This window comes from Mustela lutreola, chromosome 9 (genome assembly GCF_030435805.1).
Source record: "Mustela lutreola isolate mMusLut2 chromosome 9, mMusLut2.pri, whole genome shotgun sequence".
Classification (NCBI taxonomy): domain Eukaryota; kingdom Metazoa; phylum Chordata; class Mammalia; order Carnivora; family Mustelidae; genus Mustela; species Mustela lutreola.
Window position 1 is genome coordinate 32,315,300 of NC_081298.1, and position 72,089 is coordinate 32,387,388.

The 72,089-nt window shown below is 40.6% G+C and overlaps 1 protein-coding gene across 1 annotated transcript; it reads left to right on the forward strand.

Moving 5' to 3' along the window:
• The first annotated feature begins 32,684 nt into the window (after positions 1–32,684).
• On the forward strand, positions 32,685–44,819 carry BMP2 (bone morphogenetic protein 2). The gene is made up of 3 exons (XM_059133926.1): positions 32,685–33,805; positions 34,993–35,342; positions 43,100–44,819. Exons 2-3 carry the CDS (start codon positions 35,000–35,002, stop codon positions 43,942–43,944), a joined length of 1,188 nt encoding a protein of 395 aa, XP_058989909.1. The 5' UTR covers positions 32,685–33,805; positions 34,993–34,999; the 3' UTR covers positions 43,945–44,819.
• Positions 44,820–72,089: the final 27,270 nt, after the last annotated feature.

A 72,089-nucleotide genomic window follows, 5' to 3' on the forward strand; every position in this document is an offset into this window, starting at 1 on the left:
TATGTGATCATTAGTGATGGGCAAACTTCACTGGGTTTCCAGGTTTGAGTATATGCCAGAAGTTGAGAGTTTCTCCTTTCTGACAACTCCACGTCTCCCCCGTTACACCCCTATTTATTTATATTTATTTTTGTCTTCTTTACTTGGTTTGTTCTTATTGACCTAAGCATGCTCTCCAACCCTTACCTACTTTTCACCACAGAAAGAGGAAATGGAAAGAGATAGGGCAGGGGGCACGAGTTCTTTGATGGTCTCTCACCTGGCAAGCATGCCACCTCTCCCTGTTGAAATGCCATATAGCAAACAGAATTGTAATCAGTCCGCAATTACTGGTGTAGCCAGAAAAGAATGACTGGAAACTCATTGTGTGCCCATGACCCCACTGCTGAGGGTACCTGGTCAGTTTGTGGGCCAAGAATGAGGTCTTTCCTTAGAAGTCCAATAGATGCAGTTGAGAGAGGCAGGCCAATAGCATTCTAAAATAATACTCTTGGTATGAAGTAGTCAAGGCTATTGGAAGGCTGAAAAGGGATCTGTAAGAAGCTGTGAGACATACATGCACATTCTTCATTTGAGGCAACAGTTTCTGTTTCTGGAATATGAGAATAAATGTCTTAAATGTATTATATCTAAACTCTAGCCCTCCTTTCAAAGATTCCTCTCAGGTTGCCTGGATGGCTCAGTGGGTTAAAGCCTCTGCCTTCAGCTCAGGTCATGCTCCCAGGGTCCTGGGATCGAGCCCCCGTGTAGGGCTCTTTGCTCAGCGGGGAGCCTGCTTCCCTTCCTCTCTCTCTGCCTGCTTCTCTGCCTACTTGTGATCTATGTCTGTCAAATAAATAAATAAAATCTTAAAAAAAAAAAGGTTCTTCTCAATATTTTTCTCCTTTAGAAAACAGGATTGTTAATATTTATTTCATGAGCTATTTGTTGGTTAAGGAGCTGAGTGGAGTACTGAATTTATAATTAGGGATTATATTTAATTCAGGTCCATACAGCTTCTATCACAGAGAGGATGGTCAAAGCACCATCTGTGTTCAGAAACTGGACCTAAAAGCCAGGGACTCTTTGGGTCATGGGGGTGGTGGGGACATGAAATTTCAAGCCCTTTCCATCTTCCATTAGAAGAATCCCAAAATACAGCATGTCCCGTGACCTTGTAGAAGGCTGGGAATGTCCAGGTCAGAGGCAGCAGCTGGCCTAGGAGGACTGCCAGAATTTCCAGGACACTGATGCATTCAGAATAGGAGAAAAGGGAACATGGGAGGGGGTGCGTCATCGTGGGGGGAGGGAGGAAAGAAAGCATAGGGAGCCCTGAACTGGTAAATTCTGATCTGCCTCTTTCACTCAATATGAAAACACAGATGAGTCACTTACGCTAATATGTATTTTCTTTGTAACACATTTTCCCTAGTTCATCTGAAACTATAGTGTGTCCACTATGAGTAATTTCACACAGTCACAACTGTGTGAAAAAAAAAAAAAATTTCTGCCCAAAGAACAGACACTTGTTTTTTGGACCAGCGTCCCCCAGTGTGTAGCTAAATCAGGGAGACAATTTCTGCCACAGTTAAAGCCCTCCCACTGCTTTCTGGGAAGCTGCAGTGAATGTACCTGTTTCTTAAGGAATTTTCTAATAGACCAAGGAGATCTGTGCCCTATTAATTTTCTTGGTCCTCTTTAATCAGTAATTTTGATTCCCCCTGAGCCTTTGTTTATCTTGTTACATTGCCATCTCTAGATAGTCTTGGGTCCAAAAAAAATGGAATGTATATTCAGGTTATTATCTGTTTTCTAATTTTTCCTTTTATGTTTGCATTGATAGTAAAACTGGTTTTACAAGCTGGAAATTGACAGGAAGTAGAATATTCATGGAACGAATGATCAGAAGTGCACGGTCAAACAAGATAACTAGTTATCATCTCAGGAGGCAACTTCATCGATTAGCAGTGACTGCTGGCAATGTTGAACAAAGAAGGAATCTGAAGCCACCTCTAGGTTCAACAAGAAAGAGCATCAGGAGTTGATTGCTAATGTCTGCCGGGGTAGTGCATTCTTGGTTAGTGGAAAGTAGAATGGTTAGTGGAGCATCACCATAAACATTACGTATTTGCCGTTTCTGGTCTTGGGAAAATGTCCATTCAGGCAACTCATACATCAAGTGGAGTTCTATGGTAATTGATTAAATTGAATAGAGACCTGATCACTTCATTTTGAGTCTGTAGCTGCATCAAAATACACCGAAGGGCTCTTCTAACCCAAAGATTCCTTGTCTATGTAGTCATGCTTTTTACCCAGACACAGAAGTGAAGGACTTGAAGACTGTTTTCCAGTTTAAGGCATAAACAGTGGAAACAAATTTATCATGTGCTTTAGGAATTGCAAGTCCCTTTAATGTAAATACATTCAACGTAGTCCCTATCCTCCTTCAGCCTTGTTTCTAGCTTCATGTTTCTTGTGTGTCTCAAACAGAAGTTGTGTGATTGATGCTCAAGAGAAAAACACTTAAATGGGAAATAATGGTGTCATTCTTTTTAAACTTTGATTTGTTTCTCTTGTTTTCCTAAAAACCAGATAAAGAATTGAGAAGAGATTTTTGATCTTTGTTAGAACTGAGAAACCAAGTCTAATTAATGAGTCAAAAGAGAAATGGTGGCCCTCTTTGGCAGTACATAATCTGTGAGTGCATGACTTGGAGGATAAGCCTTGGATAAGTCTTAAGTCTTAAAATTTAGGCTCCTGGATGACTCAGTCCATTTAGTATCCAACTTCTGATTTCAGCTCAGGTCGTGATCTCAGGGTCAGGAGATTGAACCCCATATTGGGCTCCACACTGTGCATGGAGGTCATAGAGTTTGCTTGAAATTCTCTCTTCCTCTCTCTCTGCCCTGCCCCACTTGCACTCTATCTCTCTAAAAAAAATCTTTAAACTTTAATAAATGTGGTTATTGGTCTGAAGAATGTGAATTATTATTTTTTAGTGTTAAGAAGTAACTTTTTTTCCTCACATATGATACGATTTCCTCAGTTTTGCTAGCTAGAGAGGATGTAGGTTACCCTTTAGGCTAAATCAGGGATTATTTACTCATGGGCTCAAAAATAATAATATGCTATATTAAATGTTCATAATAGGTGTTCAGAAAGTGCAGATATATACAATTGTGCAAAATAGCAAAATATCTGCTTTTCAGCACTATATTATTAGCCAGCTCTTGCCACAATGAAGCTATGTATATATAAAAAAAGAAACCACTAAATCTCAGGGGCTTACAACACCATCTATGTTTCTTACTCATGGTCCTATAGGTCAGCTGGGACTGTTTGGCTTCAGGCTGGGGATTGACTAAGCTTGGCTTGGGCCTTGGGCTGGGTTCAACTCTACTCCATGTGTCACACTTTGGGACTCGGGCTGATGAAGCAGTTGCTACCTGGGTAGTACTTTTCTCACTATGATCATAGGAGTGGAAGGAGGTAAGGGAAACAGCCTTTTTTGGGAACTGGCACACAGTCATTTCCACCCACATTTCATTGATTAAACTTAGTCAGACAGCCAACTTTACCATCGATGAATATAGAAATCGACTCCCTCTCCAGGGAGAGGAAATGCAAAGTTACATGGCAAAGGGTGTGAATATATAATTGTAAGACAGGAAGGGTATGGGAATTGAGAACAGTGAACCAATTTACCAAAAATACTATTAAGTTCTGTCTAAAACATTGAGTAGGGAAGTAGTAATAATAAAGTAAAAAAAAAAATGTATATATCTATCTATATAAATATATATATAGATGTGTGTATGTATATATATGTATATGTGTGTGTATAGATATAGATATAGATATAGATATAGATATATCAGGCTTTAGAGTCAGGGACATCTGAGTTTGAATCTTGGCTCCATTCTTTTCTGACTATGTGACTTTCCCAACAGGTAGGTCCTACAACTGCTAGAACTTGGAAAGTGCTCTTCAGCAGGACCTTGTGGATATCTTTCCCTTGTCCTGCCATGAATGGGATTCTCATTTCTTTTTTTTTCTTTTTTTTTTTTTGGTCTGTTTCCCCACTTGCCTGTCTGCTTTCCATATTTGGCAGTTCAAATTCCTGAAATATGACATCTGTTTGACTCAACTAAAAGTCATTGTGCCAGTTGGAATATATAGTTTTGCAGTGGACCGTGTCTGGTCCAGTGGCCAGTCTGTGATCAGGACAAGTGCATAGCCTTGTGTTAGTCAACCCATGGAAAGTTCTATGGAAAGTCATATATAAATAACTTTCTTTGGGGGCATGGCTGGTCCTCCAACGAGTCATGCATTTAGAGCAAAGCTTCTGTTAGGCTGGAAATTCTGTTCCTAAATGTTGCCACATTTTTAAGCCCTTCTTGAGTATAGGCTGAGCCATGCCACTAAATTTTTCCAGTGGAATACAAGCAGATTATGAATATCACTTCCAAACAAAGATGTTAAGATGTTGGTGTCTTTCCTACTATCTGTTTTCCCATTTAGTACTTAAGGGTAAAGACTGCAAGACCCCAAAAGAGGACAGAGCTACAAAATGGAAAGAGCCTTGGTCACTGATGATGTGGAAGGCTTCCCTTGAGTGAGAGATAAACTTTTAGGGGTTAACATTTAAGGGTTGTTTTAACATCAGTTAACAAAGACTGTCCATTCTGCCTGATTGGAAGAGAACAAGTGTTCCTTAAAGGGGCTATGGCGTGGTGGCATGGTCCTTGCTGGGATTAGGGTGTGGAATGAAGCAAAGCATCAAAAGCTAATCAACTGAGCAAAGGCTTCAGCTGGAGAGGCCCAGTGTGTCCCTGTGACATGGCTTTGCGGATACTACACTCCACTGAGAAGGTTGAGTTCAGTAAGGAGTCAACCGTAACTATCAGGGAACATGGCCTTTGTGAGGGATGAACTCCAGATCCAAACAGTTGTCCACATTTCAAGTCACACTCATGAAAGAGAGCCTTCATTCAACACAGGAAAGTAAGGATTTCCTTTCCAGGCCCTTGCTCCCCTGGACTTGGTTTCTGAAATATCTTTCTTAAGAACGAAACTTCTCTCTTTCTTTTAGGGGCTCTGCTCACCTGAATCAACCAGTTTTAACAGAATTTGAAAATCTGTTGTCTCTCTGGGGAAGGCACACTTCCCTCTTGGCCTCCAGTAGTAACCAGCCTTGGCACCAATTACGCTTATTTAAGTTCACTGATGGAGAGGAGGAACAGGGAGCTGTTCCCTCATTACCAACCATACCTTGACCTTGATTGTCGTCTCAAGCTTGGCAGCTTGGTGGGAGAGGGGGGAAATGACGGTAGCCTGGGCCAGAAGATTCTGTTAGAGGAAGTCTACCTTTGACTGCGGGGTGTTCTAAGGCCAGACAGGCCTGGGAAAGAAGGAAGTCCAATCTCTTGCAGTTCTCTGACTCTGTCTCCTTCTCTCTGTCTCTCTTTGTCTTTCTCTCCCTCTTCTCTCTCTTTTTCCTGACACAAATCCAGTGCCCGCATCCAGCTGGCACACCATGCCCCGCAGTTGAATTCAGTCCATGCTCCAACACTTTCTCTGTGAGCCGCACTGCAATTGCTCCTGCTTCTCTGGTTAGAGAAGGTTCCTGTGTTGCCTCCATTCCGCTCAGCCAGTTCCCTTCTTTCCTTTGTCAGGTTCACTGTAGTGCTGTGGGACCGACTTCCCTTTGGGCTTAAGAGTCTGCTAGCTTGGTAGGTCCCAGATACTCCCTTTTGGATCTCTGTGGCACCATCATAAGCAAGAACCCCGCAACGTCAGTAAAGGAATGGTATCCTTTCGGCTGCTCCAAACAAAGGTTTTAGTTCTGAATCTCCCTTCCCCAACTGATAGCCAGTCTGTCACTGCCAGTGGGAAGGGTGGAGGCGGGCGGGTGGCAAGCCATGGAAGGAAGGGGGGGGTGCACAGAGCAGCAAGCTTATTAACCTTTCCAAGAGGCTTGTGATTCAAGCTTGTGGAGCTTAACATTTTTTTTCTCTCCCAATTATTTTAATGATGCTGCAGAAAGTTCTAACTTCTGTGCTGAGACTGTGTTGCTGCCACGGTCTGGGCTGATCACATGGTAACATTCCGACCCAGTCTGGGTCACCCCGTAAGGAAAATCAGCTTGGGAAAACCACTCCTCCCGCTGTGTACAGCGCTCTCTCTCTCTCTCTCTCTCTCTCTCAGCGTAGGGGGGAGCCTCCTTTTAAAGACCTTTGAAGCTTAAATCTCAGATGTGAGCTTTGCCTCAGAGTTTATTAGTTATTTTTTATCCCCATTCACCACCCCCCTCAAAAAAAGTTTATGTTCTCGCAGAATGGCAATTATTTGACTCTAATTCAAACCATTTTTGTGTCATTTAGATCCAGGCACATTGCTTGATCTCAATAATAAGGGAACGTACCAAATACTTTAGTCTCTAAAGGAACTGTAGTCTTATAAGCCAGTTCATCAATCATGTTTTTTTATTTTTTCCTTCCCTTCCACAGTCTTAATGTATTCCTCATTTCATTTGGAGCAAGAAAATTAAGCCTATAACATAAACTTAAAAGCCAACTACTGTAGTCTGTACTTTGAACCCAGATACAAAAGCAAACATTCCTTCTTATTAGGTTCAGATCAAGATGTATTGATTTAGGAGGTTAACTAATATGTAGCAGGAGGCTGATTAAGGGCTGACATTGTGGGAGAAAGAAGGCAGGAAGAGTAGAAGAGGAAGTGACTTTTCTTCTTGTATATGCACATGCACGCTTTATCTGGAGTCATTGCTAATTTTCAGTAACCCACCGCGAACATTATCGTGGCTGTGAGGATTGCAAAGACAGAGAACATCTTTGTGCAAGGCCACCCTCCCTTCCCATTTAACAAGAGCAGCTAGATACTGCTGGGGATTAAAGAGCTATCCATCCTAGCCTGGCCTGTCACCCATGCATATATAATTTTTAAAACTTCTACTGACATATGTACATAGGAAGACTTGCTCTTACGGTAAGTGTACAGTTTGCTGAATTTTCACAAACTTAACACACCTATGCAACAAGAATCCAAATTATGAAATGAAACACTAGCACCTTAGCAGCTCCCCCACCCCCAACACCCACCCAGTCGCTACCTCCCAAAGCGTGACCTAAATTCTAAAATCAGGGGCAGTTTTAATCTTTTTGTGAAATTTCTATAAATGGAATCATATGGAATGTGTCCTTTTATGTCTAGCTTATTTCGTTCAGTATTATATTTGAGAGAGTCCCCCTTGTTTTTGTGTATAGTTGTAGACTGGCTACATTTTTTGTTGTGATTTTTTCTATTGTGGGAGTATACCAAAAATTCTTTTTTTTAATATAATTTTTCTTTTTTTTATTAACATATAATGTATTATTAGCCCCAGGGGTACATGTCTGTGACTCTCCAGGTTTACACACTTCGCAGCACTCACCATATCACATACCTTCCCCAATGTCCATAATCCCACCACCCTCTCCCTACCCCCCTACCCCCAGAAACCTTCAGTTTGTGAGATTAAGAGTCTCTCATGATTTGTCCCCCTCTTGATACCATCTTGTTACATTTATTCTTTTCCTATTTCCCCCAACTCCCCATGTTGCCTTTCAACTTCCTCATATCAGGGAGATCATATGATAATTGTCTTTCTCTGATTGACTTATTTCGCTAAGCATAATACCCTCCAGTTCCATCCACATTGTCACAAATGGCAAGATTTCATTTCTTTTGATGGCTGCATAGTATTCCATTGTGTGTGTGTGTGTGTGTGTGTGTGTGTATACATATATATGTATATATATATATATATATATATATATATATATATTTATCCATTCATCTGTTGATGGATATCTGGGTTCTTTCCATAGTTTGGCTAGTGTGGACGTTGCTGCTATAAACATTTGGGTGCACGTGCCCCTTTGGATCACTAGGTTTGTATCTTTAGGGTAAATACCCAGTAGTGCTATTGCTGGGTCATAGGGTAGATACACCAAAAATTCTAAGTCCATTCTGTTGTTGAATTCCTTTTGGACTATTAGGAATAGTACTATTATGAGCATTCTGGTACATATCTTTTGGTGAACGAATGTCCACATCTTTTCTGGGTTTATTCCTAGGAGAGGAATTGCTGTGTATAGGTTGTGCATATGATTAGTTTTAGTAGAAAGTGCCAGACAGTTTTCCAAAGTGTCTGTAGTCAACTGATACTTCCCCTGGCCATGTACAAGGGTTCTAGTTGCTCCTCGCTTCGGTCAGCATTTGCTTTTTCCAGTGTTTATTTTAATTCTTCTGGAAGGTACGTGGTGATAATCACATTGTCACCTTACTGTGTGTGTCCTACATCCATTAACATTCATTTCTGTGTTTTAGTTAACTTCCTGTCATCTCTTAAGCTCACAGGAACCAAGCGGACCATTGTCTTCCCTCTACAAAGACTGTCTTTCTATACTGATGCCTGTACATTGCTTCCTCCACTCACCCACATGGACCTTTCCCTTTCTTGAGCTTGCGTTGAACTTCTGCATGGGGCCGCCCCATTTGTACTTGATTAGCCCCTGAGTACAATTATGCTCCAGGTGTCTCTGCTGTGTTAGTCTGTCTTCCCAACTGAAGGATGAGCCCGTTGAGGATACAGTCCAGCTCAGGAGGCCATGTGTGCCCACACAAACCCACCAGGATGAGTTGGGATGGATGTGGGCTCTGCCCTGATTGGACTGGACTTTGCACTCTTTGCTCAATCATTACCATGCCCATGAGCTTTAGCCTAGATGCCTGATATTGATGAAAACCCTTCAAGACTCAAGAAGTTAAATAGGGCGGGGTGCCTGGGTGGCTCAGTGGGTTAAAGCCTTTGCCTTCGGCTCAGGTCATGATTTCAATGTCCTGAGATTGAGGCCCACATTGGGCTATCTGCTCAGCAGGGAGCCTGCTTCTCCCTCCCTCTCTGCCTGTTTGTGATCTCTCTCTCTCTGTCAAATAAATAAATAAAACCTTTTTAAAAAATATAGGGCAAGAAGATGAATAATGTGGTAAAATAACCGAGGATTTGGAGCCTCAGTTCCCACATGGACAGAGACAGAAGAATAGAGTTGTAGTGAGAATTCAACAAGAAAACATAGCAAAGGGGCACCTGGGTGGCTCAGTCATTAAGCGTCTGCCTTCTGCTCAGGTCATGATCCCAGGGTCCTGGAATGAAGCCCCACTTCTGGCTCCCTTCTCAGCGGGAGGGCTGCTTCTCCCTCTCTCACCTGCCCCTGCTTGTGTTCCCTCTCCTGCTGTCTCTCTCTGTTTCTCAAATAAATAAATAAAATCTTAAAAGACAAAAAGAAAATGTAGCAAAGTATCTGGTATATTGTGGGTGCTGGATAAGTCCACTTCTTTGGAGAGGCCTTAATCTTTTAGTCTTTTAAAACATTTTTTTTTTTTAAGATTTATTTATGTATTTAGAGAGTGAGAAAGCACGAGCAGGAAGGACAGTGAGAGGGAGAGAGAAATCAAGCATATTCTGCCTTGAGAGTGGAGCCCGGTGTGGGGCTTGACTCACGACCCTGAGATCTTGACATGAGCCAAAACTAAGAGTCAGATACTGACCCTACTGCCACCACCTCAATCTCTCAGTCCCATAAGACCGGGAAACTCAAACGGCTTTTTAGACCTTTAGTTTGGTCTGGGATTGGCTTATCCTTGCTCGTCATTTTTTTTTTTTTTTTTTTTGCCTTTCCTGCTTTTTTTTTTTTTTTCCAGCCTCTCTGAAATCAAGCATTAGCCTAAATTAGATGGTGACTTTTGAAATAAATTTAACAACTTTTTCAAAGAAATAACTTTTTTGAAAACAAATTAAGGGGAATGTCTCTTCTGAAGTCTAACTCGGTCCCTTGACAGCAAAGTCTTCTTGGAGCCAAGGCAAGGTTAACAGCTCCCTATGTAATGTCCACCCTTGTATGGGCTCAGCCCACTATGTGTAGAGGGAGAAGCCTTAAGTGCAGAGGAGGAAGGCAGCACCCATCTCTGCTCCTAAGTATGTGGTTTAAAGTTCAAACATCTCTGCTTCCAGAAGGAGTTCTTAGAAAAGTGAATAAGGGAAAAGAGCTGTCTTAGGGTTTTTTGTGTTTTTTTTTTTCCTTCCCTGGAGGTTTTCAGCAGCCCTTTTCCATGGGCAGGCAAGCTCTGGAATCACATACTGACTTTGCCCTGTATAGTGTGACGCAGGGCTTGGAATGGTGGCCTCTGTTTTTCTTCTTGAACACTACTGCTCTGTGCCAGGGTGAGTTGGTGTGGCCAAAACTAATTTGGCAGGTCATTCATTTGCTTCCTCTGATAGTGCTACACTGGAGGCAGGGTTATAAAACACTTTCCAGCTGGCTAGACTTCTGATAGGAGTATCTTAGAAAGGTTCCATGGCTTTTAGTTAGATTTAGTGGTCAAAGTTCTCATAGACTTACCTTTCTCTTTCCTTTTTGATTTCCAGCCCATTTCAGTAGAACTACCATTATAATATAGCTCAGTATATTTTATAGAATTTTTAATACCACAGGTCAAACCATGAAGTAAGGACCTTGGATGTTAATGCTGCTAACCAAATTCGTATATAAAGTAATTCCCATATAGATGCCTGCTCTTTTTCTCCTCTAGGAGAGAAATGAATGGAAATGTTAAGAGGAAAGACAGGGAAAATTCATTTCATGACTTGTCCCAAGGCCCTGTCATTTAATCATGTACCAAAAGGAAGTGGTAGGATTTTCTCCATCCTACAGAGATGAGAAAACACATACTCCAGAGTGGCTTAATCTTGTTCAAGGTCACATAGCCCTTTGAAGTTGGAATCAGAGCCTGGGGTTTGGCCAGGCGAAGCCTGAATTCTTATCTTCTCTTTCTTCTCTCCTCTCCCACCTGAAATATATGTAACTTTGACACAAATCTTTCAATATTAGAGTTAGGCATGACCTAAGAGGTCAACCCAGGTCCTGTCAAGTATAGGAATTCCCCCTTCAAGGTCCACAACAGCTCACTGAGCTTCTGGGAACCTATGATTACCTCATTCCTTCATGGAGCAACTGGTGGCCATGTCAGATGGGTCTTCCTCCTCTTCAGAGGAAATTCCCTTCCTCGAGACTTCCACCCACGTGTACACTGGGGCAGGTCCACACTTACGCCAGCTTAAGAGCTGACTGTGCACATCAGTTCCCAGCTCCACACTTAGTGACCTCAAGTTGGCATCTTGAAATCAGCTATGGTAGGTGTGTTTACACCACAGAGATCGCCAAAAGCTATAAATCACACATTATCCTACCATCTCCCATTCTTAAACATTTATCAACACACCAGTATTTCAGCCCTCTGGAGTTGATTCTTCCCTTTGTCCTTACATAGGAAAAGTCCAAATCTTTTTCTGCAACAGCCCCTCAGAGACTTTGGGACAGCTCTTCTATCCAATCTGTCTTTCTCTGATGGCTGCCAAGAGACCTGAATTTGAGTCTCAGGTCAATCCCTTCATTGCTATGGAACCATGAAAAAATTAGGTAATCATTCTAAGTTTTAACTTTCTTATAGGCAAAATAGGGGTGATACAAACAATATCTTACCTCTAGGGTGAATGTGATGATTAATTAAGACAACGAATATAGAATACACTGCCTGGCCTACAGAAAGGTCTCAACTAACTTTGTTATCAGAATGATCGTTATTATTAATCATAATGCCACGAGAATGTTGAGAGCTACCCAGGACTTCTAGCAAATGAAATTTTACCTGTCAGGATCCCAGCAGGAGGAGATAGCCCATACAAAGTGTTTGATTACAAAGAGTTTAATGTCTGGACCATGTGCAGAAGAGCGAAGACAGATAGTTAAGGGAACTAATAAGGGACAATGAGATGCCCAGGATTCACCAGTAGGAAGAGATTGTTCTCACCCCATTTCTGAAGGCACAAGGCAAGAGAGCAGTTACAGAGGAGCTGTGCAAAGGTACAGAAACCTATTCCCAAACAGGAGGCCCAGCAGGAAGACAGCAGGGGAATAAACACCATGACTTCATCTCTCTCCTGCCCTCCAACCTCCTGCCAGTTCCCCCAAAAAGACAGAAGCCAGAGGACACAAGGGATGGGACGATCCCATCCATAGATATCACCCCATGGGGCACAAAGCAAAGAGGAATGATGGAAGGATAGGGTCAGGTGGACATGGAAACAGAGTGACCAACCAGCATTTGAATGTTCAATCTTATATTCAATCTGTTAGATCCATCTCTAACTTCTTTCTGCTATAGAAGATCCAGACTAAGAAACTGTACAGAAATATAGTTGTCAAGAGTGGGGAAAGAGCTAAGTGTGAGGACGTGTGTTTGATTTGGGGACTTAATTATGCTTTAAATGTGATGTGATGCATGGACAAATGCCTATTATCTCGTGATTTTAGAGTTCCCTAAACCCTCCAGGGAGAAAGGTCCCATGCTGCCTCATTGACTTATAGTATTCCCATTCATTGTTCTTATGCAGTGCTTGCCTTTATTTTTCTTTCCCTTTGAAAATGTGTCTCTTGGTAGAGGTCACTGCTGTTGTCTATGCATATGTATGTTTCATATTTTAGGGTCTTTAATTGTTCCATTCTGATAGCATTTCCCTCCCCTTTGAACTACCTCTGTAGCCCATTAAAAAAAAAAAATCTGCATGACCTGAAATGTATTAAAGTCCTCATAGTTCCCCAGTACAATGTTTCCATCTGTTTTTGAAAAGAGACATTTTATAGCTCTAGGAGAGCCACTTAAAAACCCCATCTACTGAGGCAACACATTCCCTCATGTGCTGAGAAGTCTCCACTGACAAGAACAGTTTCCCCTGTCACCTGGATCTCTCTAAACCTGTCAGATTCTAGGAGGTCTTTGACTCTTCCCTCCACTCGACGTTAACACAAAATCCTGTGGTCACTCACACAGTTCATTAAGGCTAGTATCAGTTAGCCTTTAAAAGCCATTTCCAGGAACCATTTCCTATGAAAATACAAGAGGAGGTTTGACGGTTCAAATGAATCCCAATGATCTGAGCAGACAGGTTCTATAACTGTCTTCTAGGCTACATTTTTAATGTTTATTTCCACATGGCTCTCTGCGGAACAATTACTGAAATAATGACACTCTCCTAACTGATCATGTTTGTACCACAGACTGACCACTGTCACACTGTCATTTTTGCACCCTTCTATTATAAATAAGTCTAATTCAGGCTAACTCAGGTGTCTATGGCAGCCACACAGGTAACATACATGAGAAAAGTAAAACAGATAAAAACAAAAACAAAAACAAAAACAAAAACAAACAAACAAACAAAAAAAAACCACTCCTTGACAAGCACAGATGCTTATGCCTATCGCTAATTCTTTGGTAAAGGTTTTCATACAAGACATATTTTACTTTTATCTTATTCTGTATGAAGGAAAACAGTATTGGAAGGGTGATGATAAATGGCAAGAGAGATCAAGGAGATGAAAGGGAGTGATGGAGTGTGTGGAAACCTGGGGAACACATATCCTATCTGGAGGGATACCTCATGGCTTTGCCCAGCACATTAATGTTACGTGAGAATGAAGACTTGGTGATGTCAAATTTTTGTCTTTCAAAAAGCAAGAATTTCAGGTTTTTATGGGAAATTTTTCCAATTTTAGCTATTGGTAAAAAATATGAAGAAGTTAAAAAGTATTTCATAATCGAAATCTAAGACTTTTTATGCTAGAAGTCACCTGCCAGACACCAGAGAGCAGCTACTGGTCTTAATGAGTCCACGAATGGAAGGCCAGAGGGATCGTTGCTCCAAATTCCTTCTTTCCTTCTGTACTTGATAGAAGTGCAGAAACTAGCATGTTCTAGAAGCCAATCAGATGGCTTTCTCCCTTCCCCCAGATTCACCTCTTGCCCGTCATTCCCATGCACAACATTCTACTCTTATACATACACATTTATACATTCAGCATAGTTATCTAAGAATGCCCTTTTTTGACATCCAGTCTGTGTTTGGATGACTTCCCTTCCTGGGCATTTTACTATTACAGTGTGAAAATATCTCCATAACTATATTGCCAAACTCTAATTTATCCTTGATTCAAAGTCTTCTAGTCACTGACATGGAAAACTTCTGGCTCATATGACCTAGAAACATGGAAACTTCTGGCTCATATGACCTAGAAACAGGGGTCTCTTTACTAGCAGTATAAGTTGATTTTTTAGTCTGCTTCTCCCTCTCCCTCTGCCCTTACCCCCCACTCCTGCTCTCTCTCACAGTCTATCTTTCAAATAAATAAAATCTTAAAAAAAAAAAAAATGATCGTTTATCATTGTGTGGATAAAGGCTCCTCAAACAAGGGATCAACATAGGGACAGGGGATGCCAGAAGACATCTTTCAGGACATTAAGACAGCCTGTGGCTCCGGCTTTTAAGACGGGCATTTCACAACCTTATGGTATTCGGGTGCCTTACAGAAATGGAATAACTCTCAAATTAGGCCAGGGTCAATGGAAGAAGGAAACCCCTCCAGAGGCAGTCCTCCTGTGAGCTTAGCTCTCTCCTGGCCCAGTCCACTTCCAGCCCATGAGCCAGTCTGCTGTCTCTGTCTCCTCCTCTACCTCAGCTCTGTCTGCTTGGAGTTGTAATGGTTCTGACATTGGCTTGCTGGCTGGGCTCACATCCTCTGGCTTTCTGAGATGGTCTGTGTCCTGTTTGCTGCATCTGCTTTCCTCAGGTTCTGCTGTCAGTGTTTCCAACCAAAGTGCAGGAACTTTGAACCTTTGACTCCTTTGCTAAGAGGATGCTGTCCTTGGCAGCACGGGGCCCATTTCCCACCCCCTCTAAGAACATCTACCTCATGGAAGGATACACAAGCTCCTACCTTTGACAACAACCCCTCTTGCCAGATGCCATGCCTTGGAAACCCTGCCGTATTTAAACCTGAACATTGCCCATTGTTTGCACTGAGTTCTGTTGGCTGACTGCTTGTGCACAGGACATACCAGAGTCACAGCATTGGAATTATTATTTTACGTCTTTCCCTCTAGTTTAAAAAAGAGATTTAAAAAACTGGTTCCATAATGAACAGAAAGCATGACGTTATTGACCCGAAAATAAAAAGGCAAATGCTTATTAAGGCATGTTGGTCACTATGTGTTAGAGGACAGGAATTCCTGGTGATGCAATCTGCCTCATCCAGAAACTGAGCACAGAAAACCTTTTCATATGTGCTAAGTCTGCAGTTGCAATAAAGCCTCCGTGCAAACAGTCAATTCTGACTGCAAATTCTCACTTCTCCACTGAGGCTCTCATCCCTGGGGGCACAGTGGCATTTCCTAATGGAGCCCAGCACCCAAATTCTAGATCCACATCCCCTAACTCAATGCCATGCAAACAAATTTAAAAAATGGTTTGTGGGGAAGGATTCCTACTAGTTGTGGTGGTCCTGAGAGCAATAAAAATGTTACTTGAGGAAGAGAATCATCAGCGTTAGAGATGATCTGTTAATAGTCGTGAGAGTAGCCTTCCTACTGGGGGAATGAGTCTTCATGCACCACATATGCCCACTTGGTATGACAAAACAGAATGTGTAGCAAGGAGCCTGTAGGGAGGTGAATTGAGAATTTGATCACATCTGAGTAGACAGTTCACTGTCCTGAGCAACTCAAGTCTCACGTCCTCTAAATGAGCAATTAGAATGAGTCCTATGTGTTTTACAAATACAGCTCAGTTAGCTTAGGAAAAGGGAAATGAGTATGAGTGCCATAACATCCTTAACAGAGATGACCAGTGCAGTTTGTCTACAAAACAGTAGTTCAATCAAACAAGCACCCTTACTCCTGTATAGTTTAGATGAGAAACAAACAAAAGCACTGCCTCTGCCTATACCTATGCCTATGTATCTGTGAGGGTCCAGTCAGGAAAACCGGAATCACACTAGGTGTTTCAAACAGAAGGGATTGAATAGAGAGACTTGATGATGGACATGAAAGGGGGTAAGGAGGCCTACAGGGGATGGAAATCCAGAGATCAGTAAAAGCAAGAAAGAGATACCAGCCCGGGGTTAGGAGAAGGCATGTGGTTACCAAGACCAGAATATGGTGCCTCGGTTGGAAACTACAGCCACGCTGAGGTCTTCCCAGTGAATGTTGAAATCAGAGAGAAGACAATACAGTCTGAAGAAGAGAGTAGGGGAGATATCCTGGTCTCTCCCATCTTCCATTCCCCAGCCTTTTTCAGAGTCTCCCTTTGGTTGAATAGATCAGGAAGCCAGGGTGCAGGAGAGCCTGGGAAATGTAGTTTCCATAGCGCAATGCGGGAAGTATTGCAGACCGGCAAAGGACCGGCATATTTGGCATCTCCGAAGACATGGATATTTGTATATTTGCATGGGCTAATTGACCTCTATCTTAAGTGGTCTTTAACAAGCAATGTTTAGCTTCTTTTTTCATTTATTTTCATCTAAAAAAAATGAGCGAAGGGAAACCACAGACAATCAGGCTGGGATGGGTTTGCCAGTAATTTACCCTGCGAGATATGGAGTTAGGTCTCCCTGTACCGATAGATCTTCATTTTTCCTTAAATGTTCTTTGCCGTCTCCCCTGCTTCTTTTTTTATTTTAGCTCTGGGATTATCCAGTAAACAGGAATGATGATTTCATTCATTTTTATAACCTAATCCCTCACAGGGTGAGGCAAAAGCTGTGGAGTGGGGGAGTACATGCTGGTAACTATTTTAGACTTGTAAATTTTATAAGTTCAAATATCTTACTCAGTGCTAGCACATGAGTAGGAAAATGCCTGGTTCAATGATGTAAACACAGCAAACATCAGCCTAGAATGAAAGAAGGGAAACAGAAGCAAGAGAGGTTTTTCAGGAGCATCCCTGGTTTTTACACATGAGCAATTTTTTGGGGTCTGAATTGCTCAAATGCGTCAGAGCTTTGGGAAAAAACAAAAACAAAAACAAAAAACAAACAAAAAAAACCAACCCTTTAGCTGCCGTGAGGGGGATCTGTTCTATGACCTATAAAATGCCGGGTGACTTTTAACTGTACGAAGGGCAATCTGCTTAGGAACCCGTGAAGCATATGTAAAAATCCTTTAACAAGCAATGTTTAGCTTCTTTTTTCATTTATTTTCATCTAAAAAAAATGAGCGAAGGGAAACCACAGACAATCAGGCTGGGATGGGTTTGCCAGTAATTTACCCTGCGAGATATGGAGTTAGGTCTCCCTGTACTGATAGATCTTCATTTTTCCTTAAATGTTCTTTGCCTTCTCCCCTGCTTCTTTTTTTATTTTAGCTCTGGGATGCATGCATATTTAACAAATCCTTCCCCACCGTGTGGTATTTGCCAGCCCGGTTCTAAGTGGCTAACAGGTGTTACCATTTAAACAACTGTGTAAGGTACAGGGAAGCCCTCGGGCGGTGTGCAGCCGCTACTATTTCTCCTTATTTTGTAAAGGAGGAAACCAGGCGCAGAAGGATTAAGTAACTGTCCCAAGGTACTATACAGCTGGTAGCTGGTAGAATCAGGATTTGAACCCATGCAGTTAAGCTCTAGAGTGCTTGTTTTTAAACCAGTAAGCTATGCCTTCTTCTTCTTCAGTGGGACAGCCTCAGGGCAGGGTTATTGTTAGGCAACTCAGGGCTCCCTGAGGGCGCCTTTCAGTGAATAAAGTGGGAGGCATCTGGCCTTTCAGGATTGGCCTCAGAAGTCACCTAGTGTAACTTCCGCTGTAATCTCTCCGTGGAAGCAGTGACAATCCCATTCAGATCCAGGAGTGTGAGAGCAATGTCAAAGTGTCAAACAATTTGCAGCCGTGCTTTGAAGCCACCAAGTGAACAAAATACCAGCAGCAATAACCACAATATATGATACCCAGAATGGTGGGTTGGTTTTTATTTGCTGAAATGACCTTATGGTTTCCTATATTTGGTCCTCATTTATCTACAGCAGGAAATGGAAGGAAATGGAGTCTTTCCTTAAGGCAGTTCTCTGTTCCAACTGGTATTCTTCTAACGCCTCCCTTAGCTCTGACAGCCTTCTAAATGGCATCGGACAAGACTTCCACCGACTCAAGTTTCATTGATGTAGTTGTACCCAAATAGAAAATGTTCTGTTGCCTATATTCAAAACACATTGCTAAGCCAATTTTCTTTAAATTCTCCTGAATTTCCTCCCCTGGGAGGATTATACAACTGCCAAGTTTGAATTTTAAACTTTCAGATACTTTTGAGTAATACTCAGTGGACAGGGGGGGAAAAAAAAAAGTATTTTGGTAAGGTGGTGTGTGTGTGTGTGTGTGTGTGTTGTCCTCAGAGAAAATTGCAGGTTTTCTACTTTAACTTAACTGTAAAATGCTGAACTAATTTAGCTCAAATCTTTTGAATACAGGTTCAATTTATGGGGCCAGTGACTATCAAAAAATTTAAGCTGAAAAATATTGGAAAACCACTCAACTCACCAGAATCCTGGTTTTGATTAAAATCTGAGTTTGTGACCAATGTTGCTTTTTAAAAAATAGCTCTGGTGGATGCCACAATTAGAGTATTCAATGACATTTCTTTATGATGTGTCCCGAGGGAACAATTTGATTGGTATACAGAGAAAAATTTCAAAAGAGGGAACATTTCCTTCTGTGCCATGGTCTAAGACAGGCATTCCACAAGCAGACAGGCAAATATTGGAGTGATCGGGCTGGCTCATCTGTCATGCCTCTGTGGCCAAGGTTAACTCCAGTTACGTGGCTGGCTGCCAAATTTACCCTCTTCTCTCTCACCAAAGCAGAAGTAGACAAAAGATGGCTTACTGCAGCGTAACAGTCCACTATTCTATTTTCTGTGACAACCTCTAAATGTGCAAACAAAAACATTAAAATACTGTTGATGAAATTGTTTTTATTGATTCAGGATGGGCCAGTATGAAATCAAATCATTCAATCAGTTTAGGAAGAACTTGAGTAAACCCAACTATGCGGATCGTAAGTGGAGTATCTGAATGAACCCATGGAGTTGTCAACAACTTCAAGCTACCTCAGCTTTCGTAGGGCAACCAAACTTCTTTTAAAGTCCACATGTACAATATGGAAAGCTTAATGTGTGTTGGACTGTGGTTTAAGCAGCATAAGGTCAGAGTTAAGATTACCACTTCTGGGATTGGACTTCCAAGATTTGAATCCTGTTTCTGCTGCTTGAAGCTGAGTAGTTTGGGGCAAATTACTACCCTGCGCTTTATGTTTACTCTCTATAAAATAGGGATAATGGAAGTGCATGGTTTATAGTGCTGTGAGGATCAAATGAGTTAATTTATGCTCAGTGTTTATTTTTTTTTAAAGATTTTATTTATTTATTTGAGAGAGAGAGAGCAGGAGCCGGGGAGGAGCAGTGGAACAAGCAGATTCCCAGCTGAGTGGAGAGACCAACTTGGGGCTCAATCAAGACCCTGAGATCATGACTTGAGCCGAAGTCAGACACTTAACTGATCGATTTCCCCGGGTACCCCATGCTCAGTGTTTAGAAGGGTAATTGGTGCATTGTGAGTGTTCAGTAAATGTGATTATCATTTATGCTCTTTTTTGATTCTGATATCCTTACCAATTTATCAGTATACTTCTCTAGCCACGGCAACTGAAAGTAGGGGAAGTCCCACCTTCAGCGCAATCAGCTGGTGACTTGGGGTTGTCATTTATTGTCAACGAACGTTGTGGGATTTTAAGGCTATCCTTATATGGTGGTGTCTGCTATAAAACCAAACTAGCTGAAACATGTGAAATAGAGCCCAGTAAATAAATAGCTGATATCCATAGCCCAAAGTAAAATGGTAGAGTGAAACAGAGTAAGTTTTTTTGTTTAAGGAAAAGAATGGAAGAAAAAGGGAAAGAAAGAAATATGCTTCCAGGAATCAACTTTGGTGTCCCTCATTTCCCAAATGCACCCCTGATTTCTCCTCTACCTCGAACAGATGGAGGAAAGTTTGTGCAGGGTCATCTATGTCCAACTTGGAGAGATGTGCATTCAGAGGTTATGAGAGCAACCTAAGATAAATGTGAAGGAAAGTTTTAATAAAGAACTTGACAAGTAATCCCAACAAGTGGAGGAGAGAAGGGAATTACAATATGTAGTACAAGAAAGTAGTACATGAGTGAAAATTATTTAAATTAAGAGTCTATTAAATGTGTTATGTAACGTATTCTCAGATGAACTAATAATTACAAATACAGATACATCCTGCTAAAATTTCAACTTCAAGGATCAAGATGATTTTCTTCAAAAATATGAGTAGAAAAAGCAAGTTGAATATTAGGATAAAAATCAAGCTGACCTCAGACTTCTCTATAGCAATATCTATTGCCAGAAACAGTGGAGCAATGTCTTCAAGTTATTTGGGATAGATGTAGGATAAAGGGGGTTGACAGCAAAATTCTAAATGGAGCCAAGAGGGCATATAGATTTAACACCAACTAAACTGTATGCAAAAATTTAAGAACTATAATGTTTATGGTTTAATTACTTAATATTTGTAAAGCACGTGAGCTGTGCCTGGTATATAAAATGCACCATGTGTTAGTTAATGCATTAAATGGGAAAGAACTGAATCTCGTGAAATCCCTGAGTTCTTCTCAATCAAACCAGCTGAGTCAAAGATTTAAAGAAAAATGATGACTTCATTAAGATATTATAAGAAAACATTGGTGTGTTTATGACCACAGCATATGAAAAGACCTTTTTGAACTAAGACATACAGCACGGAAGTCACAAAATTAAGGATTAATACATCTAATTACAAAAACATTTAAAATTTCTATATAGAAAAAATGTGTTATAAAGTCATAAGTCAATCAACTGATTGAGGAATATTCATAACACATTTATGACAAAGGACTCATTTCTTTAATATATAAAGAGCCTGTAAAAATAAGAACAAAATTTAGGTGTAATACTAGTATTATGATATTTTTGTTTTTCTCACTTTTCAAGTCAAAGAAAAAGCAAGCACCCTGGAAAAATGGGTGAGGAATCTGATCAAAAACTGAAATATAATGGCCAATAAGTAAATGGTAAGATTTCAACCTCATTCATAATAAAAAGAAACACAAATTAGAATGAGATACCATTTTATCAATGTTTGATGACACACAAGGTTGATGATGATTTTGTTGATGTAAAAATTAATCAGTACACACTTTTTTGAAGGACAGTTCAGCTACAGTCTTAAAAAAAGGGGGGGTTAAATGCACATATTCTGACCCAGAAAATCCATTTTTAGAAATGTACCCTCTGGATATACTTGGACATTTTTATATAAATTTATTATTGAGAAGGTGTGGCTATCAGTCCTTTGTGCAAAATATCTGCACATGAATATGTACACATGCCTATATGCATATGCTAGCATCTGTGTAATGTCTTGATTTCCATAAAGGTATACATCTGAATCCTGGTTACCTTTAGAAAAATTCATTTAGGGTAAAAAAGAAAGAGGTAGACCTTTATTTTCATTTTATGTGTTTTTGAACAGTTTAAACTTTTTAATGTATGTGTGGATTATTATTTTTGAAATTAACAGAGATTATATGGGTAACAGTTATAATATCCTTTCTTCATTAAAAATACTTTAAAATATTATTTAAAATAAAATGTGATACCATTCTTCAAATTTTAATAGTTTATAAACTTACATTGAAATGAAAGTGAATTCCTGAAAGTATTCAGATATTTAATAAATGGGGAGCAGTGCCTTCAGTTTACTGTGAGTGAGGAGTTCTGGGGGCTAAGCATTTGCCATTTGCATTCTGCTCTCCTGAGTGGCAGCTTGATCCCTATAGCAAGACAATGGCCTCTTTCCCTAGTTCTCCTTCCCTGAACCTGCCTTCTCCAGAGTGAGACCTTTAAACTCTCTTTAAAAACGCATATCCCTGGAGGCGTTCCTGTTGCATAGACTTGGAGGAGAGACCATAGAGTTCAGAAAACAGTCTGAAGTACAAGAGGTTTTCTTTGTACCTTAGTATACAGTAGAAAATGTTCCTTAAGGTGGGATTTCACAGAAGAACTAATATAGTCATTTGTTATTAGGGAGAGTCCACCTAATGCATGTTATTTCAAAAAGAAGTAGAGAGATAACTGGAGAAGAATTCTTACCTTTCAGTTCCTATTGTGTATAGCCAAATTAACAAAATGGGAGAAACACCCAGTTTCATTTTTAAATTACTGATGTAGTACAGGAAACAAGAGTGAACTGATCTAAACGTTACTTCCTATCTAAAAGTGCTTCATTTGTTTATTGCTGAAAATGAAGGAAGACATGTGGGAAAGCAATTCAGACATCTTCCAGTAACCCCATAATGAAAATCACTTAAATATGCAAAGGAGGTAAGTTATAGGAGACTTAACTTATACCAAACATAGCGAAATAGTTATCATTCTGTCTGATTCTTATTTGGCACTTTGGGATACCGTTATTAACTTGCCAGTTCAAGTGAAGCTAGACTTCACTGAATTCAAACTTATGCTGAATTCAAATAATAAATAGTTCTCACATAACCAGAGAACCTTACTCCTTATACTAGTTTTATGACAAATGAACAAATAACAAGTAGAAGTAATTTCTTTTCACCTCCCTTTCTCCCTTTGAAACTAACACTCTATAGTTTCTCAAATGGCCAGGACAAATAGGATACAATGTCTATGTATTTTAAAATAGCAGGCACAAGGGTAATACTTGGTTATAACCATGGTCCTGAGGTTTCCATTATAGGAACCTAACCAAATTAAAAATATTCAAAAATAGATTAAATTGCATTCAGTGACATTTTCTTGTAATTATGTGTCATATGTTTGCAAAATTGTATTTTGATTTCACGTTTGAATCGCTAGATATGCTAGTTCCATTCATCAGCACATTAAAATAATTAACTCCCCTAAATCCCCATCTTTTCTGTATACATAATAGCTTACTTGCCTAATAAGATGCTAGAACTATAATTTGATGAATCAGTACCAAGTTAGCAAAAATTAATTGTTAGAAGAGCAGGAGGTCTATTGTTAACATTAATTTTTCAGGGATTTACTACAATGATAACTTTTTTTTTTTAAAAGATTTTATTTATTTATTTGACAGGGAGAGACAGAGAGAGGGAACACAAGCAGGGCACATGGGAAAGGGAGAAGCAGGCTTCCCGCTGAGCAGGGAGCCTGATACAGGGCTACATCCCAGACAGGACCTTGGGATCATGACCTGAGCCAAAGGCAGACACTTAAGAACTGAGCCAGGCAGGCACCCTTAGGGCAATGATAGTTTAATTGTCTTATAGCTTTTCTCTGCTATGGATTAAACCAAATACTGCCCATCTGTTTGCTGCTTTATGTATGCAAATTAGTCTGTTATTAGTTAATTGTTCAAACACAAAACTATACCCTCATAGCTTAAAAAGATTCCTTTCCCGTTGTCAGCAGACTTAGTTTACTCCTCCATATACACTGACTGGCATGAATGAACTTGGGGAAATAATCTTAAAGACTAATCACTGATAGTTGGGAATTGAAATTTTGGATTCTAGAATGAGGGGTTGTCCCCCCCCCCCTCAAGAATTTTCTCTGGGTCTGTATACTTGTAAACCGAGCATGTTCCTCCTTCTGCACTTCCTACACTGGTTAATGTCATGTAATCCTTTTCCATTCCCTGTGGACCGTTAAGTGCCATCAGATCTTATCTCTTCAATCTCTTATAGCCTTCTCCTTTGCCCCATGCTTCTGCTGAGTTCAAGGACTTCTCATCTCTTGCTTGAATAATTACAACAACCTTTTAATTTGTCCTTCTGCCTCCAGTTTGGCACTACTCCAAACAAAGATCATGCTCACTTCTACTAAAGAGATTTTTTCTCCAAGGAGATCCTATAGGGAGAAGTCCAAAGTCCTTTGCCCAGCAAAATGCTGGCACCCCTCTCTCTTCTGTCCAGTCACACTAAATTGCTGACCATTTCTTTAATGCATCTTGATGTTTCATGCTTTCCTGCCTTTACCCCTGCTGTTCCTCCTGCTTAGAATTCCCTTCCCCCTTGCCTATCTGCCCAACACCTGCTCAGTTTTCATGATTTGATTCAAGTATTATATTCTCCCAGGAAACTTTCTCTGACCTCCAGGAGAAGGTAGTCACTGTGCTGGTTCAATTTTTGTACCTTGTATAAACTTCTGTTTGATGGATTTGTGTTAATCGCTGTGTTCATCTTTGTTGCCCCAGAAACGTAGCGGTGCCTGGAAAAGTCAAAGTCATTGAATGAATAGATGAACAAAGAAAAGGCAGGAAACAGCTCTCCAAAGCCGACAGTGTTATTTCATTCGTGGCAGAGTGCCATTTAAATTTGGGGTGCTTCAGACAGGTGCGATCTCGGGTCAGTAGATATTCTGCTGACTGTCATCCAGTGTTTATTTTGAGTTCCACCAGAAGCTGAATCTAAGTCAAGGATCTGAGTACAGGTAGGTTACAGGGAGGTGGTGAAACACAATCAGGGCAATAGAAGAGTGAGGCAGGGCAGGGAAGGCAGCGGATAAAGGATGCATTATCAAGCCTTTCGTGCTACAGGCAACTGGAATTTTGGGGAGTCAGTTTAGATCCTGCCCCTCACTTCCCCTCTCAGAGGAAGGTGAGGTACTGATACACTCCCATGAGGCATTAATTGAGGGCTTCTGGGAGGTATGAAATCCCTTAGCACATCTGGCCAACAGCACAGGTCAGCCTAGCAAACTCAAGCAAATGGAGAAAGCCCTTGGTTGGCGGTCAGGGGTGTGCTGGAGTGGACAGGGCTGAGGGGCTGGTGGTGGGCTGCATCTTCTCTTCCAGTGCCATTGAGTGGTCACTGCATAGTACACATGAGAGGATGAAATAGGATAGTTTGCTAAATCCCTCAAGTCGTATACACCTCACATTATTTGCTCAACAAGTAAGTTCTGCATTAATTAGGGCAGAAAGCAACACCTTTTGTATCCTGTTAAGACAGTTTGTGAAATATTTCCCGGGGTGAGAATGCCCATTAAGAATCACTGGTTAGGGGAGCCTGCGTGGCTCAGTGGGTTAAGCCTCTGCCTTTGGCTCAGGTCATGATCCCAGGGTCCTAGGATTGAGCCCCACATTGGGCTCTCTGCTCAGCTGGGAGCCTGTTTCCCCCCACACCCTCTCTGCCTGCCTCTCTGCCTGATCTCTGTCTGTCAAATAAATAAATAAAATCTTAAAAAAAAAAAAAAAAAAGAAAGAATCACTGGTTGGGGTGTCTGGGTGGCTCAGTCGATTAAGGGGCTGCCTTTGGCTCAGGGCATGTTCTGGAGGGTCCTGGGATGGAGCCCCACATCAGGCTTCCTGCTCAGTGGGGGAGTCTGCTTCTCCCTCTGCCCCTCCCCCTCAACTCATTTTCTCTCTCTTCCCTCTCAAATAAATAAAACCTTTAAAAAAAAAAGAAGAATCACTGGTTAAAGTGATTCTCTTGGATTGCTGTTGTTCGATCTGAGTATTTTTTTTTTATCATAATTCTTAAGTTGCTACCTCCAAACCACTTTTGCCCTTGCAGAATTCTTACTGAACCAAAAGGTAAGTAAGATGAAAAAAATTTCAGCTAGTCCCATGGAGGGCACTGTGAGGCGATGAACATGACTGATGGCTTGAAGGCTAACTCTGCCAGCTTACTAAACTTCCTGTGGTCCTACCAATTGTAAAAAGTGCAGAAATATGCAAATGAAGTTTTAAGTAGATGATGAATCCCTGGGTATAAATTAGAACTATTTTCCTGGAAGATATCTTGTAAAAAATAAGTGATCACCCAGAAATCCTACAACAAAGCCAGCATGTAAACCCTTGGATGAGTTTGTTAAAGGCAGGTAACTTCAAACATTCCATGAACTATCTGGAGATATTATTTCAGATACCAGGGTAATTCTTTCCTTTATGTTCCTACACTCACTGACTCAGCTTCCTCCCCTCACTCCTGCTTCCATTCCATGCACGTTCCTTCCACTCAATTCTTCTTCTCTACCTGTGATCCAGAAACACCATCGAAGAGCTGTTGTTAATGCACCAGCCCTCCAGACATGGACCAGCCTTCTTCTGGAAACACCCCTCCTGTGAATTCGAAGACAAATTACCACGGTCTGCTTTTCATTTCTCTGAGACTTTCTCTGCATCATCTTCTCCACCTTCCTTGGCAATCTTTTCTTCTCTAAATGGCTGAGATTTAGCTCTGAAATTGGCAACCCAATCCCCTAATCCTTTTCCTGAGCTATAGTCTGGTGTCTCATTATCTGGTCTATACTTCCATGAAGCTATTTAACCACACCCAAAAAGAACCACTCCTGGATCTCCCATCCACCTCCGGTTCACACTCCTTACTGTAAACAGCACTGTAGGTTTTCAGTCACCCAAGCCCTAAAAACTGCAGATATCAATTCTTCCCATGCCCAATGCTACTGGCCATCTCCAGGCCACACCTACCCATCTGATCTCCCTTATAGCTCTCACACTGGTTTCTTTTTCACTGGTGGACTTTAGGCCTCCATTACCACCCCATCACCATTATGTGTACAGTTTAAGAAGCTACTACCCGGTCCCTTTACCTACAGTCTCTCTATTGTCCCTAGTCTTCACCACTATACCAAATATGAAATTTGTTTCCTTCACATGAATCTCTAGCTTTGTCATTCCTCTGGTAAAATTATTTCACAGCGATCCAGTTATACAAAATACAGTCCAAGTGCTTTAGCAGTTAAGATTCTTGAGATCCTCTGCATAGTCCCCTCCCTTTGAGCAGGATCTGGATCCATGTCTAGGATGGGCCGTGACTCCCCATATTAGGTTATATTGTATGGCAACAGGTGATGGGATTTTTGCAAATGTAATTAAGGCCCCTGATCAGTTGAATTTGAGTAAATGAAAAGGGAAATGGGCCTATGCTGGATGACCCTATAATCAGGTGAGTCTTTTAGAAGAGGGTCTAGTAATCAGACAGATGTTCTCCTGTTGATATCGATGAAAGAAAGGATCATGAGTGAATGTTATAGATGCAGGGAAATGAATTCTGCCACTAGCCCTATAGGCCTAAAGGAGTACTCTGAGCCTTAAATGAGACCAGCCTTGTGAGATCCTGAGTAGAGAGCCAGCTAATCCATGCCTAGCTCTGTGACCCATAGAAACTACGAGATAATAGAGGGACATGAAACCACTGAGTTTGTGGTAATTTGTTACATAGCAATAGATAACTAATACAACTGTCCTGCTTTAATTAGCTCAATGGGAGATTTCAACAGCTCAGAGAGTAGGAGCAAAGGAAATGTGAGATATTTGTTTTTCCTGCCAGCTCCTTCCCAGCTGACCTTGAACCAGAGGTGCCCCACATCTGCCAGTGGCTCCCTCCTGCAGCTGCTGCTTTCTCAGGGCTCTGTCAGGGCTGCTTCTAAACCTCTGTAGGCCCAAGGGTTATAAAGCCTCCTTTTGGCTTCCTCATCCAGGGCCCAGGGGCTTCACTCTCCCTTGTCATTTTCCCTCATCTCAGCCCAAACCTTTGTATAATGCCTTCTGTTAAACTTCCAGAAATTCTTTGTTAAACAATGTGCCATCACTTTCCTGCCGGGATCCTACCTAAAGAATGGACTTACCTGTGGTCTCACCATGTCCCTGTGCAAATACATGTGCAGATCTGAGCTACCACCCATTCTCTTCCAGGTACCTCCCTGTATTTTCTCACCTGAGGTTTTGGCTTTGGGTTGTGCCTACCGTGTAGAATTGAGACTGTAGGTATGGTGGCAGTGGAGCATGGCATGGGGGTAGTGGGGAGAAATACTCAAATGAGCAAGAACAAGGACTCTAGAAGAGAGTGCCGATAGGGTTGCTTACTCACGTTTGTGACCTTGGGAAAATGGCTTAATCCCTCCAAGCACATTTTCTTTGTCTGTAAAGGGGCGTGATAATACCCACTGGGCAAGATTCTTGGAAGCATCAGCTAGAAAGCAGCTAGCATGGGAAAAGCAGTAACTAACTGCATTGGTGGACCTCTACTACTGTTAATGCGGACATTCATGAAGACACCCACTGATCCTACAGCAATTCTTGTCCTAAATGTTCCTCTCAAACGCCATCCCTCCTATAAATGTAATGAATCTACATTTCAGAAGTGAAGTTGTTCTTTCTTCATTAAACCTAGAGCTGTTGTTTTTCACTTGAAGTTATTATTCATGTATCTTACATGTACTCATTGGGAATTTGTTCCATCTCTTCTGCTGAATTCTAAATGTATCATGGGCAGAGACTGTATTTTTGTGTAACTTGAGACTTGAGTAAATAGTGCCATGGGCATAATTGCTACTCAGTAAATGTTTGAAGACTGAATATGTAAAAAGAAATATGAACCATTGACTGATCACAATCCAGTTAACACAAGATCAAAATATTTTAGTATCATTGACAAGATAGGCGTTGATATATGGTAATGAAATAATATTTAATCGATATCTAAAACAGCCTATTGGAAAGCTATAATTATTTTCCAGATGCTATGTTCATTGAACATTCACTCTTGGTATCTACCAAGTGCAAAAGAAAATAATGTAAAACAAGCGTAATTTGGAAGAATCAGTGACCTAATTTGCATGTGTATAGTAATTTAAATTTTGCAATATTTCTTTTGACACATCATCTTCTCATTTCTCACAACAGCTTTGTGAAGAGATCAGCTGTTAATCTCTACATGTTATTCATGAGAGAGCTGAGACTGAAAATTTGTTATTGTCTCAGATCAACCCAAAATGCTGACCTTTCTGATGAAATATCCACTGTCTGGCAATATGATAAAAGCTTTTGGGAGAAAAGAAGAAAAAAGAAAAAAGGCATGCAAAGTCCTAGTTCTCAAAATCAGGCCATAATATTTCAAGCAGAAAGCTGAAAAACACATTTCAAGATATATAGAGTGGCAATCAGGATCTTTTGTTTGTATGGCATTTTTAAAATCTCCAATTCCACACATGTTTTATGCATTTGACCTTCATCATGCAGTCTGAGGTAAGCAGAATATGTATGTGTATGTGTGTGTATTTTTTTTTCTTTTACCCTGATCAACAGATGAGCCCAAGAGATGACCATTTTATTTTTTTAATTAATTGATTTATTTTTGAGAGAGGGGAGAGAGGGAGGGAGGGAGGAAGGGAGAAAGAGAGAAATGAAGAGAGAGAGCCCCAAGGGAGAATCTTAAACAGGCTGCAAGCCCAGTGGAGCCCTACACAGGGCTCCATCTCACAACCCCAGGATCATGATCTGAGCTGAAATCAAGAGTTGAATGCTTAACTGACTGGGCCACCCAGATGCCCCAAGAGCTGACCTTTTAAATTCAGCCATGCACAACTGAAATAGAACGAGAATCTCAGTCACCCAATTAGGTCTTGGGTTGTCACCAACTTGTTGATAGAATACCTTCTGTGTACATCCTAAAATACAATCTAGTCAATTCACAAAGCTCATTCTACCCTAATTTTTAAGATCACTTAGTGGTTGCCTGAAAGCAGCAACCTGCTTTGGCCTACTAAGCCTAGTTTTACAAATAAATCACTCCACCCTCTGATCTTTCTACCATATCTAACCACACACCAAACAGGTCAAAGTTTGATTGACGAGATGCTGCTCTTTTGCTGTGGCTGCTGGTCCCTGTGAAGTAAGTATTGGTGTTGGGTGTCACACTAGTAACAAAGTGATAGTATGCTAAAAAGCCAAGAGGTTTCTCAGGGGAGTTGCCACAGGTTTCAGTGGAATGACAATTACAAGGTAGATGGATCATTTAATGCCTGCTGTGACCTTTACAATAGTAAGGATCATTTTAATGTTAATTTGCATAATGGTTGACCTAGCAAGAACAATGGTGAATGCTAATAGCTGCAGGATGCAATAAAATTAAACATTATCTGGGCTGAACTGCTAAAGGAAAAGTTGCCAAAGTATGACTGTTTAAGCACTTAATTTCATCGTAGGTCATGTCCACATATAATCAAATGTGGATTTCTGGAATCTCTTTAAAAAACTGGTAAGAAATAACTGAAAGGGAATAGCAACACCCTCTTTCATACTTACAGAGTATGTTTTTCTTTCGTTCTTTCTTTCTTTCTTTCTTTCTTTTTTTTTTTTTTAACATCATTTGCTTTTGTCCTCTAGCAACTACCATCAACCCTTCCCCCAAACTCCACACCCCCACTCTGGCCACTCCTCACATCTGGCAGATAACACCAAATTTGATTTGCCCACAAAGAATGAATCTCACCTTATGGACTGAAAAACTTGTAATAAACCTTTGAAAAAGTAAGGCTGGCCACAGTTGGCAGTAAGTGATATGCTCAAAGCTCAAAGACACTGACACCTAAATTAATAAACTTGCATTCTGAGTTACAGGTGGAAGGTGGCTATTAGCAGAGAGTAAAAAGAGAGATAGGTCATCCCCATTTAGAGTTATAGTTTCTAATTATTTCTGTTGCTTGGAAAGTGAGCAGGTATGATCACCCTGTAGTTTGTACCCCAATTCAGCCTGTGGAGATTATTTATTTATTTACTTACTTATTTACTTATTTATTTAGGGATTTTTTTTCTACCAACACTTGGAATTCATTTCCACCACAAGAGGGCAGCCATCTCTAAAAAACAACCAGAAAGCAGGACTCTTCCATAAATAGGGCCAAAATTGAGGAAGTTGTGCTTGGGACAGGCATTCAGCAGTCCCTCAGAAATCTTACATCATACTTGAAAGAAATCCTGTGATGGGCAACACTGAGATGGAAGGGAGAGCCTAGAAGTGTCCATTTTCTGTCGAAGATTATTTCAGACATGGACAAAGTTTCCAATTTGCAAGTAATGGAGGCCTCAAGCTGCAAGGCAACCTTGATGTCATCGCCAGAGATTTAGTTTTCATCTTTACTCAAGGAGCATCCAATAGCTGTCATCTTTCTCCTCCTCTTTAAAAGCTACATACTGATTTAGGTCTCATTGTTTTGTTTTCTAAATCTCCCTGATGACAGAAACAATTATTAACTTCTCAGTTAAACTTGATAGGGAAGGAAATAGTTTTGGAAGCACAATAAACAGTTTTTAAGGTAAGTGTTTAAGGGTAGGATATGTTCTGTTGCCGACTTGTTAGGGAGCCAATGCTGCAGAGGGACAAGCAGCCTCTATAGCATGTTATTTTCAGGGGAGAAAAAAGTAGCATGATCCTGAGTATTTCCCCTCCCCCACCCCATTTATTTTCCTAGTAGGTAGGCTTCCTCCAAAATACCTTATTTGACCTTTATACTTTCAGAAACAGCAAGTGCCTAATTCCCCTCTGTGGGTTGCTAATCCGATTTACGTGAGCAGAACCTAGAATTATTTTAGCTTCCCAACTGAAAAAATAATACACATGGATAATATGCTGTTAAGAGCTCCGGCTTCAGACTTTTTCTGCTTTGCAGGCTGGAGGTTCTGTGCAAACAAACTTGATTTTGCTGATCTGTTTTTTTCCAAAAAATTTCTGCCCTGGGCTTCTGGGCAACCTGGTTGGTTGTGTCATGCACAGAGGGTCCTGGAACCCTGGGAGGGACAGAAAGTCTTAACCTTGAAACCATGGTGCGGCAGATTTGGACAATATTTGGCTGAGGAGGACAAGTGACTTGAGCACATGTCGCCTACCTGCTACTGGGGCCTGGTGGGTCAGAAGGTTCTAAGGTCTTGCACGCTTGGATCACACTGTGCATTATTTTACCTTCCTCTGAGCTGCCAGTCGCCTGCTCCTGAGTGGGGCAAGATAAATATCACAGAGCATGAAGTAATGGCTACCATAAAAAATAATAATCATCCTCTCTTCGGACCGCCAAACACAGGAGTCAACGTTGCGAGTATCATGTAGAGCGGGACCATATCTAAGTCACATACGTAGATACGTAGACGTATATTTATAGAAAAGTACTTTCGTTAGCGTATATTTACATATATAGATCTACTAATAGAGACACACGAATATTTTCGTATGTTACATGTACATTTATCTGAATAGAACATTTACATAAACATAAATGTATACATAAGTGTAAATGCGTACTCACGCGTTTACATATGTATATACACATACCTGTGTGTGTTAAAGTTAAATGACACCTATTTTGCAATCTGTAGTATTCTTTTAACTCTCCTACCCTGGGGAAACAGAAGTGTCTACCCAAGCCCATGCCACACTGCTGTGTAACTTGGTTGAGGTCTTTTTTTTTTTTTTTTTTTTTTCCTTTTTTTCATCATCTAGTACCGAAAAACTTCAAACTGAAAGTTGAATAACGGGCCGGGTGGGAAATAAAGGCCCGACCCTGTGTTTGTTCCGAATTCCGCCCCCGCAGTCCCAGCGAGGGTCCCGCGCTCCAGCAGCTCTCCCCTTTGAGAGCAGGGGCTGGATGCGCGAGCGCCCCCCTCGGCGGCCACGCGTCCCCGCCCTCGGCCCCACCCCGCCGCGGCTGCCCCGGCGCGCCGTCCACACCCCTGCGCGCCGCTCCCGCCCGCTCGGGGATCCCCGGCGAGCCGCGCCACCGAGGGGGAGGTGTTCGGCCTCCGCGGAGAGGGTGACTGCGTCCCCTTTAAAAGCCGCGAGCGCCGCGCCACGGCGCCGCCGCCGCCGCCGCCGGAGTCCTCGCCCCGCCGCGCTGCGCCCGGCTTGCGCTGCGCCTGCCGCTCTGCTTCCCACACCCCGCCGGGGATTGGCAGCCGCCGCCGGACATCAGCCGCCACAGTCTCCGCCGCCGACGCGAACGACTTCGCGGCGAGCTCCTCGCGGATTACTTAGTGCTCCGAGGCACCAGCGCGCCGCAGACCTCGCGCGGGCTGGAGCGCCCGGCCGTGCGCGCCACTGCGCGGTGGCCTCGGCTGCCCGGGCCGCGCCAGAGCCGAGCACCGGCGCGCAGAGCGCGAGGGAGCCGGGAGCCGAGCCCGAGCGCCGCGATGCCGATCACCTACTGCGGGAGCACGGGGCCCTGCGACGCGCCGGTCGACCTGTGAGCGGACCCCAGGCTGGCCACAAAGCAGCTGGCCCGGGGGCTAGAAGGGCGAGGGAAGAGCGCGGCCACCCGCCTCGGCGGCCCGGGACTCGGCTCGACTCGCCGGAGAATGCGCCCGAGGACGCCGGAGCGCCGGAGCCGCGGGGGTTTCAGCTGGCGAGCGCTAATGGGGGTGCGCTGGAGTAAGGCAGAGTGATGCGGGGGGGCAACTCGCCCGGCACCGAGATCGCCGCTGCGCCCTTGCCCGGACCCGGCGTCTCTCAGGATGGCTGCCCCGAGCCATGGGCCGCGGCGGAGTTAGCGCGGAGCGCCCGACCCTCGCCCCCCGAGTGCTGCAGCCGGCTCCGCGCGGGGCCACGCGTCCCGCGGGCGCTGGTTCCTAAGGACAACGACAGCACCAGCTTTTCCTCTCTCCCTTCTCCTCCCTGCCTCGTACTCCTCCCCCTGCTCGCTGTTGTTGTGTGTCAGCACTTGGCTGGAGATTTCTTGAACTTGCAGGGAGAATAGCTTGCGCTCCCCACTTCGCGCCGGTGCCTTTGCCCCAGCGGACCCAGCCTCGCAGCCTCCGGACCCCGCGTCCCTCCGCTCGTCTGCTGGGCCCGACCCCGAGACGCCGTTCCCTGCGCGAGGAGAAGGACTGCCCCGCCGGCACCCGGGAGGAGGAGGAGGCGAAGGAAGGGAACTCGGTCCCTGAACCAGGTCCTTCGACCAGAGCTTTTTCCATGTGGAGGCTCTTTCAATGGACGAGTCCCCGCGTGCTTCTTAGACGGTCTGCGGTCTCCTAAAGGTAGAGGACGTGGGCCCCAGGCTGGGACTGGGGGTTTGGGAGCGGGGCCTGGGCGGCCGCTGCTGCCTACCCAGTCTTGGGGCTGGGCCTGGCCGGACGTAAACAGACCCCCCTCCAGGTCCACGTGCAGCCGAGCCCCTGCGGGGATGCCCCCATCCGACCGCCCCCGGCGACCGTCAGCCTAGCCCTCCTGGCTCGCACTCTTCCGCCCCTCCTCCCTTTCTTCTCTTTAGTATTTTATTAGGGCTGTTAACACTTAGATGATTTAAAAAAAAAAAGTCTCAGAAATCCCTTCAAAAGGGTGGCCCCTGGATTTCACCCGTTAGTTGCCAACCCTTACGCCCTGCCACCGTCATCTTTCTCCCTTATTCAAGTTTCTCAGGAAGACCTGCTGTCCACTCAGAGCCAAGTCCCATTTAGGAAAAAACTAGAAGTTGGGGTTCTCCCTGTTTGTTTCCAGGAATGAGAGCTGGACAGTACTTCAATATCATCTTTTATTGACACGTGAATTAATACTAGTTCGAGGAGTATACATGACTGCTGGGGGGGGAGGGGGTAGTTCGGAGTCGGAGTGGCCTGTCTTGACACCTCAGAGGTTAGAGATGTGGGCCACAAGTTGCAAGTGGCTTCGAAAGTTGTGGCCTTGAGTTTACTGGGTCTGGAAGTTATAGACTGTGTGTGTGTGTGTGTGTGTGTGTGTGTGTATCAGGAAGTTCTATACAGTGCCTGTAAGGAAGTCACATGCACCATTCGTGCGTGTTTATATTCAAGCGAGCGCTGGGCAATGTGTTTGGGTTTGTTTAGGGAACGGAGAGGTGTCAGACCAAGCGGTGGTGGTTCCCCCAGGTTCCCTGCACAGGCTGTCAGCGCGAGTGTCACAGAAAAAAAGGTGACAGTCTTGACGCTGGTGGGGCGTGTGTGTGTGTGTGTGTGTGTGTGCGTGTGCGTGCGTGCGCGCGCGCAAATCGTATCAGATGGATGAGAGTGAGATGGAAGGGGAAAAGGGGGCTTTCCGTTCTCCCAAACGTTGGAGCTTAGCCCCTTTCAAGTATCTCCGCGAGTTTTGCAAACCAGGTGGGCACCCTGGAGGAGGAGGCAACGGACTGAACGGGAGCCCGGGGATGCGGGGGCAGGAGGGGAGAGGGTTGGCCGGGGAACGCGGTGACTCACGTCGGTCCTGTCCGCAGGTCGACCATGGTGGCCGGGACCCGCTGTCTTCTAGCGTTGCTGCTTCCCCAGGTCCTCCTGGGCGGCGCGGCCGGTCTCATTCCCGAGTTGGGCCGGAGGAAGTTCGCGGCATCCACTGGCCGCTCATCTTCCCAGCCCTCGGACGAAGTCCTAAGCGAGTTCGAGTTGCGGCTGCTCAGCATGTTCGGCCTGAAGCGGAGACCGACCCCCAGCAGGGACGCCGTGGTGCCCCCCTACATGCTGGACCTGTACCGCCGGCACTCGGGTCAGCCGGGCGCACCCGCCCCGGACCACCGGCTGGAGAGGGCAGCCAGCCTCGCCAACACCGTGCGCAGCTTCCACCACGAAGGTGAGGCGTGGAGCCGAGAGTGGGGGCGGAGATGCGGGGGGAGAGCCACCTCCAAAAGTTCCCCACCGTGGGCTGACGGTTGGCATCCCTGGAAAGGCAGCTTGGCCAGGGCGCCGCCGCAGACGTTTCCATTCTTGCCTTTTCCGAACCTGGCTTTAACGCACTGCCTGTGTGGCGCGGGAACCCGGGATTCCCCTTTGGTAAATCCGCACCCTTTTCTTGGCTTGTAGCCAGAAGAGCGACTCCTCCTCCAGGAACTGGAGAGAAATCAAGTGATGGGGAAGATGAGGACAAGAGGCATGCCCCTAGTCAGTTAAACGTGCAAGAATTTCGTAGAGGAAGAATGAAAAGAAGGGGGGCACATGGGGATCTCTTTTCCTCTGTTTGGAAGCTCTTGCCCTGTAAGTCTGCTTCTCCTGCTTAAGCTGGGGTTTCAGGTTAGACACAGCCAAGTGCAGAATTTTCAGAGATACTATTGAAAAATCAAAGCCTGGGTCCCAAAGTCTTTCTAATTTTCAGTTGATCTGGGCCTGGTTTGGAAGATTTCGAATCCCTGTCTAATCCCTGTGGGAGATCAATGCCACAATCAATCTTATTGTTTCCACAGTGACTTTCTTGTTTTGTGCTTAAATCTGAGATGGACTCCTTAGTAGAGACAAGGCAAGCCTTCAGATAAAAGCTTTTGCAGCAGCTGCCTGTTTTTTTTTGTTTGTTTGTTTGTTTTGTTTTTTTGTTTTTTTTTAAATGTGCACTGAAATGTGGATTTTTTTTTTTCCTTTATGAGAGTGGATGTGGTTTTCCTAAGGTAGGATGTTTCTGCTTGTTTCATCAGAAGAGCATTTAGTGAATTTGAAATGTTTGAGAGGAACTGTTGACATCTGTTGTACCCAAGTTCTTGGATCAATTAGTCAAAAATATGTTCTACACTAGTTCTTTTTTTCTATACTTTTAAATTCCCCTTTGGCTTAATACGTTGCAAATAGAGCATGGGTTTCAAGTTCAAGAGAAAGATCCAAAGCTGTATGTCACAGAACAGCCACTTGTAGGTTACTGGGCAGTTGGAAGTAAAGTGCCCCTTTTCTTGCCTTGAGGTGGTAAATTTCAAGTAGAAATCTATGCTCTGATATGTACAAATAAGAAATATTGCAGCCAGGCATTTTCTCCCAGTGTGAAGGATGACTACACTTTTTGTGAGAACAGCTCTGGATATTGCGAAGAAGTCCCAAAGGCAGGTTGCATAACGAAAGATACTACTACATCAAAGCAGGCGTACACTGTAAGGGGGACACTGAATTGATAATCCGTTTATCATAACAGGTCATTTTCCAGCACAGTTCCAAGTAAGGTGCTTTTTGCAGTAGAGCGCCATGAGAAAGGGTATAAGATACAATTTTACTCCTTCAGGATTCACTGACTAACGCCAGAAGTTGTCTCTTGTCATATATAGTATTGTTTTCACTCCTGAATGTTCTGTCAACATAACCTTGGGATGGTTATAGATGTCCCTTATCATTCCCAGCTGATGCTGATTAGAATTGTTTTTTTCTGCATAGGAAAGTAGCGAGAGTAGCTATTTCAGTCACCTCTCCTGGAAATTTAGCCTGGAACCACTCTTAACTATTTTTAAGGCCAGGAAGGTACTGTGTGTCTCTTCTAACCTAAAATAAGGAATATTTAAGTCATTTGACACCTAAAACATTCAGCTGCAGGAGGATTCCTTCAGTGAAGTTTGTGGATTTCTCCTTCCTCTAGAAGGGGCTTGATCAAAACTAAACGGGCTACAAATTATTTGAGTGTTATTTTAACTTAAATAGCATGCTTGAGTTTATAAATCAGAATTTATCACTTTAAAAGTGTACATGTTATGTGCAAAACAGTGCAAAGGTAATCAACCTGCTTAAAATCAACTGAAGAGTAATGTCCCATCTTAATGCAGTTACATGATAGAGAAAAGCCAGGTAATTTTTTCCCTCAAATTTCATCAAATCCATTTCTTCTGTTGTACTAACAATCTGTTAGTACATGATTGTTAGGCCACATAACCTATTTTTCAAAGACCATTTCATTTTTGTGTAAACCAAGAGGTTTTTATAAACATCCTTGTACAATGCATGGCACTAAAAATCTTTTAATCAACCATGTGATTAGGGCAGCTGGCTTTAAGAGCAGAACGTGGCTCATACAACCTTAATGGGTATTTGTTTGGTGGAGGACTAAGGGCCTGATTCCAAGAACTACCTGTTGGTTTTATTTGTGGGTGGGAGCTGGGTGATTTGGTGAAATGGCTAAGACCAGAGATATCATGGTTATCAGATATCCACTGCGGTGTGGAGGTAATGGGACCACACGGTAGGCAAGCTGAAACAAAATTATCAGTTGTCATTTCTCCTATTCAGCTTTGCCTAGTCCTCTGTATATAATCCTTTTCACTCAGGAGGACCCATGTGCTGCAGCAGTTTTCTTTTCTCAATCATTAAAAAGTTCTTTGGCCCCACAGACCTTTCTCCACTGCCACGGAGGACAGAAAAATCACTTCTGCAATGGGGAAGAGTGTTCTGTGCTTTGCTGTAGTTAAAAACACATTGAAACTGGTTGACTTGATTGGCCCTGCAAAAAGTCTTTATGCTTTCCTGCAGAAAGGCCTAAGTGGAATATGGAAGGACATGTGCTTGCTCTCCAGACTCTGAAGGATACAAGTCTTTTTGAATGAAACAATGGAATTGTTTGCCTCCATGACTAAAGCCTTTGAATAGAGATTAACTCTTTTCCCACAGATGTAATTATCATGAAAATATCTGTATAACAGGAGAGTTCAAGAAGCAGTTGCTGCCCTAAAAGAGAGAACTTGTATCACAAACTGACAGTGTAAGCAAAGGATATACACACTCCCCAATGCAATACCTGCCTGATGGGCTTCCCTAGTATCCCCAGGTAGTTCAGTGTCCATAAGAAGAACTCCGTCAAAGCAAAACAGGCATTCTCTTTGGAAGTCTTTGGAGGTTGAGGCTTTGGTGCCCAACAATTGTTTTTGGATTAATATTTTCTGCCCTCCACTCTTTTGGTGGTTCCTCTGTATCCTTCTCATTGAGCGATTTTGTCTTTTTTTTTTTTTTTTTAGATTTGTCCTTTGTGTATTTCACTAAGTAGTCAAAAGACAGTAAGAGGACACATAATCATTCCAAAGGTGTTGGAGTTAAGGCTGGGCAGATCAGGGTTTGTAAGGATGACCATACTTTTCCTTTAGTTGCCATATCTTTTGTTGTCTTTTTTTTTTAAAACAGTTTCCTTTTAACCTTCTTATTTTATATATTTTTTTCTCCTTGATAATATTAATTCTTTAGCCATTATTTTAAATTCTAGAAAATATTGTTTCTTATTCTCAGTCACTTTGAATTCATTTCAGGGCAGTGATTTCCAGTCTTACTGATTTGCTATAGTATCCCTCCCAGTTGTCGTTGTTTTCATGGATGCTTTTGGGCCAGAGTGTTGCAAAATTCTCAAAACATGAGAATTCCCTTTTCTGTTAAGACTCACCATTCTTGAGGACAAAAAGGCAGCTGCAAGGTATCAGTGGTTTCAGACAAGATCTTTATGTCCCAGGGGCCCTAAAGAGTAGTAGAGATACAACTATTCTTAGTTGTATCTTCTCTCCCCTGTACTTGGGTGATAGTATATTTCTGTCCCTTTGGTTGGGAAAGAATTTATCCTCTCGTTATTACTGTAGCAAATATAAATGTACCCCAATTATTTTTGACATTTGCTTGAGTTTGTTTAAGATTTTATTTATTTGAGAGACAGAGAGAGAGAGAGCATGCACGAGTGGGGGCAGGGGCAGAGGGAGAGGGAGAAGCCGACTCCCTGCCCTGAGCAGGAAGCCCTAAGTGAGGCTGGATCCCAGGACTTGGAGATCATGACCTGAGCTGAAGGCAGGCTCTTTAACAGAGCCACCCAGGTGCCCCTTGCTTGAGTTTTTGACTCCTCCCCTGTGTCAGGTAGTGGCTCCTAGTGGCCAGAAACTTCAGAACTGTAGTAGACTCAAGTTCATAGCTCTGCTCTTCATTTATTAGCTCTGTGACCTTAAGAAAGTCCCATAACCTCTCTGAGCTCCAAGAATTTCATTTCCAAAATGGAGATAAGACTCCCTCCCTAATCTGTTTGTTGTGAGATGATTCCTGTAACAATCTTTGTGCTGGACAAGGGCACAAAGAAGTCTCCAGCACGCCAGAGGCATTATCCTGTTGACTTCTTTCTCTTATGTCCAGTTGCCCCACTTATCTAGGGAAGAGGAGGCCAGAGTGAACCCAGGCTGGCTGAGGGAATTCAGACTCCTCTTTTGTATTACTTGGATGTAGACAAATAATTGACAGAGTATAGATAATTATTAGAACTTCCCTTTTGGAGGAGAGGTCACATGTCACTGGTGCCATATATTTCTTTACTTCCCCCCATTTCTGCAGCCATAGCTCCATCTTTTTGGATAAGAAAGATAAGGCTCAAGAACCCAGGTCTAAAATGGGCTGGAATACACAAATCCCTTTACAAGTTCAGCTTTTTCAACAAGCGTTATTTACAGAGACTTGATAACTATATAAGCCTCTAAAAAAACATACATCATCTACTTAGGTAAATGCTCTATATTTCTAGAATCCCCAGGTGTGGTGTAATGATGTGCAGCTTTTTTTTTTTTCTTTACTTTATTTCAAATAAGTTTTGATTTTTCTACCCTTAAGAAGAAATTCAGTCCTTGCAGATCAAAGGAAGTGGTGGTAGGTGCCCCAAACTTGAGCTGTTTCTTACTGGATTTGGAGTTGTCTAACTTACCTCTGTGACCTGCATCCACAGGGCCAGCACCAGAGTCCTTTGTATTAAGGACAAATAGACGTTCTTTTTTTTTTTTTTTAATTTTATTTTTTTCAGTGTTCCAAAATGCATTGTTTGTGTACCACACCCAGTGCTCCATGCAATATGTACCCTCCTTAATACCCACCACCAGGCTCACCACCCCCCCAAACCCTCAATTTATCTCAGAATCTACAGTCTCATAGTTTGTCTCTCCCTCTGATTTCACCCAACTCACTTCTCCTCTCCATCTCCTGGTTCTTAATGAAGCTGGGAATTCAGGGAAAGGTCATCACATTACTTGCTATTTGAGAGTGGAGCTCTTGCCTTTGCTAAGTTACTTCCTAAGTGAGTAGCCTCCCTGCTACTTAACTTACAGTGAGATTTCGAAGTACATGAAATTGCTGTTTTTTTAACATGTCAAATCTAGTCAAACAGTGGCAATTTTATATGATTCACGTCAGTCTTAGATTTATCTTCTGGAGGTTTTTTTTGTTTTGTTTTGTTTTAATTTGACAGAGATCACAAGCAGGCAGAGAGGCAGAGAGAGAGAGAGAGACAGATACTTGTTGGAGCCACCAAGAAGAGCCCTGCTCTGATTGGTCGGAGAGTTATTTTAGAAATAAATTAAGACAAAATCAGAATGAGACAAATCATGAGAGACTCTTAACTCTAGGAAACAAACTGAGGGTTGCTGGAGGGGAGGTCGGTGGGGGTGGGGTTACTGGTGATGGGCATTAAGGAGGGCACGTGATGGAATGAGCACTGCATGTTGTATGCAACGATGAATCACCTCTACCTCTGAAGCTAATAATAGACTGTATGTTAATTAATTAATTGAATTTAAATAAAAATTAAACAAAAAATAAAAATACTGCCTGGCCTGAAGTACCATCAGCTTAGAGTGTGAATAGCTCCCCAGAAGTATTCCCAACAGGTGTAGCTTTGCAGACATGAGGGGACCATGGAGGGTTTACTTCTTGGCCTGATAGTCTCCACATCCCAAGTAGATGAGCTTTGGAAGATCGTTCTGCTGCCCACCCGTGGACTCACCTCCTATTCCTTGGCCAACACTACTGTTTTATCTTCTCATTTTTATATTATTTGACCAAGAATCACTTTAAAATATGCTCCTGGAATTTACCATTTCAATGTGAAAAGCATCCTTTAAAACTTTCACCCTGTAAGGTTTGCCCTATAAGGGCAATCCATGAATTCCTAGCACTGGCCTCTCCTGGGAGCTTACTAGAAATGCAGGTCCCACCTCTCAGGTCCCAGCCCAGGCCCCCCCCCGCCCCCCCCCCCCCCCCCCCCGAATCAGAATCTGCATTTGAAGACTAAAGGTGTCTTAGGTGTTTTGTGTGAAGATTGAAGTTTGAGAAGCATCCCCTTAAAGCATTACTCCGTAGTTTGGTGTAAACTGTCCTTGAAGGGCCCTTCCACTTAGCTTGCAGCGACGACTGGTGCTTTGATGAAGTTTTACACAAGTAGAACCTTTGAGTTGAGTGACCTGATGTGATTCTCCTTTGCTAAGATATCTACATTTTCCAAACAACTTACAGCTGCTTGATGTAAGGGAAATACAACCATAAAATTGATCGATATAGTTTCCATTTATGATAATAATATGGTCAACAGATTTTGTTAGCCCTTAGGTTGGATCCTGAATGAAGCAGGTTAAGTTTTTTGACAATGAAAGGACAGGATGTGGTAAAACTAGAATAAATCCAAATGTCTCAAATTCTATTGCTATTTACTGCCAATTTAATGATAATGTGTACCTTTGATGATTTGCAGACTAAAGCATGCAAGGTGGTTTTATAGTTTATTGTTTGCTTGGAAAGCAATACTACTTAAAATTTAAATTCAGGAATCTTAAATCAGGAAAAGCTTTTATGCATAGCTCACTTAAATGGCTATTTTGAAGTGATACTAGATATAGAATGTTTATTCTGTAGTAGGATGATATTATCCCTTATGTCCTGAATCTTATAATGGTATTTTTTATAAATTTTCCCTTTTTTTTTTTGTTTTTTTGTTTTGTGTCTATTTGGTAGGTGCATGTTTTTAGTAGGTTTATTATTTTTTTAAGGACAAAGGAATTAAAGACAGAAGAGTCATTTTTGTTTTCTTCCAAAAGTACCAACCATGAGATTTGGTTTTTGAGGTCATAAGGAGGTGAGAGAACAGACAACAGTTACGAAGTTCCTTCTCTTGAAATTGTCTGGCCTTAATTACTACGGTGTCTTAGTACCACCCTTACAGTTCCAAAGAAGTCGATCCCTGTAAATGCCTTTGTCTCTGGACTTGGAGTAAAATAGTAGGGTGTGCTTTGCAAAATGTCATCGTTGATGGTGAGTTTCAGACTCTTTAATTAGGAAACTGAAATCTGTATATCGAGATTTGTAAATCATCTAAATTGCAGAGTAATGTTTTAGAATACCGTTTAAGGGATTGACATTAAAGCCTTTTTCTTTTTAAGAAATGCAATAATTTCCTCAAATCCTCACTCATTAGACCTCTACTAACTATAGTGCTGACTTTTTTTTTTTTTTTTTTTTTTTGCCCTAAAGTCTGTGACTTCCAAAGAAATGCTTCAGTGTTTCCCCCATTATTATAGCCACCTGGAAGCAGTATTCATGTATTGGATTAAAAACGTCATAATGAGGAAAAAAAAACCAACAACCTAACAATGAATTGTGAAGTTTTGCTTCATGGTGTGCATGTTGACATAGATGTACAGAAAAGGGAGCCTTCCTTTTTATCTAAAGTGGAAGTTATTTTCTGGTTGCAAACTTTTACATGGCTTAAATCAAACCCTGAAGTGAGGTTTACAAATTCTCACAGGTCATCAGACTGTCATTACGTACTTTACTGAATGATTTTTTTTTTTTCCACCTGTTTTTATGTCAAATTAGAATATTTGGAAGAACTGCCAGAAATGAGTGGGAAAACAACCCGGAGATTCTTCTTTAATTTAACTTCTATCCCGACTGACGAGTTTATCACCTCAGCAGAACTTCAGGTTTTTCGGGAACAGATGCAGGAAACTTTGGAAAACAACAGCAGTTTCCATCACCGCATTAATATTTATGAGATTATAAAACCTGCAGCAGCCAACTTGAAGTTCCCCGTGACCAGACTTTTGGACACCAGGTTGGTGAATCAGAACGCAAGCAAGTGGGAGAGCTTTGATGTCACCCCTGCTGTGATGAGGTGGACGGCGCAGGGGCTCACCAACCACGGATTTGTAGTGGAAGTGACCCACTTGGAGGAGAACCAAGGTGTCTCCAAGAGACACGTCAGGATTAGCAGGTCTTTGCACCAAGATGAGCACAGCTGGTCACAGATCAGGCCACTGCTAGTAACGTTTGGCCACGATGGGAAAGGACACCCCCTCCACAAAAGAGAAAAGCGCCAAGCAAAACACAAACAGCGCAAACGACTTAAGTCCAGCTGTAAGAGACACCCTTTGTATGTGGACTTCAGTGATGTGGGGTGGAATGACTGGATTGTAGCCCCCCCGGGGTACCACGCCTTTTATTGCCATGGGGAATGCCCTTTTCCCCTGGCAGATCACCTGAACTCCACTAATCACGCCATTGTTCAGACGTTGGTCAACTCCGTTAATTCTAAGATTCCCAAGGCGTGCTGTGTACCAACAGAACTCAGTGCTATCTCCATGTTGTACCTTGATGAAAACGAAAAGGTCGTATTAAAGAACTATCAGGACATGGTTGTGGAGGGTTGTGGGTGTCGTTAGCACAGCAAAATGAAATAAATACATACACACACACACATATATATATTTTAAGAAAAAAGCAAAAAAAAAAAAAAAAACCAAGTTGACACTTTAATATTTCCCAATGAAGACTTTATTTATGGAATGGAATGGAGAAAAAAAAACACAGTTATTTTGAAAATATATTTATATCTACAAAAAGAAGTTGGGAAAACAAATATTTTAATCAGAGAATTATTCCTTAAAGATTTTAAAATGTATTTAGTTGTACATTTTATATGGGTTCAACCCCAGCACATGAAGTATAATGGTCAGATTTATTTTGTATTTATTTACTATTATAACCACTTTTTAGGAAAGATAGCTAATTTGTATTTATATGTAATCAAAAGAAGTATTGGGTTTGTACATAATTTTCCAAAAATTGTAGTTGTTTTCAGTTGTGTGTATTTAAGATGAAAAGTCTACATGGAAGGTTACTCTGGCAAAGTGCTTAGCACATTTGCTTTTTTGCAGTGCTACTGTTAAGGTCACAAGTTCAAGTCCAGAAAAAAAAAAAAAAGTGGATAATCCACTCTGCTGACTTTCAAGATTATTATATTATTCAATTCTCAGGAATGTTGCAGAGTGGTTGTCCAATCCATGAGAACTTACGTCCTTATTAGGTGGAATATTTGGATAAGAACCAGACATTGCTGATCTAATAAAGAAACACTCCCCTACCCCTTAACTTGCAGAAAGAATAAAGCAGGACCAATAGAAATAATTACAAAAATGATAAACCTGCAGGAAAGTGAATGATGGTTTGTTGTTCTTCTTTCCTAAACTAGTGATCCCTTCAAAGGGGTTGGTCTGGCCAAAGTATTAAATAAAACATAAGATTTATTCATTATGAATATTGTGGTCATGTATATTTAAAATTGATATGTGGTGGTGCTCACAAAGAGTTGGAAATTGATTTGTATTTAACCGTTACCTCATCTGGGAGCTCTTTATGCTCAGAAGGACCCAGTTTTCTAACTTTGCCCAACACACAGCAAAATTGTGCCCATCATGTTTTCTGTCCACTGCCTCTTCTCTGTTGGATCAGCTTGCTTTTCTTTCCAAGGTTATGTGAACACATTTCTCCAAATGTTAAACCTCGTTCAGATAATAAATATCAGATCCCTGGCATTTCATTCTATAAAGTCTAAGCTGTAAGAGAAAATGGTGCACTTGTATGGCATTCGTGATGTTACCTTGTGTTTGCCTTTTTGCTTCTGAAGTTACTCATTTTGGAGGGAGGTGGGGGAAAGGCACAGAATGGCTGGAAACATGCACGCAAGTCACTTGATAATTGATATTTGCCTCAAAGGAATTAGGCACGATTTAGTATTTCACGTGACCCTCTTTGGGGTTCGTGATTTAGGAGAAAGATTTAAGAGCAAACCGAAGCTCCCAAACAAGCAAAACCTGGGAAACCCAAGATAAAGTTTCAGAGATGATATCCCATGCAGCAGAGGCAACGGTGCCAAAAAATTAGAAAGGGAAAGTGTCTAAGATCAGCTTCTATGAGGATATCTGCCAATTGGACAGAAGCCCAAGCAGAATGAAGTCAAATTAGGCCACTCAGAGTGAACTCTTGCAGCAGCAGGGCTTCTGTGCTGTGTCGAAATCAGACCCAAGGAAGGGTTTAGTGGGTATGTCTCTACAGCCAGGGAACCCACAACTCCCCATGATATTACTGGAAGTGTTTTAGGGCAACATCTAGGAGACTCTGCCTCCTCTAATCCTGCTGTGATTGGTGAGGCCTAGTTCTCCTCTTCCCTGCCTTGCCTTGGAACTGGCTGAAAAAATGAGTATGCTTGTCAAGGAACAGACTGTTATAATCAGATTCTCCCAAGGAATTAACTTGCAATGACCATGAATGTAGTTCCATTTTGATTGTGATAGATTTAACCCTTGCCTTGAGAGTAGGTAGACCATGTTTTTAAATTAACACCAGTTCTTTTACTCCTGCTTTAAAAATCTTTCCATTCCTTTTCATGCCTATCCCTTTTGCTCTTGCATAGGTGAGAGTCATTCGTATTAGAAACAGCTCTGGAGGGCAGGATGATCTCTGTCCTTTAGCTACCCTTTACCCTCACCTGGCATGGAGGTGGGGGGCAGATTGCACTGTCTTAACATATTAAATAACAACCCACGTTTTCTCATCTCCAAAGATTCTAGATGAGACTGCGAGATTATAGCACAAGAATTTCCATCCATTTGGCAATATACTACGTTCTTTTGATTTTTCTGCTTCATTGGTTCTGATTTTCTTTGTTAAAATGGCTTTCAGTGGTATCAACTCAAATGTCTTCTTGTGGGTGTTTTATATGTATATAAATATATACACAAACATGTAAATATATACACAGATAATATGTAATATGTATAAAAACACAAAGAGATGTGATATATATTCCATATGCATACATGATGGTATTTCCAGCTTCAGTTTAGTTTCAGAGGTTTTGTCATAGTTGAGGACTCTGACCTTGGCAGCTCATTTGAGAAACAGAGTATTCTTACATACATTCCACCTTCTTATAGATGTTTTGGCTCACGTTCTCCGTGCTGAGAAAAAGTGTCCTACCTAACTACATGACACTGAATCTTCTGAATTTTCAGGGGCCGTTCTGTAGGGAGCTTTAAATCCTTTTAGAGTTGGCTTTAGATTAGAAAGGAAATTTTAAAGCAAATGTATTAGTTTCTGAATTTTGGAGGATCACCTTTCAAAAGTGATTAAATTGTATCATCTGTTTTTGTGCTTGTCTGGGCTGTGTGCTCTCCTTGGCATGGTTTGAACCTGTATGGCAGGTCCAGGTTGCTCCTTTCATTGTTTGCCTTCAAAATTGAGGAGGGGGAAAGCGAAAGTTTACAAATGTATTTGTACTTCCATCTTTTCATAATTCCTATTCCAATTGTTGCTTTAAATTGTACTTCAGGAGGCCAAGATGATAGCTAGATAATCTTCACAATCCACATCTTTTCCCTTAATTTTTTATTGGAGGTGGAAAAACTATGTGTGCAACTCAAAGCACTTTTTAAAGAGTGTGTTTCTTTTCTGCAGTCTTTAATGTTAGCATACTCATTCACTGAATGTTGGATGCCATAGCCCCCAGTCTGTTATAAGGCAAAAAGGAACATAACCTTGCAATAAATAATTGAAGTGTAGAATAAGTATGATACAGATGGGCAATTATTAAGGAACCAATATTGCCTTATTCCTTCCCTGCTTTATTGTTTTAGGGAGCAAGAAGGATGAGATGGATAAAATGCATGTCTGCTTCACTCGGGTAAAATGCTTTTCCTTTTTTCTCTATTGACACAAATTACAGCCTTTACAGTATTCTCCAGGGTAGAGTTGGTTTTTTTGTTGTTGTTTGTTTTTTACTATTTCCCTGCCCTGCAAATTTCAAAGTGAACTTCTACCTAACTTGGGGGACCAGTGCTCTAAATAAGATTTTAATGTCATATGAGTCACCAGTATTACCTCAGGGGAATGCAGACCGAAGTATAGATTGACCCCTTGAGATCATGCTCTAACATAGGCTCTGTTTCAATGAATCTGAGGTGGGGCCTGAGTGTCTGCATTTCTGAAACGCTCCCAGGTGAAATGTTACCTCTGGCCCACGGACTCCACTTTGAGTAGCAAGGATCTGATAATTACCTTCTCAATCACAACAGCAGAAAGTTGGACTGAGTTTAAGGCCCCTCTCTGAGAAGTAGTACTTAAGGGGAAAAACAAAACAACAAAACCTGTATACAGGATGGTATTTGAATACATTTCACCATATCTGAAAGGATGTTCTACATATTTTTTTCAAAGGCGTTCTTTTCTCCCACAAGATGACTGGCAATTTTGTGTTCTAGCCACCCTCAGACATGAAAACACTTGGTTGCTTATCTTGTAAAATCTGCTCTGCTTGCTTGCTTGGGCATGCACGCAGTCAGTTTAGTCAAATACGTGTCAGTACATCTATGTGGATGGGGGAGCAGGTGCAAGCCCTTAACGTACTTTAAAAAAGTTTAACACTTAAGTCAGTCCACGGAGTTGATCCCGTGTGATCTTAGTGCCAAGTGTCTGAGTTAAAAGTTTTCCCTTTGAAGGCAGCAAATAGATGTCATACATTTGAAGCATTTGTTTATACTAAAAATGATACTTTTTTTTTTTTTAAGTTCTGAGACAGTTCACTGTAGAAAACCACTGAGCCTAGAGGGTGATATAAACTTCCCAGGCCGGTATTTGAGGTTTGATTTAATGGATATTGGAATTTGTGATGCCGTGGTTGGCTTTGAATAAGGTGCTGAGGTGAATGGGCTCAGGCTAGAAGAAGCAAAAGGAATTGATTTCCCTCTGTGGTGGGGGTCAGCAAAGAAATAACTGTATTGGTATCTCCTTTTCAGCAAAATGTCCTATGTGTGTTCAGCCTCATTTTTACCTTTTTGGTGACTGCTTTGAAGATTTCTTATAAGCAACACAGATCTGAGTTATTTGTGGAAATGTTAGAATGAATGAATTTCTAACCTCTGACACCCTTTATATATATTATATATATAAATGTTAATATATCAATCACTGTATCAACATACACTGTATATAGTGCCTAATACACACACACATACACACACATATGTGTACATATACATAAATACACATACACATATATCTTTTCCCCATATATCCAAAGGAAAAATTTTGCTTTGCTCCTGTCTAGAGTCAATGTGATGAGTGGAGGACACCTAATACTTTTTTGTTGTTGGGTTTATCATTTCATTTAGGTCTCTACATTTGGAGTTGAGTCCCTCTGAGGTGCTTAAGCAGTACGCCAGATGCTGACTTGAACCCCCACTTCAAGACTGTGTTTGCCCCTCACCCTGGGCCCCACTCAAAGGCAGGGCCAGGAGTCCATTATTGTTGCAGTCCGTTCCGATGGAGAGATCTCTCTGCAAACCACCGATTTGCTCAAAGCTTCCCTCATACGGAGCAGGATCTCATCTGGACTGCATTTACACTGGAACCACTTGGCCACAACACTATGAGAGAATAATTATTGAACTATTTTACTGTACAACTATTTCCAAATTGTTGATTTTTTATTGATTTCAGGAGGCAAGCTAATTGCCCCATGGCAACTTGATGTGAACGTTTAATGAAGATCAGGAAACAGAGTTTATGAAAAGCTTTTGTATAGTAACTGCAAAGTTTCAAGAACTGTTTTATACTTCCTGACAGTGCTGGGCCTTGCTTAATGGTTTGTTTTTACTACTTAAGAGTGTAAACCTTGCTTTAAGCCCAGTGTGTGGAAACTAGACCCTCATCCCGCATTACACATTTCCAAGTTGCTTTTTACTCACTCCTTTTTACTCACTCCTTTCCTGCCATCGACAATCAGGACTTTTTCTGTTTTAATTGCCTGAAAGGGACTTTCTATCTTTGCACCCTGAGAATCTTAACACACACGCGCACACACTCGTGAAGTTAAGTGTCTGCATTGTTTCACTTTGTTTTGGGTGGAGTTTCTTGCCGGCACTTGGTTGCTAGACAACCAAGCAGACAAAAGTTAAAGATTGAAAAGGCATTTTTAAAGATGTCGAATTCTGGCGGCTAAACTATTTTATCTTTGTCTTATTATGGAAAGCTTAGTTTTCTTACCAGGTTACCTTTCCTTTTGTTGGGTAGTTGGCCGGTGGGAGATTTTTTTTGAAGTCAAGCTCTTAAGGCATTATCTGTTTGAGAACTTTCTCAAGTGCTGTTCCTGTCTGCTGGAACACACTTCCCACCTGAATGGACAAGAAAAAGCCAGCTTAGTTTCCAAGGGTGTGTTTTAAATCACTAATAAAATTGAGCTCCAGCTCTGAGCCACTTTGATTGTTGCGAGGCAAAGAGATGGAGAGGAGATCGCTGTCTGAGGCAACGTTCAGGGAAGTGCCAGGCTTTGTGGGGAACACCGTCTCTGAGAAGCTGCATTTGCTTTTTTGGTGGACTGGATTGGAAAGGTTTCTAAAAATTCTTAAAACCCTAATTTTAAATCAAAGTCATGTAAATTGCTCATTTCAATAAGGTGTTTCAGGAGCGTGTTATAAATACGTGATCTTTATACATCTGCCAAGTTGGACGTGTGTTCACAAGTTTGCCTTGCATGTATACACAATTTGTAGCCGACGAGCTTTCCTCACTCCAGGTCTGCCCTTTTTCCTTGTTCATCCTCTGAGATGCTGCCTCCCTGTCTCTCTTCTTCTCAGGGTTCCCCATGCTGGTATTCAGTCAAATCCATGGAAAACTTGACCAACTTTACTGATTCATTTACAGGCAGGATTTCCTGGCATGGGGATCAAACAGGGAGCCCTGAAGTTTGTTCATCACAGGCTGTCCTGGAAATGAGGATCTTCTGAAGCCCGTCTGGCCTGTACATATAAATTTGACAAAATGTTCTCCTATAAAGAAACCTTACTACTGACTTAAAAATTGCTCAATCGCTTGGTTTAGGTAGTAAACCTACAAGTCTTCACCAGCACATTAGTATTGTCAGTATTAAAAGGCACAGTATTTAAACACCAGGGCCCTGAAATAAATCAGACTGCAAACCTCATGACAATCAGTAGATGAGCTAAATAGGAAAATAGGCCCAGGAGAAGCTTTTAATATTTTCTAATCTTGAAGGAGTAGGTGTGTGTTTGTTGCCTGAATATAGTTTGGCTGAATAAAAGAAAATGGAGAACACTAGAGAAGCCAGGTGTTAATTGTGGTTTTATACACATACACACATACATCAGATCATTGATCACATAAAAAATATATATGATAATATTTAAAAATTGTTCATGAAAAATCACCCCTGAGGCTGAAACACCGCCATCCCCTCAAACTTTCCAAAAATTGGCCTATATCATGGACTTGTTGCCATCCCAAGAAGTTTAATTACTATACCTGAGATGAACAGCAGTGTTACAGTTTCTTTCTTTTCTTTTCTTTCTTTCTTTCTTTTTTTTTTTTTAAGATTTGAGAGAGAGTATGCTAGAAAGAAAGAGCGAGAGAGAGCGAGCAAATATGAGCAGGAGGAGGGGGAGAGGGAAAGGGAGAAGCAGACTCCCCACTGAGCAGCAGATCATAGTGGGGCCGGATATAACCCTTTTCTTTGTAATGTTACAGAACATTATACCTGTGTAGACAAGGGCTTAGAAGTTACTTTTGATGGCTCCCTTTTTATATAACTGAGAAGAAAGAATAGTTTTTGAGCTGAGGTATTCTAGAATCCACTTGCCAACAACAGCAACCCTTAAGAAAAGATAACTCTGCCTTTTTGGGGAAATATTATCACTGGACGGTTGTCATTATATAATATGGAAATGAGTTCCAGACTCTCTCTCTTTTGTGAACACATTTCAGGCTTGAGTTTCACTTTCACTGATGAGGCCAGGTTGGGGTCTGGATGTCGGAAGGATACTTCCTGGGTGCCTCTGTTTAACATCACCCCTTGATGTATTCTTGGATTCACTAAGGTAATTTTAAGGACACAGCATGAGTACAAGGGGTATGGACAGAAATTCCTAAAGTACAATTAGGTGCATTCTCATAGTGTGGTAGGCAGTGTCTCAGAGAGCTCCAATTTCTAGAACATTTAAAGACAGGACAATGAAATTGTTGGGGCACCTTCGTGGCTCAGTTGGTTAGTCACCTGCCTTTGGCTCAGGTCATGATCTCAGGGTCCTGGGATCGAGCCCTGCATCAGGCTCCATGCTCAGTGGAGAGTCTGCTTCTATCTCTCCCTCTACTCCTCCTCCTGTTTGCATTTGCATGCTCTCTCTCTCTTGCTCTCTCTCACTCTTTCTCCCTAGCATGCTCTCAAACAAATAAAATCTTAAAAAAAAAAAAAAAAAGAAGCTGTAGCACAGCTGTTCATCTTAGGAATAGTAATTAAGGATCTTCTTAGGATGGGGACAAGTCAATGTATTATATGCCATTTCTGGGAAGTTCAAGGGGATGGAAGTGTTTCAGCCTCAGTGGTGTAAAAGTAAGAGCCTCCCTCTATAGCATCTATTGCCTGAACACAACTCTCTGGAGGGCTCCTGCCTAGTAGATCTGTGGGGCTTTGACCTCTGGGTCCCAAGGCTGTCTGTCCAGTGAGGAGGTAAGTTAAGTGGTGGTCCTTTGCTGGCTGAAATATAAATTGATACCTTTAATTCTGTACCCATCACTTAACCTGATCTTCAAAAACCGATCAGAATTTTCCTGTAGTTCTGTTTCACATTAGCTCTCTTTCTCTTTTCCTTCCTCTGGGTATTAGGACATTTTGGGAGATAAGGAAATATGTTAGTTAGTGAAAGAGGAATTGGAAAAATCAACCTGATTGGATACTAAGGGAGAGGGATTTGGTTCTCTTTCATCCCAAACCTGAGAGTTTGCTGAACACAACTGAAACTGTGCTGAAGGTCTCTTCTGAGATGTGAACTTGGAGAAGACACAAAATCCTATTGTTATTTTTCATTTCCATGGTGATGGGACTGAGTTTTGGGAGACAAGTAACTTCACAGACTTACCTCGTGGAAAATACTTGTCGGGGGAGATACCGCGCCTTCAATCCATAACCCAACATCTGAGGTGCTGGGGAGAAAGGCTGCTGCAGTGAATGGGGGTAGGAGGGAAGGAGCAGGCAGCCAGTTGGCCTTCTGCACAGTGTATGCACAGAGCAAAGTGCTCTGCTTTGGAGCCAGAAACAGTGATTCATTTGATTTTAATTTTGACGTTAGCATTTTTCTCATGACTCATTTGATAATTTCATATGGAATTTAAAAGCCTGAAACAGTTATTTACTTTTTAGGAACTTAAAACATTCATCAGGTAGAATGCACTTTTATCCTCCCAAACACAAGATGCCCTTAAGACTTCACTGGGGGGTGGGGAAGAGGGGGCATTTCTCCCATCCTTCTCCCCCTAGCTCCAACATGTGCCTCTACCCTAGCTGATCTTCTCACTAATGCTGACTGTCAGGCAACCTGTTTCATCTTAACTTTTTTCTTATCTTGAATTCCTTTCATCGCTACATAGGAGGTTAGCTGTAGGTATTTTAAAAAAGATGTTTTCTTATCATGCTGAAAAAATTCTCCTCTATTCCTGTGTTTTGAGAGATTTAACATGCATGAAAAATGCATTTTATGCTTCAGTTGTTGTGATCATATGATTTTTCTTTTTCAATCTGTTAATGTAGTAGATTACATTGATTGATTTTCAAAAATTCGACCAGACTTGTGTCACTGGAATAATCCCTACTTGGTCATGGCATAACAGTTTTATACATTGTTGAATTCTATCTGCTAATATATTACTAAAAATCTGTGCATCCATATTCATGAGGGATATTGGTCTAAAGTGGGTGTTTTTTTTTTTTTTTTAGTATTATTTTTGTCTGGATTTGTTATAAGGGTAATACTGGCTTCGTGGAATGAATTAGAAAGTGTTCCCTCTTCCTGAATTTTCTGGAAGAGATTGTATAAATTTGGCATTAATTCTTTAAGCATTGGTAGAATTCTTCAGTGAACATCTGGGTTGAAGATTTCTTTTTTGGAGAGATGTTTATGAATTCAATTTCAATTTTTAAAATAGAGAGCTAGTTAAATTATCTATTACATATTAAATGATTTATGATAGTTTGTACTTCTGAGGAATTGGCTCATTTTATTTAGGTTTTCAAATATATGTGTAGAGATGTTTGTACCTTATTTTTTTGGTGTCTGTAGTTCTGTAGTAGTATCTTGTTTTATTCTAGATATTATTAGCTGTGTCTTTTCTCTTCTTTCTTTGTCGGTCTTGCTTGAGGTTTATAGATTTTATTGATCTTTTCTAAAATCCAAACTTTCTGTTCATTGATTTTCTCTAATTTTTTTCCTATTTTCAATTTCACTAATTTCTGCACTTTATTATTTCCTTCCTTCTTATTTGGGTTTGTTTTTGCTCTTCGTTTTCTCTGCTTTTCAGGTGAGAGCTTAGTTTATTGATTTGAAACTTTTCCTCTTCTTGTAAGCAATTAAGTACTACAAATTCCCCTCTCAACACTACTTTATCTGTCTGTTGAACATTTTGATATTATATTTTCACTTTTTTGCCAGTGAGAATTTCCCTTTGACCCAGGAATTAAGTAGAAGTGTTGTTTAGTTTCCAAGTGTTTGAATATTTTGCTCTTCTGCTGTTGATTCCTAGTTTGATTGCATTGTGATCAAATGTACTCTATACAATTTCAAATCTCTTAAGTTTGTTGGCATCCATTCTTTGGCTAAGATTTGGTTTATCTAGTTATATATTATGTGAGTAATTGAAGACGATGTGAATTCTGCTGCTATGTGGAGTGTTCTGTGAATGTCTTTAGAATTTGTTAGCTGATAATGTGGTAATGTTGAATTTTTCTACATCATTGCTGACTTTATGTCTAGTTCTTTTTTTTTTTTTAAAGATTTGATTCATTTATTTGACAAAGAGAGACACAGTGAGAGAGGGAACACAAGCAGGGGGAGTGGGAGAGAGAGAAGTAGGCTTCCCGCAGAGCAGAGAACCCAGTGCTGGTCTCGATCCCAGGACCCTGGGATCATGAGGCGAACCAAAGGCAGACGCTTAAGAACTGAGCCACCCAGATGCCCCTATGTCTAGTTATTCTATAAATTGTTGAGAGAAAGGTGTTGAAGTGTTTAACTGTAACAGTTGTTTTTTCCTATCTATTCCTTATCAAAACTTTCCTATCAATTTTTTGTCTTAAATATGCATAAACATAAAATACACTGAATCATATTTTTCATCCTTGTACTTTCAGTCTACCTAAATCTTTGTCATATTTCTTATGAACAGCACAATGAAGAAGAACAATGTTAATTAATAGAAAGTGATCACAGTATTTTCGGTTCTATTTCATTCCTTACTAAGCCACTCATTCCACTGAAAAGTACAGGATAAATTGTTCTTTTCCTCATTTAAGGCCTACACACACACACACACACAAAAGGTTTATTCAAATCTAAAACGCATTACCACAAGACATATAAAAATCCAAAGTTGTACTCTGAAAACGCTTGTCTCTGAAATGCTGGTCTTTTTTTTTTTTTCCAAAGATTTTATTTATTTATTTGACAGAGAGAGAGCAGGCAGAGGGAGAGGAAGCGGCAGGCTCGAGTTGAGCAGGGAGACCAATGTGGGACTTGATCCCACTCTGGGATCATGACCTGAGCCAAAGGCAGACACTTAGCTAACTGAACCACCCAGATGTCCCTAATGACATGTAATAGATTATTGATAATTGCTTACATCTGACTTTTTATTATTTCTCTTGGTTCTCTCTTCCTTTTGTTTTCTTTTTCCTGCCTGTCTTACTTGAACATTTTTTAGAATTCTATTTTAATTTATCTCTCTCTTTTTTTTAATGAACCTCTTTGTAAGGCATTTTTATTATGTCCCTATGTACTAGAGAAACTAAAGTGAGGAAATCTTACCTCCCTTTAACGACCCTTTACCCATCCTTATTTAGAACGTGGAGGTCTCACGTTCTTGCATTCATTGCCAACCACGTGAGACGAGGTTGCAATTTTTGTTTTGATCACTGAACATAATTAAGAAAAGTCGATAAGAGAAGGAAAGTCTATTGTGCTTACCCTATTTATCTGTTCTTTCTGTGGCCCTTCTTCCTTAGAGAAGCTCAGAGAGTCCTTTGACCGCCGCGCTCTCAGGCGGCTGCTGGATTCGCGCGCACCTAGACAGCATTCATGCTCTCGCGAGAACTGGAGTCAGTGAGAGTCTCGTCGAAGGCTCATGGCGGCTTGGCAGCGTTCTTTCAGCTCATGGCGGCTTGGCAGCGTTCTTTCAGCTCATGGCGGCTTGGCAGTGTTTTTTCAGCGCCGCTGGACCCTCGGGGCTGCGATTCTCCATCTCCGTGGTACGTGCTGTTCTTCAGCTGCTTTTTTAAGGTAGGTGTGCTGGCAATCAATTTTCTTGTTTTCTTTTTTTTTTACCTGAGAATATCTCGGTTTCACTTTCGTTCTTGACGAATACTGTCAACTGGGTATAGGATTCTGGGTTGATATTTTTTTCTTTTTTCTCCCCCAGGCCATAAAAAACACTGTGCTATTCTCTCTGCCTTCTGTGGTTTCTGGTGTGAAATGCTCTGCTATTTGAATGTTTTTTTTTTTTTTTTTTTTTTTTTTTTAACCTCAACGAGGAATGCATCATTTTTCTCAGGTTGCTTTTGAGATTTTCTTTGGCGTTAGTCTTCGGAAGTTTGTGGTGTATCTCAGAATGGACTTTTGGCTTTTTTTTTTTTTTTTTTTGCTTGAAGTTCACTCTGCTTGAATCTGGAGGCCTTCCTCCCCCTTTCTTTCTACGTTTAGGAAATTTATTGCCATATTTCTTTGGCTGTTTTTTTTGTTGTTGTTGTTCAGTTTCATCTTCTCTCCCCTTTCTTTCCAGGGCTTCAATGACAAGATCTTTTGTTATAGTTCCAGATATCCCTGAGACTTCATTTCTTTGAGTCTATACTCTGTTGCTTGGATTGAATAAATTCTATTATGTTCAAGTTCATGGATTCGCTCCTCTGTGTATTCATTCCGGTGTTGAGCCCAGCTGTGGAGTTTCTTATACCAGTTATTTTGTTTTTCAGTTATAAGTTTCCATTTAGTTTTTCATTGTATCTTCTGTTTCTTTGCCAGGACTTTTTGTACAGGCATTTATTTCAGGTATGTGTGTAACTATTCTTCTGAGCAGTTTTATGATGGTTGCTTTAAAATGCTTGTCAGATAATGCTAACATCTGTATCATCTCAGAGCAGCATCTGATGATTGCCTTTTCTCATTTAGTTTTGAGTTCTTCCTGGTTCTTGGCATAACAAGTGATTTTTTATTGAAACCTGGGCAGTTTGGGTATTATAAGATTCTAGATTTTACTTAAATCTAATGTAACAGACCTCCTCTGACAGTGCGCTGGTGGGTGAAGTGGGCATGCCACCTCCTGCTGCCATGTGGAGGTGGAAGTCCAGATTTTCCACTGTGCCTCCATTGACACCAAGGGAGTAAGGGTCTTCTTCGTACTGCTGGATGGAGTGGAATTTCAGGGTACCCTTATGGTTTCCACTGACAACTGTGAGGTGTGTTACCACTGTTACCACTGAATACTGGTAAAAATTCTGACTCTTTGTTAGGTTTTCTTTGACATACTCTGAAGGGGGAGAGAATTGGATGGAGCACTTGTTACAGCCTACTAAGGGTACATATCTAGGCCCTCCATTTGACTTTTGTTGGTAGAATTAGGGGATAGGGTTGCAGTTCTTTTCTATGTGTTTGGCTGGAGTAGACCTTGTATTTTCTAGAAGTTTTTGTATTTCTAGAATACTCTTTCCCTATTTGGCCAGAGAAGGCCAACTTTCCTGTAGGCTTCTTCCTTGTCTTTCTTTCTGTCCTTCCTTTTGTTTTTCTTTCCTTTTTTCTCTTCTTTTCATTGTGTCTGTGATCATGAGGTACCATTTTTTTCAGTATTTAGTCTAAAATATGTGAAGCAGAAAGAAGACCCAAAGAACTTACCACCTGTGTTCTTCCAGCCCAAGGTCCCTAGCTGGACCGCCTTCCTCTAATTAACATTTCAGATCTGCTGGTGTTTGCTTTATATATAATGTCCAGGGTTTTTAGTTACACTTAGCAGGAAGAATAGGGAAAAGTATGCCTATTCTATCTTCCTGGAAACAAATACCAGCAGGTAAGTTTCTTTCGATCTTTAAATGCCCTCACAAATTTGCAGATCAAAGGTGATAAATTATTTCAATTTTCTGAGGGAAAAATTGAGACACTTAGAGGTAATTTGCCTGATCAAAGTTGCTTAGAAATGTGGCCTTGGCTTGAAGTAAAATCTTGGAATTTTAACAGTTATTATTTTGCCTTTCCTTTTTCTTTCTATGTTTGTTAGAAAGAAAAATCTGGGAATAGGGCTAGTGAGAGTGGGGAAGGAAGGAATAGTTACCAAGAGAAGACTAAAGGATTATTTTTTTTGTTTGGAAGCAGCAAATGTTTAGAATTATAAAACTAGGACTTTTTAGTGGATTTTAATTAACCTTTAAATATTGTTAATTTACACATATTGACTATATTATCTTCACTGTTACTTGTGTATGTCTCATCTTGTAAATGAATGATTTCAATTATTTGTACTGTGTCCTGAAACTCAAAAGGCAAGGCACATGTTTAGTAATCACTGCCACTTCCTTGATTAAAGATTTGCATGGAAATGGGAAGGATGGGGCAAGTTTTCATCACTTTGCAGTGATGAAAGCTTGTATAAAATTTTTATCTGAATACTTTTGGTCCTATAAAATTTTCTAGATTGCTTAGTACTTCAAAGAAGATTTTATTTTAGTATGCTCTCAAAGTCCATTGTTTAGAGTTGCTGAGATCTTTGCAATATTGCAAAGGCAATGATAAGCTTAGAGAATTAACTTCCCTAAGCAAATTTTCCTAATTCTAATATATATCCTAATAGATAGACCATTCATAACTCCTCTTTCCCTGATTTTGTCTTGATCACTAACACCACGCTTCAGAATTCCTGAATCTAAAATCAAGAAGGGATGATAAATGGGGAAGACTTTTTAGGAATAAGTGAACTGAATTGTCTGCTTGATCTTTCTGTGGCCATTTTGGTTCATCCAGTTCTGAGGGGTTCAAACCTGGCATATATTGTAGAAAGAGTGTGAACTAAGTAGTTCTGGAAAAGAATATGTGGCACAGCAGAGGACAGTTGGAAGGGTAGAAAGAAGTAAAGGTGTGTTCATTCCTATAGAAAATTCTCTTTGCTTCTGAATCAAGAGTTAAGACAGTTCTGGTTTTACTAAAGAATTTGGGATTCTACTTAAGCTACCTACTGTTCAGGAATTTCCTGGAATGCCTCTGTCTTCCATCCAGTCTTCTGGTCTTCCTAGAGAACCCAGTGGGAAAAAAGTCTCTTTGAAGGCGGCAACTTCTAGTTTTTCACAGGAATTTTCTTATTTTAATTGCCAGGGAAAGCCTTGCTTCCCTACACTTCCTTTGTTGGAGGGGATAGGCTAATTTTTGCTTGGAGAAAGGAAAAGTAGATGATGATATCTGTCTCCTGTTTTCTCTTTTCTTTTTCCAAGCTATACTTGAAAAAAGACAGCCACATATAAACTACCTGGCCAGAAAGGAAACTATGAACTTGGCAGGAGGCAGACTTAGAGCTTAGAGGCAACTGAGAAATCTCAGTTAAAAGTTTGCAGTCATTTCCCTGAGACTAATTGTCACCTCCAGAAATCAGACCAGAAGGAATAAATATGCATTTTGTCCTGATAAGGGCAGGGGAATGAGGAAATGGGAATTGGGGATTAACCCTTTCACAGGAACTGACTGGGCCTCTGACAGGTCTTCTGAGACCTTCTACCCAGCAGACAGATGAGATAGGAGGCCCATGCATAGTTTATGTTAGCCATTGACATTGCCTGCTATAAAAGATGGTTATCTTCTCTAACTCCAGAAAAGTTGCTTTAGTAGGGTATCAGAGTTGGCAAGTGTTAGGGGTCCTAAGACTGTTTTTTTTTTTTTTTTTTTAAAGATTTTATTTATTTATTTGACAGAGAGACACAGCGAGAAAGGGAACACAAGCAGGGAGAGTAGGAGAGGGAGAAGCAGGCTTCCTGCTGAGCATCCCAATGTGATGTGGGGTTCTATTCCAGGACCCTGATCCCAGGACCCTGGGATCATGACCTGAGCTGAAGGCGGAGGCTTTAACCCACTGAGCCACACAGACACCCCTTGAAGTGTTTCTTTTGGAGATAACAGTTTCTCTCAAGCGCCATCATTCTGGGTGAGTGTAATGGAATTCTGGAAGAATCTATCTAAATATCTTTGCTCTTTTTCTAGAACACAAAGCTACTGCTGCAAACAGTAAGAATGAATGTTTTCTAATGAATCAGAGAACCTGTGTGAACAAAAGAGTATCTTATTTCAACTTTCATTTCTGTATCTCAGTTTGAATTTGGATACTTTGTGTCATTTAAAATTTTTTCCTACATATCACTTGCCCTTTTTCCATACCAGAAGCCATGCTAAAACGTTTGCAAAGAATAAGGCAGTTTACTTCTAGGCTCAAATATTTAGTAACTTTGTATATAATACTTCTGATTGCAAAATTTTGTGCACCTGGAAAGGAGATCTGTGTGTCTAAATATTGATGTTTCAGTAGGGTTATTGAGCTTATCTCTTACACATGTTCACAAGGAAAGATTTCTGTAATGTCAGTTTCAAAGTACAAGTGTTCTATCACTTACTGATTTTCAGCTTTCAGAATCTATTGAGTGTTTCAAATAAAAGCTCAGAGGTTGACAGTTGTGTCGGGGAAGGGGTAATGGATTACAAAGATCTGTTACCTAACTATGCTCCAATTTCTCAATTTGGGGGAAGATACTCTTCAAAATTTAACAGATACTTGTAGGATAGCTTTTGTGCACTGTGTAGTATTATAGGCCCTATGAAGTCAGTGGTGGCTAAAAGCTTACAAACCCTGCCCTGTCTAATCCACATGCCCACTATTCCTTTGTACTCAAAGTGCAGACTATCAGTCTGCATTAGAAATGCAGAATCTTAGACTCCAAATTTCCTGAACCAGAATCTGCATTTTACCGAGATTCCCAAAGTATTTGTGTAGGTGTAAAATCCTGAGAATTTTGCTAGTCAGTTTAAGATCTTAGGCCATAGCCAACCATTGTGTGCCATTCCTTGGACCATAGGGATTGGCCCAGGAATGGGTTTTGTTTTCAGAGAGTTGCTGGTAAAGGAAGTTCTTTCCTCTATAGAGAGAGCCAGAGGAAGGAATATTCCCTTTCTCTGAACTCTGTCTATCTTGCTGTCTGGGTTCAATTCTTGAAACTGCTGCAGTCTGATGATGCAGGTGAGGATGGGCAGAGGCAAGAGCATCACAGGAGCTTGGAGCAGAACCCTGATTGAACCATACCCTACCCCTGGACTAGTCAGTTATAGAAGCCAATATATCTCCTAATATCCTAACTGATTCATTCAAAGAGGCTATATCCTAGTGCCTTAGTAGAAAGGCCCATATGTCAAAAATACAACAAACACCAGAATAGGTGAGTTTGGTCAGCAGCATGTCCACCCTTATTGCTGCCTGCCAAGGGGTATATATGAGACACAGTTTTGGGAAATCTCTGGGCTTGGGACCAAATTGGAAGGCAAGGTGGAGGAGTGAAACTGCATGTTTTGCTGATAGAGGAGAGTGAGTGGTGAGTCATAGAGATACTCAGATGCTTGGGGTTGTTGTGAAAGAGAAGGGAGAAGCCCTTTGATTCCTGAAATGGGATCTATGAGGTGGCCTAAGGCAGAATCAGTCTTCTCTGCTCCCTGGCTTCCTCTTGCTACCCTCATTTGCTCTCACCTTGCTTCTTGTACCACCCAAGGCAAATCAGTGGCCCTCTGCACCTTCTGTTTAGTGCCCTCTCCTTTCTCATCTTTCCATATTCTCCTCCCACCTCCCCTGGTTGCACTTTTTCCAATTCCACACAGTAGTGTTGTGAAGGTATAATTGGTTCTTGATGTCTGTTTTTAGGAGGGCTGTCTTAGCATGAATTACTTTAGCATCATTCCAGTAAAGGATAGAGAGATTGGTTGTGGATTCCCACATTCATGCACACAGATACCTCTGTTGTGAACCCAGAGGACCAAGCCTGAGGATATGAAATAATTATAACTATGATAGTTTATGGAGCATTTATATTCCAGGCTCTGGGCTGTGCATTTGAAATGCCTTATCTGTTTAAATGATTTTACACTCATTTTTCAGATGGGGAACTTGAGGCCTAGAATAATAAGGATTCTTACCTGCAGTTACTAAGTGGGGAGCAGATTTGAAATCTTCTTTTTATATGGACAAATTTAATGTTAAGTTACTAATTTGTGGTGCTTAGGCCTTGGTTATCTACTTATTATTTATATTTTCAAGCCATTGATTGTACATTTTTATTATATGAGCATGTCAAAAGACTATGAGTGATTGAGTTGAGTGACACATTCATGTTTCTGAGTGTGCACTGAGCCAAATAAATGCTTACCAGAGGGTTTTATCAAGAAAGTAGCTCTAAGTGTCTTAGTGCAGCAGACTTGGTTGTATTTTCACTGTTAACTATGATCCTTTAAGTATCTCCCTGCCATGTTTTGCTTTTTTCATCGGAAATACAAATATAAGACATAGACCTTTGTAGTGAATATAATACCACATGTCTTTTTTTAAAAATTTTATTTAATTTAGAAAGGGGGAAAGGAAGGAACAGAAGGAGAGGGGGATAGTATCCAGCAGACTCTACATTGAGCGCAGATTCTGATGTGGGTACCCCCAGCCAAAATCAAGAGTTGGCTGGGTAACCAATTGAGTCACCCAGGTGCTCTGATCCCACATGCATTTTTTTTTATTTTTGATAGCTGAGAATATGAGGCTCAGCAAGATGAAGCAGTGCAGTAGAATTTGCAGTTCATGGGCAGCAGTATCAGAATCAGAACCCAGTTATCTTAATTCTCAGATAAAACATTTTTCTTTCTTCTTATACTCTTTCTAATTAATGCTATTCAAACAGATTTTCCAAACTCCAGGTTAATTATTGATTTTTATTTTATTTTGTAATAAAGTGACAATTTTTAGATTCCTTCCCCCCAGTGATCTCTTTGCTGGTGTTCTGATAACACACATTTTAATCTAGATGGCCAGGCTTCTAAGTAGAAGAAGTGAGGAGCATGGTAAATCTTCTCTGTGAAAAGCAATGGCGAGGGTACCTGGGTGGTCAGTGGGTTAAGCCTCTGCCTTCGGCTCAGGTCATGATCTCAGGGTCCTGGGATTGAGCTCTATGCTCAGCAGGGAGCCTGCTTCCCACCCCCCCCTCGTCTACCTCTCTGCCTACTTGTCATCTCTCTCTCTGTCAAATAAATAAAATCTTTTTTAAAAAGCAGTGATGAAACTGTAAAAAATTATGAAAACCATTTGAGAACTCTTGAAATAAGTCCACCAAAGATATAAAAACAAATTTAGAAGCATTTATTTTTTAAAATTCTACTGAGTTAGAACTGTGCAAACCTGTGGCATGTTAGCCTGGGATGCTTCCATTCATCCTACCCAAAGGCCCGTTTCAGTCTGGGCAGAAGTTCTGTTAGGACATGGCAAATTGAGAAGACCAGCAGCTTCACTGCTAGAGGGGAGTGACAATTTGGAATGGGGTGCAAAAATATCACATTTTGTATGAAATTGTATGATCTCAGTAACAAACGAAAAAGGAAGGCCTACATTGCAACTAGCTTGAAGCTATGATCCTAGTTGGAGAAAACATTTTATCAGGGAGAGCCAGGGGATGAGATAGCCATAGTGGGCCTTGATATGCTCCAGAATATCTCTGGTCATCTGGAAGGCTGTGTACATGATTAGGCTGTGCACATACTCAGTAGAGACTGGACAGACCCAGCCTATATATTCATCCTGGCTGATTGTGAGTCTTTGCACGCACAGAAAGTTAAAGTCAAGGCTGTCTTGTAAACCACCTGAACTTCAAATACATTTCACAGCCTACACATAGCTCCATTTTAAAATGGCAGACCGGTTTAGGGTGTTTGAATACAACTTCTGACCAGTCCTTGCTTGACCATAAACTATGCTAACTAGGCAACCCTGAGAAGTCAGACTTAACAAAGTAAGAATAAAGAAAATAACTGAGCAGAGATATTAGTGGTCACACACTGTGAGGGAGGCAAACTCTGTAGAATTAGTTCAGGCAAATGACTAAACACTTTAAAAAAGCAGCAACAATAATAGTGCCCAGGAAGAAAAAAATAGAAATCTTGACTTGCTACATTATTTGAAATGTCCAATTTTCAACATTGTTCAGTTTTCAGTAGCAAAATATGTGTACAATGAATGCCAACTGTTATACAAAGAAATAGGAAAATATCAGCCATACTCAGAAAGAAAAAAAGTTAATACCTAGTATCTCGGAGGAGTCCAGTTGTTGGACTCTGTAGACAAAGACTCAAATCAGCTATTGTAAATATGTTCGAATAACTAAAGGTAACTATCAAGCAATGAAAGAACAATATGATGATAATGATTAAATAGAGACTCTTAATAGAGATATAAATTATGCAAAATAAATGGAAATTCTATACATAACAGTAAAATAACTGAAGTGAAGAATCTTTATATTGACTCTGCAGCATATTTGAGATTGCAGAAAAAAGAAAATCAGCAAATTTGAAGACAAATCAATAAAATTTGTTCAAGCAGGAGAAGAGAAAGAACAAAAGAAAAATGAGGAAAGCCTCAGTACTATCAGTCATACTAACATATACAAATTGGGAGTCTCAGAGAAGAAGGGAGAAAGAAAATATCAGGAGAAAATACTTGAAGACATAATGGCCAAATACTTCCTAAATATGATTAAAAACTGATGTACAGGGGTTCCTGGGTGGCTCAGTTTGTCAAGCATCCAGCTATTGATTTTGGCTCAGGTCATGATATCGGGGTCCTGGGATGATGGAGCCCTGCATTGGGATCCTAGGTCAGCAGGGATCATGCTTCAGGATTCTCTCTCTTTCTCTTTTCCCCTCCCTGCCTAAAATAAAGAAATAATCTTTTACAAATAATGAAAATAGAAAAATAAAAATAAATCTACAGATACAACAGTCAATGTCTTCCAAGTATAATAGGTGCCAAGAGAGTCATACCTGGATATTTCATAGTCACATTGCTGAAAACCAAAGACAAAATCTTGAAGAAAAGAAAAAATGATTCATCACATATAAGAGAATGACAGTGTGATTAACAGCTGACTTCTCATCCAAAACAAAAGAAACCAGAATGCAGTGATATGATATATTCAAAATGTTGAAAGAATATGACTGTCAACCAAGATATAGAAATCCATTAAAATTATCCTTCAAGACATCTCAAGAATTCTAAATCCATTAAATTTATCCTCCAAAACAGACATTTCAAAAAGAAAAACATTCCCAGATTAAAAAAGAGTGAGTTTGTTGATAGTACACCTGTATTATAACCATAGTAAAAAAATTCCTTTAGGTTGAAAAGAAATTTTACTAGATGGTAAGTAGAATCCACATGAAGAAATAACACTGCAAGAGATAAATATACTGGTAAATATAAAAACCATATAAATATTTTTTTTCTTCTTTTTAACAGCTTGGGAATATATGAGATTGCATAAAACAATACTTATAAAATTGCATTACTGAACTTATAACAGGTAAAGATGTAATATATATGAAAATAATAAATAAAAGAAAGGAGGAATAAATGGAGCTAAATTGGAATAAGTTTCTATATTTCATAAGAATTAGTATTAATTTGAAGTAGATCATAATAATCTAAGAATTTGCAGTGCAAATCCTAAACCAACCGCTAAAAAAAACCCTCAAAATAGTTAAGGAGAAACTAACAAAATAATTAAAATTACTCATTGTAAAATACCTGTTTATTTCCACAGAAAGTGGTAGCAGATGAACAGATAAACAAGAAAGGCATGAAACAGAGAAAACCAAAAAGCAAAGTGGCGGATTTGAATGAAACCATACCAAAAGTACACTAAATGTGAGTGAATTGAAAACTCTAATCAAAGGCAGAGATTGTCAGACTGGATAAAACTTCAAGTTCCAGCTGTGTGTTGTCTATAAGAGCAACAGTTATAATCCAAATAGGTAAAAATCAAAAGCATGACAGTGATATACCATGTAAATGATAATCTTAAGCAAGTTGGAATGGCTCTACAATTTTGAGAAAAAAATAGCTTTTAAGACAATATATGTTAATAGAGATGAATAAGGTTATTTAATAATGTAAAAGTGCCCATTAATCAGGAAGATAAAACACTTACATGAAAGTGTAAACACTTAATAAGAGATCTCCAAAATATATGAAGCAAAAATAAAAAGAATTGAAAGAAGAAATATATTACTCAACAATAATAGTCAGTATCCTGACTTCTCCAATGAAGACATACAAATGGCTATCAGACACATGAAAAAATGTTCATCATCACTAGCCATCAGGGAGATTCAAATTAAAACCACATTGAGATATCACCTTACACCAGTTAGAATGGCCAAAATTAGCAAGACAGGAAACAACATATGTTGGAGGGGATGTGGAGAAAGGGGAACCCTCTTACACTGTTGGTGGGAATGCAAGTTGGTGCAGCCACTTTGGAGAACAGTGTGGAGATTCCTCAAGAAATTAAAAATAGAGCTTCCCTATGACCCTGCAATTGCACGACTGGTTATTTACCCCAAAGATACAGATATAGTAAAAAAGAAGGGCCATCTGTACCCCAATGTTTATAGCAGCAATGGCCACAGTTGCCAAACTGTGGAAAGAACCAAGATGCCCTTCAACGGATGAATGGATAAGGAAGATGTGGTCCATATACACTATGGAGTATTATGCCTCCATCAGAAAGGATGAATACCCAACATTTGTAGCAACATGGACAGGGCTGGAAGAGATTATGCTGAGTAAAATAAGTCAAGCAGAGAGACTCAATTATTTTATGGTTTCATTTATTTGTGGAGCATAACAAATAGCATGGAGGACAAAGGGAGTTAGAGAGGAGAAGGGAGTTGGGGGAAATTGGAAGGGGAGGTTAACCATGAGAGACTATGGACTCTGAAAAACAATCTGAGGATTTTGAAGGGGCGGGGGGTGGGAGGTTGGGGGAACCAGGTGGTGGGTATTAGAGAGGGCATGGATTGCATGGAGCACTGGGTGTGGTGCAAAAACAATGAATACTGTTATGCTGAAAGTAAATTTAAAAAAATAAAAAAAATTAAAATAGTAAAAAAAAGGGACATTCCTTAGTTTGTTATATTCAGTGATTAAATGAGGACTATAATTGTAACCCCCCCCAAAAAACAACAACAAAAAAAAAACCAACAAAAAAATCAGTATCCTGTTCTTAATAATTTATATAACAGTATTTTATATGATGGAAAATCAACAAATGTGCAGAAGACTTAAATAACACTACCAGCCAATATGGACCGACACCCTGGGGGATACTTCACCAGCAGCAGTACACATAGAACATTTTTGGGGGTAGGCTATACATTTTAGGCCAAAATAAGACACAGTTAATTTAAAAGGATTGAAATAATATAATTTTGTCCTCAGGCCACAATATGATTAAATTAAAAATCAACAACAGAAAAAATTTAGGAAATCCCTAAATTGGAAATTAACACATTTCAAATAATCCATGATCAAAAAAGAAATCACATGGAAATCAGAAAATATTTTAAAGTGAATAAACCAAAGCATGGCACATCATAATTTGTGGGATGAAACCAAAGCATTGGTTAAAGAAAAACTTAAAGTTTTAAACACCTACATTGGAAGTGAAGAAAGATCTCAAATCAATAACCTAGCATTTTGCCTTAAGAAACTAGGAAAAGAAGAAAAAGCTAAATGGAAAACAAGCAGAATAATGTAAACAATAAAGATTGAAGTGAAAAATCAATGAAATGGAAAACAGAAGAGCATTAGAGAGTATTAATAAAGGCAAAAGTTGAAAAGCTAACAAAGTTGACCGCTGGTGTGACACCTGCCCCCCAACTCAAGATGATATCAGAATCAGGAATGAAAAGAGGGAAGTTTTGTGCTAACCCTGAAGAATTTAAAGGGCTTGGAAAGGAATATTATGGAGAGTTTGATCAAATTGAATTGTCAACAAATTGGACAGCTTAGCAGACCACATCCAGCAACATACATAAAGGATTTACATCATGAACAAGTACCATTTGTCCTAGGAAAGCAAAGTTGATTTTATACCTGAAGATTAATGTGACACACCATCTAAATATATATATAAAAAAATTTTTAAAAAAGACATAAGAGGAAATGTTCATGACCTTAGGATAGGCAGATGATTCTTAAATATGAAACCAAAATTGAGATCCATAAAATAAAATTTCATAAAGTGGACTTCATCTAAATAAATCTTTTGCACCTCAAAAGACACCAAGAAAATGGGAAAATGGGTCACAAACCTTTTTGTGATGAAAATATTTCAAATCATAGCAGATAAAAGGTCTGTGTTCATTACATATAAAGAGCTCTTACAGTTCAGTGCAATTGGCCTTTGAATATCATGGGTTTAAACTGCACTGGTCCAGTTATACATGGATTTTTTATAGTATTGTACATATATTTTGTTTTATGGTTTTCTTAGTATTTTCTTTTCTCTGGCTTACCTTATCATAAGAATACTATTATACAAAATATATGTTAATCAGCTGTTTATGTTATCAGTAAGTCTTCTGGCCAACAGTAGACTAAATTAAGTCTTTAAGGAGGGGAGTCAAAATTTATACATAGCTTTTTAACTCTAAGTGGGGGTTGGTATCCCTAACCCCTATGTTGTTCAAGGGTCAACTGCACTGAGATAACAACCTAATATAAGAAAATGGAAAATTATTTGAATAGGTATTTTACCAAGAAGTTTTAGAAATAGTGTATAAGCACATGAAAAGATATTCACTATCATTACTCCTTTAGGAAATTCAAATTAAAACCACAATGAGATACCACTGGAAAGACTATAATAAAAAAAAAAAGCAGACTATAGCAGATATTGGCAAGGATTTAGAAAACCTGGAACACTCATACATTGCTGATGAGACTAAACTGGTGCAGACACTTTGGAAATAATTTGACAGTTTCTTAAAAAGTTAAACATAAATTTACCATACAACCCAGTAATTCCTCCTAAGTATCTACCCAAGAGAAATGAAAACATATGTTTTCCTAAAGACTTTTATTATGAATGTTTGTAGTAGCTTTATGTGTAATAGCTCCAAAGTGGAAAGTGCCCATCAAGTAATGAATGGATAAACAAAATGTGGTATATTCATATAATGGAATACTACTCAGCAGTAAAACAAACAGCTGATACATTCTGTAACACAAGTGAATTTGTAAAACATTATGCAAAATGAAAGAAGCCAGAGGCAACAAACAGTATATATTGTATGATTCCCAGTATATGAATTGTATATTTTATATGAAATGTCCAGTAAAGGGTAATCTGTGGAGGCAGAAAGCAGTTCAGAGGTTGTCTGCAGTAGAGGCTGACTGAAGATGGGCCTGAGGGATCTTTTCGGGTGATGGAAATGTTCTAACACTGGATTGTGGGGATGGTTGCACAATGTTATAAATCCATTATGATTTGTTGAAGTACTTAAAATGGGGAGTTTATGGTATCTAAGTTATACTTCAATAAAACTAAAACTGTTAAGAAAATATTCTAGGTAAAACCAGCCAACCAACAAACAAAGCAAGCAAACCAAATGCAAAAGTACATGTATCAAAAACTAAAAAAACAAACAAAACAAAACAAAAAACAACAGCCTTGCCTTGAACTTTTTGGTTAATGTTGAAATAGTGTCCCAGAAACAAGGCAGAGTAAGGATTAACACAAGTACCCTGCCCTATGACAATGGTAGGTGCATCATATACTGTCTATTCTTAAAAAGATATAAGCTTCTTTAGGTACTTGTTTCTTTTATTTATTTGCCATCACCTCTCCCCCCCAAAATCCCTAGTCAGAGCTTAGTTGCTGTTGACTGATGTCTCTGAAAGAGCTTGTTGTCCCCTCCTAGTCAGGGGAGAACTGCATCTAATCCTTTCTCAACCTAAATTCCTTGTGGGAGGAGAGGGAGGCCACAGAGCCATGAACTGATCAGGACTGAATTTCATATTTGGGCCAGCAAAGATGATTCTGGTCTGTAACTACACTTGTCACACATTCTTACTCTGAAAGAGTTCTTAGAGGTCACCTGGCTGAGCTCACTTCTTTGCAGCTGGTGACCACCTGTCTTAGTGACTCTAACACTTTGGATTCAAAATAGTAAAAATATGTGCTCTTACTTCTCTGGCTCAAGGCAGATTTTAAAGATTTAAAGGGCCCTGGTTTCTTTGGGTAAGTATTTCTCCCTGTAAATATAAAGGATTCTTATCATTACCAAAACATTCTGAAAACAATGCCGTTCCTGGCATTTGACCCTATTTCATATCTGTATACAAAATAACTATGCACTGAAGCCTTACTATCTTACATTTTCAAGGTTCCAGAAAGCAAGAAAGTGGTAAATAAAGGGGCTATTACAAATGGAATTTCTCTGCAGCCTCACAATTAGTCTTCTGAGAACCTCATAAGCAAAAATGCTAAGTGAAAGAAACCTATAAAACCTGCATTGTTCCCACTTTTCTGTTCCCTGTTTTCTTAGAGTCCTCAGGCTTAGAGACCCCAGGGTACTGGCAGGTGCAGTTTTCCATGGAAACTAACCCTAAAAGAATGAAAACCAAAGAGAATTGTGTAAAGTGCCCTCACTCCTGTGTAATTTCCTGGCCAACAGTATTTGAGGTCAACCTGGCTTATTTCATAAAGTTAGAGGCCTTGCTGTCAGGATTTCCCCAGGCAAGGAGGGTTTGCTCAGCTCCATTGGTTGGAAGTCACAGATTAGTGTTATTTCTCTGCTTCTAGAGGAACAGCCTTCACTACTGGGTCTGACTTTCAAATACCTCTTATTCTAGCCTCATTCTAGGTTGTTTTTTATTTTTTCACACTTAGGTTGCCTTTATTTACTTTGTTCATTATAAAATAAATTGGAGTATTTTTAAAGAACCACATGAGAAGAATTTTATATGTATATATATAAATTCAGACAGTACAAAAAGTCAAAAAGTAAAAGGGGCGCCTGGGTGGCTCAGTGGGTTAAAGCCTTGCCTTTGGCTCAGGTCATGATCTCAGGGTCTTGGGATAGAGCCCTGCATCAGGCTCTCTGCTCGGCAGGGAGCCTTTGTCCTCCTCTCTCTCTCTGCCCACTTGTGATCTCTGTCAAATAAATAAATAAAATCTTAAAAAAAAAAAAAAAGTCAAAAAGTAAAAATCTCTATGAGAACTTCTTCCCAGAAGGAAAATGGGTGTAAGTTGTAGGAATGAGTGTGATTCTTCCAACACTGGCCAGAGGAACACTTTTTTAAGAAAATATTTTACTTATTATTAGAGAGAGAGAGTACGAAAGCAAAGCAGAGGGAGCAGCAAGCTGAGGAGGAAGCAGGCTCCCTGCTTGATGTGGGACTTGATCCTAGGACCTTGGGATCATGATACCAGCTGAAGGCAGATGCTTAACTGACTGAGCCACCCAGGTGCCCCAGGAGGAACACTTTCATTAGTATCTGCCACAGTGGAGAAATAGGTCTCAATTCTGGAAAATCTCTGGGCTTGAAATCAATTTGGGAACTCTCTACACCTTGTCTGTAATTTAATTTAAAAAATGTAGCTTAGAAGACTTTCTTCATCAATTCAGAGATCTAGCTCATGCAGTAGATCAGTGGTTCTTAAACTTGAGAGCGTATTAAAATCACCTGGAGGACTTGGTACACTCCAGCTGACCAGGCACCCCCCTCAGAGTTCTTGATTTCATAGGTCTGGGTTGGGCCTCTGAGAATTTGCATTTGTTACCAGCTCTCAGATGCTGCCAGTTGTGCACCATTCTTTATTAGTGCTGTGACTGGATGTTCTGAGCAGATGTGGAGATTCATCTCAGCAAAGCAGTACACCACTTTGGTGTATGAACTTATCATACTATTTTAACCAACCCCATATCATTAAACATTGTGAAGTTCTTTTTATTATCTCATTGTAATCTTATAATGCAATAATATGGATACTTAACCATTTTTAAGTGTTCACACTATGAATTACCTTATTTTATCTTCACAGCAATCCTGACTTGAAGGTATTGTCATTATGCCCATTCTGCAGACGAGAAGACTGAGTCTCAACAATTATATATAATGCAACTAAGGTTCATACAACAAATAAACAATAATACATATACAACAAATAAATTAAGGCAGATTTACCTGATTCCAGGGCCCATGTTCTTTTCAGAGTCCCTGCCTACAAGGAATTTTTAGGTTAGTGGGAGAATTAGGGATGAGGCACACAAAACTAAGAATAATAGAACGTGATAAATGCCATAAGAAATGCAGAGAAGTTGGTTTAATCAAAGAAGGGATCAGGGTGTACATTCTTCTGGGCCCCCAT

What these genes read in the sequence shown, in the direction of transcription:
- BMP2 (XM_059133926.1), top strand. Translation starts at nt 35,000, where the DNA reads ATGGTGGCCGGGACCCGCTGTCTTCTAGCGTTGCTGCTTCCCCAGGTC. An exon ending in GCGCAGCTTCCACCACGAAG is followed by an intron (nt 35,343 to 43,099) that starts GTGAGGCGTGGA and finishes ATGTCAAATTAG; the next exon opens with AATATTTGGAAGAACTGCCA.